At 39.2% G+C, this 72,089-nt stretch overlaps 3 protein-coding genes and 1 non-coding gene across 4 annotated transcripts in view; 1 reads left to right on the forward strand and 3 right to left on the reverse strand.

The window, feature by feature from the left end:
• Positions 1 to 4,730, forward strand: part of LOC105048157 (uncharacterized) — a 12,616-nt gene extending 7,886 nt beyond the window's left edge. The window contains exon 2 of the mRNA XM_010927370.4: positions 4,104 to 4,730. Within this exon, the coding sequence (XP_010925672.1) occupies positions 4,104 to 4,536 (433 nt within the window). The 3' untranslated portion in view covers positions 4,537 to 4,730. The remainder of the gene's footprint in view (positions 1 to 4,103) is intronic.
• Positions 4,731 to 8,061: 3,331 nt separating this feature from the next.
• LOC105048156 (ubiquitin C-terminal hydrolase 15) lies at positions 8,062 to 31,177 on the reverse strand. Its single transcript, XM_073261029.1, has 17 exons — positions 30,721 to 31,177; positions 29,603 to 29,750; positions 29,461 to 29,509; positions 28,907 to 29,278; positions 26,124 to 26,556; positions 25,607 to 26,012; positions 25,539 to 25,550; positions 25,317 to 25,456; positions 25,102 to 25,199; positions 23,899 to 23,984; positions 23,627 to 23,789; positions 23,325 to 23,448; positions 23,051 to 23,208; positions 22,861 to 22,945; positions 10,517 to 10,729; positions 9,063 to 9,124; positions 8,062 to 8,989 (listed from the first exon to the last, which is right to left on the reverse strand). The coding sequence occupies exons 4-17, from the start codon at positions 29,191 to 29,193 to the stop codon at positions 8,284 to 8,286; spliced, it is 2,973 nt and encodes a 990-aa protein (XP_073117130.1). The 5' UTR covers positions 29,194 to 29,278; positions 29,461 to 29,509; positions 29,603 to 29,750; positions 30,721 to 31,177; the 3' UTR covers positions 8,062 to 8,283.
• Positions 31,178 to 38,390: 7,213 nt separating this feature from the next.
• LOC105048155 (uncharacterized) lies at positions 38,391 to 44,104 on the reverse strand. Its single transcript, XR_012142673.1, has 4 exons — positions 43,704 to 44,104; positions 42,182 to 42,328; positions 38,934 to 39,011; positions 38,391 to 38,823 (listed from the first exon to the last, which is right to left on the reverse strand). It is a non-coding gene; the product is annotated as an uncharacterized protein (transcript).
• A 13,582-nt stretch (positions 44,105 to 57,686) lies between these two features.
• LOC105048154 (uncharacterized) lies at positions 57,687 to 63,355 on the reverse strand. The gene is made up of 4 exons (XM_029265829.2): positions 62,671 to 63,355; positions 59,523 to 59,657; positions 58,403 to 58,492; positions 57,687 to 58,046 (listed from the first exon to the last, which is right to left on the reverse strand). Exons 1-4 carry the CDS (start codon positions 63,235 to 63,237, stop codon positions 57,885 to 57,887), a joined length of 954 nt encoding a protein of 317 aa, XP_029121662.2. The 5' UTR covers positions 63,238 to 63,355; the 3' UTR covers positions 57,687 to 57,884.
• Between the last annotated feature and the right edge of the window lie 8,734 nt (positions 63,356 to 72,089).

Genomic DNA, 72,089 nt, shown 5'->3' on the forward strand with positions numbered 1-72,089 from the left:
TGTTCGAATGCATTCCACAACACATGAAAAGAGAAAGACAAGCGGAGGAAAAAAGTTTAAGTCCAAGACTTTGATTTCATTGAAGATCAAAATGGGCTTTACAAAGTGGGGCCGAAGCCTGAATACAAGCCGGAGCGAAAGCAAAAAAGAAAAACAAAAAACTGACTAATCATCAGAGTCGGCCTCCTCCACTGGATAACGACGGGGGGCGGTCGGCAAACTCGCTCTGGCTTCGGCAGTCGGGGCCGCCTGATCTTCGGTAGTCTGCTCTGCGTTTTCTTCGACTTTCGCCCTGGTGGAAAGGCCTTCCGATACTGGTTCGACTGTCTCCTCCGCAGCTGGGGCCTCCGACTCTGGCAGAACTATGCCGCTAAGATCAAGCTCCGGGTACAGGCTTCGAACGGCTTCCCGAGCATCCTCGTACCCGACCCGATACGAAAGGAAGCCGCTCTCCAGAAGCTCTTCTCGGTACTCTTCTGAGTCACGGAAGTCTTCGACGGCCCGACCTATGGCCTTCTTCGCCGACTCTGCTTCGGTCTTCACGATGTCTGCGTCGGCCTGGGCGATGGACAGACCTTCTTCGGCCTTAGCAAGATTTTTGAGGCTTACTCGGAGCTGCTCGCGGTCGGCCTCCAGCTCTTGGCGAAGCTATCTCGTTCGTGCCGAAGCCGACGAACGGTCCGGGACTTCTTCTTCGCGTCGCCCCTGGCCGACTGCAGCTCCGACTCCGACGTCGCCAAGGCTCCCTTGAGTCGGGAGACCTCCTCCGTAAGTCGGGAGACCTCCCCCTCAAGTCGGCCCTCCCGTTCGACCGACTGTTGCAGCTGGTCGACCAGGATGACCTTGTCGGCTTCAAGGGCCGCGACCTTGTCTCTCCAAGCCGTGCTCATGTCGCCGAACTTCCGGTATCCGGCCTCTAGCTCGGATATATTGAAGACCAGCTGCACAAAACAAAACCAACCGTTAAGGGACCAAACTTACAGGAACTACATTGAAGGCAAAGGAAAGAGGAGCTTACCCGATCATCATCGGATAGAATGAAGACAGCATGTCGGAGACACGCTGGTTCTTCATCGCCTTGATGTCGGCAGGAAGAAGGAGCGCCTGGCATAGTCTCCTGGCCAAGTCATGGTTGGCCAGGCCCGACGCACCTTCGGGGAGTGGGAAGTTGGTCGATCCTCCGTCGGCCGACCGTCCTTCATCGTCCGACGCCATGGGGGCCTTCCTTCGACCGGACGCCCAGGCCCTGATGTCGGAGATCAACGGCAGGCTTGAGCCCGACCGAGTCTCGACCGACGGTGCAGCAGCAGCGGGCGCTGGTCGCTCGGGTTCGTGAGCCTCCTCCCGATCCTCCTCTGCCTGCTGGCGGCCGGCGTGCCATCTACCGACTCAGCCACCATTCTTTCGGGCGAAGCGGCGCCCTCGCCCGACGGTCCCTCGGACGGGACTTCGACAAGCACTGTCGGCGCCGACAGTGCGATGACGGGCTCCGCCCCCGACCCAGTCGGTTCGCTCGGCGGAGCTACGTGGGGCCTCTTGGGAGGCCGCGACGGTCCGGCCCCTTGCGCCGACCTCTTTCGGACGCGTACTAACATACGTCGGCTGCCGTCAATCGTGATCTCGGCGGCATATCTGCAAACAACGACAGACGGTCAGTACCATAAGGAAGAAACAAAAAGAAGAAAAAGAGGAAGAAAAATAAAAAACTGACCTAAGCGAGGGATCGGGCTGAGGCCGGCGTCGTACAGGCCTGCTCGGTGACGAGCTCCCTCTGCTTCGGCACCGAGATATCTTTTAGCCGGTGGAAGTCCTCCGATCTTTGGCTTCCACCCGACTGTTCTCATTCGGTTCGGTTCGGAGATTCCCCCAACGGACAGGGAACCCCGAAGGAGTGGAAGACGACGCAAAGAAAAACTGGTTCTTCCACCGTGAATGGACGACGGAAGATCAGTGATGAAGGAAAGCCCCTTCCGAGGATTGAAGTACCACCACCCTCGGGCTTTAGGGTGGGGTCGGAGGACGAAGAAAGCTCGGAAGAGGGAAATCGAGGATCGGTCGGCAAAAGCCGACATAGAAGCGCAAAGCTGACTATTAGCCGAACTGAGTTCGGCGCGAGTTGTGCGGGGCACAGCCCGTAATAGTCTAGAATGTTTCGGACAAACTCTGGGATCGAAAAATGAAGGTCGGCCCGGAGGTCCTCCAAGTAGAAGGCCACCTGGCCCTCAGGCGGGCTGTTAACCCGACCGTCGGCACCAGGGGCGAACAGCCGAAACTGTCCCGGGATGCGATATTGCTCCCGGAGCCGGTCGACGTTCGGCCCCGAAAGTGAAGAGACCTCCACCTCCGGGGTCGACCGAGTGTCGTCAGTCGGCTCTCCCGACCGACCACCTCGTGGGGATGTTCTGGCCATGGATTAAAACAAAACAAGAAGAAGAAGTGGATCGCGAGAAGGCGGAGAAGATGGGGAAGGTCCTTAGAAGAAAATCTGAAACGAAGGAAAATGGAGTACCTGGAATTACACGGGCAGAGTCTCGACAGCGAAATGGGGGGGGTAAAAACTGAATAGGGGCGACCCTGTATATATAGTACCCCCGACGGTCAAGATGAAGGCACGACCAACGAGGAATCTCCAGATCTTGCCACGTGGCGTCATCCGAGCCGTCCTTCAGCCGACTGTTCGACGCACCTATCTTCAGATTGAGCCACATCATTCCATCTGCTCCAACGAACCCGTCCCAATGGCCGCACGCACGTGGCGTAAAGGCCGCGATGTTTCGTATCCCCGAAGGGACGGCGGGAACGACGATTTTTCTTCCCGATGGGACGAGACGTCTGACACGACGGGACGTCCGACACCGGCGGGACATCCGACACCTGCAGGACGTCTGACGCCGACGGGAGGGACATCTGACACCGACTGGACATCTGACCCAGCGAATCGCTCGGCATTCATGAGATGCCTGACATCATATCGACCCGCGGTACGGTCGGAACTTGGCACACAATGAATCCACTCCTTTTCGCCCGACGTTACTGTCTAAACGAAGACATCTGCCAGCGCGCCGTCCGACTCAGGAGTGGAGGGGGGCAACTGTTGGAGAATACCGACCTACCCCGCTCATGCCGACTTATAATCGGGCATACCCGACCGACCGACCGACCGATCGACCGATCGTCGGATGCCATTACCGACCGATCGATGGCTCTCTACCGACCGAGGATATGTCGGCGGGCAGGCAGACCTTTCCCCCCTCCCGACCGACCGCACCAGGGGTCCAATAGCCGACTCCCGCGACGTGCCCGACTGACCTCAGAGGGATCCGAATTTCCACCCGACGCCACTCAGCTGGCCACCGACCTAAGGTCGGTCGGCTCCTCCGATCGCCGTACTACTGCCAGAGACTATCAGTCCTGACAGCAGCATGCGGCACTGCCGCCTAAGGGCATTATCCCGCCTAGGGCATTGTCAACCCTAGTGATTTGACAGCCCCACGGTGATGTGGCACTTTCACGGTAACTCTGACAGTCTACAGTGAGTTGACAATTCTTCAATTGTCTGTGCCATTAATGACGGCGCCATACTACGCTCCACTATATATATCGGGGAAGGCTACAGTGCTAGAGGTCCTTCCGAAAACACACAGGCTTGCACCCTCTCTCTCGTTGAGTTCTTTGCTTTCTTCTCACTGTTGCCTAGTCTCCTCTCTGACTTGAACGTCGGAGGGTCCCCGCCGAAGCCGCCTTCGGTCAGTGCGGACTTTCTTTTGCAGACGCTCGTTCCCGGCGATCAGGCGACGAGGGGATTGGCCGCAACAACAAGTAATTTATTTCAGGCACACAGCTAAGGTTCTGACTTCTGTTACATGGCCTTTTTTGTAGAGTATATATATCAAATCAAACCTTAGTTTGTGATTGTAAAGGAAGATAAACATAATTAAAAAAATTAGAATTAAAAGGAGAGTGACACGGCTTAGAAGTAGTCCATGATGTGGTTCACTAAATTTAACCTTTGTCTGAGGTTATAGCATGGTAGACCAGTCTTAATGGTTTTGCTCTATTGGTCAGCTGATGTTGTTAACATTAATCCATCATTCATTTCACAGACTCTTCGACTATATTGACGGAAAAAATGAGTATGGGGAAAAGATAGAGATGACTGCTCCGGTGATCACCCAAGTCTCACCTAGCGATGGACCCTTCTGTGCGTCTTCATTCATCGTAAGCTTCTACGTGCCAAAGAAGAATCAGGCTAATCCACCTCCTGCTGAGGGCCTCCATGTGCAGAAGTGGGGGGTCATATATGCAGCTGTGAGGCAATTTGGAGGATTTGTGCAAGATTCCAGTGTTGGAGAGGAAGCGGCCGCCCTCTACACCAGTCTGCAAGGCTCCAACTGGGCCTCTGCAGTTGACAAAGGCCAGAAAGTAAATCCAACATCTGTTTATACTGTTGCTCAGTACAATTCACCATTTGAGTTCAGTGGTAGGGTAAATGAGATCTGGATGATGTTTGACATGGAAGAAGATAATGCTATCTAACCTGAGGTAGACTGGGAGCTAAACTAGCAAAAAAGGATCATAAAAGTTTTTATTTTGTTTGAGCAGTCAATGAACTTCATTTTGGTAACAGCAGATGTTTATGTCATCCTGAACTAATGCATCTTCCCCAAGGCTGGACCTCCTGAGCATTTAAAATTTACTATAGATCAGCTAATAATTGTTATTATGTATAACATCTCTTTGTTTGCCGAACTATATTGTGGTATATTTTTAAAGACCATGCTGGTTGGTGGCAATTTGTGCAGCCGATCTTGGAAATTAGGAGGATGAGCTTTCCATGGAGATACATGATCACCAAAATAACCAGAATGATCAAATAGGATGTTATCAATGCAAGGGATGGAACTTGGTTATAAAGGATCCAGGATTTTGTTAGTATTGCATATAACGTCCTCTCTTGGTCTTCCCTTGTTATTTACAATATGGCTTTTAAATTAGGTTGACCGTAACAAATCAGTGAACGACTATTTTTTCCATCGTTGGTTGGGACCATTGTAAGACAAGGGATGGAATTATCCTTGTCCATATTTGATAAAATCATTACTCCCCTTAGTCTCATCTATTACCTCTTCCCATCTTCACTTATCTCCTCTCTTCTTCCCTTTTTACTCCTTTGCTTTCCTCTTTACACTGCTCTCCTCCCTGCGTCGATCTTCTTTACACCTCGTAGTGATCTCCACCCACTCTTGACTGGTCATTGCCATCGATTGCTCTCATTCTCGTCCATCTACTCAGACATCCTCTCGGTCTTGTCGCTCGTGCCATCATGGCCTCTTTACTGTTCTTTGCTCCTGACGAGATCACCATCGGAATCATGGGGCCTTGGTTTCATGACGTGGAAGAGTTGGCGGGTTGGGGCAGGGGCGAGGGAAAGAGTGTAAGATTGACGGATGGGTTGGAGAGAGAGGGAGAGGGGAGGGAGGTCAGGAGGAGAGGAAGGAGAAGAGTAACAGGAAGCCCTGAAGCCCAAGCCGTGGCTGAAACCCATGCGAGCTGAGACTGCGCGCGTGGCAAAGCATTGAGTTGGGTGCAATCAAGAAGTATGGTGAGAGGGAGTGCATGGGAGTAGGGGTTGGATTAGTTGTTACCGTGTTACATGGATAGTTTTGTATTTTAGTGGCTCTCATTGAGATTTTTAGAGAGAGAGAGATCTTACCAAAAAAAAAAGAGAGAGAGGGCTTTGAATGGGAAAAGGGAGACAAAAAGAAGATAAATGGGCTTCCTCTTTTACATGTTTTGTTACGCTTCTTTATATGATCATGCTGTGGATCTGGGAGGGATTTTTTCGGTAGGATTGGGATTATAAGGCTTTCCTTTTCCCTTTTTTTTTTTTTTTTTTCAATTTATAATAGTAGGGAGCTTTGGTTGCTTGCTTTTATTCAGGCACTCATTGTCCATCTTTTGACCGGCAAAAAGAAAGAGAAACAGCCAACTAATCTATAGCTGTTGGTGGGTTCAGCCAGTAGGTACGTAGCTTGCCACTGGTGCATGCAATACTTACACCTGGAAAGGAGTGGCAAATGATTCTCAGGGTAAAGGTGATTCTTATGAGCTAGAAGTGGAAAATAAAGTTCGTTGAGAGAAATGTAGGGCTGCAAACCAGAGGGTCAACAAGTAAACCTAAAATAAGCTGTAGGACTCCATTTGACTAATCTAGTACGTTTTGTTGTTACTCTAACACCATATAAATCGGAATAACAGAAAAAGTTCTCCTGACCCAACCAGAACGTACGACTATTTATATTTTATAGAGCCAAGCCATGGCTCCTCCATCATATCATTCTTATAATTAAGTCGGGCTTATTGGCTAATATGCAAACTCCAAGCGGAGCGCAATCCCAAGGCAAAGAAATCAACGCGGTATCCCAACAATTCATCCATTAAACGCATAGCTTTGTCATATTATATATTAACAATTAGCAAATTTATAGAACCATTTTCAAGCATTTGCAAAATGCAAGCGTTCAGGCTTGTGCTGACAGTCGATTGATCAAACAGTGTTGGTCCAGTGACCCATGGTCAGGCTCTTGTCTCTTCAAGGTCTAGGCAAGAAGAATAAGAAATTTTGGTGCAGAATAGCAAGACTCGTCCTTGAACCAGGGCCCCCCATCCAAGTTCAGCATCTGACATAAATAAATAAATAAATAAACTGGACAAGAAAGCTAGATCAGTTAACTCTTAAAACAAGCTTCCTATTTTGATAAGCATTTAGGATGGCTATCATCATCAACAAAAATGTTCGGTATCTCTGATATGAAAAGTATGAATGGCAACGGATCGGATATGAATCAAGTCAACCAATACTTATGCCCATCCTATCAAAAAAATATTCAAACACATATTCGTTTGATATCCGTTTTGGATCAGATTGGGTCAAATAAAATAAAGATCTACATTAAGTCAGGTCGGATCGGATATACCCATCTTATATCCTCGTTTTGAGTTCCGATCAAAAATCTTCAAATCGAAATCTAAAAAACCAAAACCCACTAATCTCCTAGGGTGCTCTCCTTCCCCACAGATGTCTCAAAAAGAAAATGAAATGAAAAATAAAGAGAAACGAAAAGCAAAAAAAAAAAAAAAATCAATCTGTGGAAAAAAATTTTACTTTCTAATTTCCTCCATCTTTCGTCTACAGGTGGGAGGCTTGGAGTGGCCAAACAGGGAAGCTTAGATGATGGCTAGGATTTTATCCGATCCCTCTCCTACCATCCGATTGTGGGAGTCATGAAGGTCGTTGTCTCTGCCTGCATCTCTAAGCTCATCATCTGTCTCCACTCCACCTATGACCCTGCTATCACCCATCTTCTTTGTTTTCTTCATCCTTACAAGTCTCAATCAGATAGAAGGTTTGGAGCAATCGAATATGAAAGCTTAATCAGGCCATTGGGTGGAACTTGAGATATCAGAGCAATCGAAGGAAAGCTTACAATGGATAACATTTTGTGTGACCATGTGCGGTCTTAACGGCTGAATAAGGAAGCTTACGATGGCTAACATTTTGGATCTCCACAGCCAAACAGAAAAAGGCATACGATGGCTAGAGTTCTATCAGACTTTATATATAAAAATTTAAACAAATCATGGCTAGAGTTCTATCAGACTTTATATATAAAAATTTAAATCAGACTTTATATATAAAAATTTAAACAAATCATATCCATCCATCCATCCATCCATCCATCAGACTTTAAGATCGGATAAAACCCATCCTATTTAAGTCAGATCGGATATCTAACAGGTCCAAAAACTTGGCCACCCCTAAGGGAAAGATCTGAAAAAATCCAGCAAACAGACTTTGTTGCTGTATTATAATTATCTCAAAATTACTTACAGAACAAATAAATGCAAGAACCGAAGAAACCACCGTTAGTTAAATGAACTAACAAATATTTTACTGGTAAAGAGAAAAATATATGACTTCCAAGCATTCAAAATCTGGGAATCGCAAAAGCTAAAGAAACGCATGATAAGTAGGGTGTGAGAATGGATACTACAATATGATTGACCATCACCATGAGAACATTATCTAAATTCCTAAAATGAAATTAAGAATGTCCACTAATTTACTTCCTCAAGTACATAGGTTCTTGCTGCATCCCCCATGACAATTGCATTATGATCAGCTCATGCCGCGCTCAATTAAAAAATATGAGGCATGGCCAGCGCTCAGATTGGGATCAACCACAGCAAGAGGGTTCCACTAGAACTAATAGAAGCTAACCACTACAGATCACAAAATCCAGAAGTTCGAACAAAACCATCTTTGGTATTGCTTCGGTACCGACCATACAGACTACAGCTGCTTGCCGAAGATAAAGACTCAGATGAAAAAGCAAGGAGCTGCTCTAGATTCCTTTCTTTATGTACATCGCCAAGAGATTGACTTGGCATCGAAGAATCCATCACACAACCCATGCTCTCCGAGAAGAATCTTGTCTGCGGCCTACAAGGTGAGAACTTTGTACATGAAATGCCATTGCTGTAGGAATACTCTGGCACATAGAAGGGGCTGAATATAGAAGAAATGGGATCAAGGTTAGCATTGTCTCCATAATCCACCATGCTGAACGAATCTCTGGTACTCTCGGTGGTGAAGGATGATTCATCAGAGCTTGTAAAAAGTGACCAATCGCTAGATGTAGCATCAGAGAAGTCCACGTTCAATGAATACTCATATGTTCCCCCTGTTGGGAGGATATTTCTGCTTGAGGACTGTATCATGTAGTCCGTTTGATCTTTGACGATGCCTTCCCTATACTCTGGTCTGAAATCACTTTGCATGTATCCTGAATTTTCTGAGGTCAATTGGCTTTTACTTTGTTTCTGTTGCCCATGTTTTGGAGATTTTTGGGTTTTTGAAGGGTCACGCTTTGCATAAGCTTGTAAAGATACTTTCTCAATGTAAGCTCTTGGTGGACGTGGAGAAGACCTGGATGATATTAGATGGTCATAAGCTGAATGTGTCCAGCAAATAGAATATGATAAGATATCATAGAACATACCTTGAGTAGAATAGCATGTATGCACCTTCAGACATAACTTGACTCAGTGGTACAGCCTGCACCTGTTTGAAAACGAGAAGCAAAATATGAGGTCAAGCTTAGTGAAAAAGATTTATAAAAAATGTTTGAGTTCCTACCAGGTTAAAATTTGATCAACTTTAAATACTAGCATACAGTGTATGCTTACTGACATAACCAATTAACCAGCTTAAGGAAACTGATTTGGTGGACCATTCATGATGCCATTTTTTGTCTCACCTTCTTCCATTTTTTGGGATTCTGTAATACAGGACTATCAACCTGCACCCAGCATTTAGTTTGTCCTTAGCTTTTCTACCAAAATATACACCAAGAAATCCACATCCCCGGCGTAAGCCAGACATTGGACGGATTCATGTGAGGGGAAATAAGATTGATACCTTTTACAGCTTTGAGTTGTGCCCCAAATCAGTGCCATTTTATCAGGAAAAGGCTCAACTTTCTTTGCTGTAAAAGGTACTGCTACAGATATTACTAGCCAATAGTCAAGGTATTGGACTGAATCGTCTGAATTTAAGGTATCGGGTGCCATTTGGCTCTGAGTTGTGCTTCAGTGCCATTTTACTAAGGGATGCTCAGTTGCTGTTGTAAGTACAACCAAGCAATAGTTGAGGTAGTGGTTCGAAGGTGGCGTTTGAGGCTCACAGTCAAATTAGTACGCCGTATTTCTCAATGATCAAGTGCCATGTTCTTTAGGATTAGCAACTTGACACCGTAAATGAGCTGTGGACCTTGATCTACAACTTAATGAGATTTTTATGCTACTAAAAGACCAAAACATGGCTATGAGTATTTGATATCTTCAATTTTTGAGTTCTTTTCTCTAAATTGTTGTGATAAATAAGCCCTGCTAGCGGTGCTCTGCTGGGACAACTGTTTCAGTGTTGATAATGTCATAGACAAACCTTGCAAATTCCAAAAGCAATGGCAATGGTAAATGAAACCACATAACTTAGACATTGTTTCCCGCATCACCCTCACCACATCAACTAGTTAAATTGAAAATAATGATAAAGCACAGTCACATTTGCAAACATAATGAATTACTAAATACAACATGATTATCAGCAAATGACCTAAAACATGTTGGTATGGTGTTTTTATATGATGCATAACCGCAAAACAAAATCAACTGACACTGAAGAACTATAGGGCAGTCACAACTCTAGATGCACATACATATACTTAGAACAGGATCTGAGATAGAGATACTTTTGCTTTATGGAATAGAGTGGCTCTAGGCATCAAGTATGTGAAAGCAATAATACCAGAAAATGAGTTCAAGCTGCAACTTTCAGAACCATATAACTATGTAATATAGATGTGATAATAATGCTGTAGGTACTACATGCATGCATTGCACCACCTTTGCCAATTAATAAAGCCAGATAAAATCCTCATAAACCATAATTTACCTCGGAATCGTCAATTCTGAACCATGTTCCTTCCAGATCTTTGACATAGGAGACATAGTGCCCAGAGAATGATGCATTCAGGTTATCCAAATGTACAACAACCGCATACAACATGTACAGGGGAGGATTATCAGCAGTCCCAGTCACAAATGGGATCATGTCCAGCATGTCTGGAAAAGTAACACATTTATTGATTTTGCCGTAGTTTCCTGTCTAATTAAGCAAAACACAACAATCAAAGTAACTATACAAGAAATTAAGTGGTTAGAAATTAAAGCAATGATCATAAAGCTGATAGATCCATACAAATATAAACTACTGAAAGCTGAAACATCCAATTGCAAGCAATAATGAACAAAATATTGCAGGGTTAGACATAAGACTATAATCTAAGAGCACAGCATCATAAGTCATGTAACATCTATTATATGTATCTGTGAGCTTTTAAGGGTCAAATTATGATTCAAGCTTACTGTATGAACTAATCAAAAAGTTAGGGACACCAGAGACCACAATAACATAAGATTATGCAAAATTTCAGATGATGTTCTCTAGATCAAAGTTGAATGGGAGACCTATTTTGACACAATTCGACACAAATTAGTATTACTAATTTTTGCGTATGACTTGAAAAAGGTTGGTCTTATTAAATGCACGACAAAAACACATACAGCTACCAAAAAATGATAATGCACAATTCCTGCATAAAGAGTACATAAATTTGGAAACACCAGGCTCAACAATGTATGCGGAACTTAAAATAACGGTAGCATTAAGTGATCCAGAACATGCCACCTTTACACCCTACATGGGCAATCAAAATGTGTCTAATATCATGTCACAGTTCAGAATACAACGATAAAACACCTTTGTTTTGCTTTTCTTGGCATTCTGTTGTTTACATTCCTTAAGCCATCCTCTGTATAGATTCTATATCATTGAGTAAACAAAAGATGTCAAAAATATAATATTGTAGTAGACATCTTGTTCCTGGGCTAACAGGAATATATGCTACTTTATCATGGAAGGTTCCATCTAATTTGCTCTCAATATAAATTTTGATATGAGAAGCAACTTTTAGACACTTGTAGCCCTTTGTAAAATGAAGGTGATAATATTGTAATTTCCATTACATAGAAAAATTTTTGAATTCTCAAATAGTTATAAATTTGAACAATAAACTATACTATTGGTTTTTTCTTTTTTTAATAACCACTTCAGGCATCTAGCTATATGCTTGAAAAAGGGCTGAAAACAGGTCAGATGAAATCCACCTGGATCTAGATCTATAGATAAGCCAGAAGGGTATCCAAGGAGGATTCAAATTTCTATCACCTTCCAGAAAAGCTTTGGATTCAAGTTCTGTTATTAGTTCACCCTTTTTCCCTGGATGTGGATCCGATATCCGAATTTCATAGGGAATTGTGTGAACATGTAACCTGATTGGGCCTCTATTTTAGTTTCCTACATCCCTCTCCATCTTCCCCAAGTCACAGCAGTGCAGCCCTCCTCACCTCTAACCCTCTTTCCCTCCAGCCCTCTCACCTTCCATGCCTCAGCCACCATAGCCACATCACTGCTCTGATGTCGAAACAGAGGTAACCCCAGTGGCCAGTGGCATCCACTGACTGCTGATCTCTACTCTCTGTGGATTGCTTCCTGGCTCCCCATCCATGGTCACCCACTTCCAGATCCCCCTCGAGCCATCCTCACAGCACCCATGATCCATCCACAATTAACTTCTCATCTTCTCAGCATCCGCAGCCATGATGTCAACAAGCTACCCTTTCTTTCCTGCCTATTTGCACCTCATGTCATAGGCATTACGGATTCTTCTTTTTCTTTCCTTTGGATTTTAAAATCTGAAGGTTAAAAGGGAGCAAAGTCCTATCTAATGAAGGCTTGGAGAAGATTTATGACATAGGTGAACGGATCATTCCTTTTCCTTTTTACTTTAATCTGAATAGGGATTCCTGCAATAATAGCTGGCAAAGGGGTGAAGATTTTCACAAATTGAACAGACAAAACATGATAATAGGCAATAATAAATCTGAGGCACTCTGAGTTATATTCTTTTTTCTAAGTTTTGGCATGTTTGAAATTATATCAGTTGTACTCCTGGAGAGGTGGCGTGGTCCAACCTTCCATCCATTCCTACACCCATTTTCTTTGGTTTGAATCGAACAAATTTGGTAAGTTACCACCTTTTGCCTTTTCCTCTCTAAAGATTATTAACAAATTATAAGCACATTTATATTACTCACTATTAATGGGCATCTGCAGTGCATGCGACTAAGAAGGGGAGACATGGGAATCAGGCTAAATTTTTTTGTATTTTTAAAAAGATCCCCCACATGGGACTACTAATGCACTATTATTTTCAAAGGATGCTATTAACACATCAATAAACAACACTTTTTATGGGTTTAATAGTACTTTAAAGTTCCAAAGTTTTAATGCATATGTATTCAAAGTTTATATACTATAAAACAAATGCATCAAAGCAGGATTGCTATGGGATAGTGCCAATATTAATCTTCTCCAATTTTAATTATTTCATGTGCCTTATATGCATGCCTTTTGATTTATAAACCTATTGCATAGCATCCCATTTATATCCTAACTTATATCCAACTCATATCCGCAACCATTTATGAAATATTGAAGACAAATGCTCAATTCACATTCATATCCATTTTGAACAAATAAGTATAAAAATTTAATATCCTTAAATTTTTTTCTTATTCACTGAATATGGATATAGATATGGATATCACCGTGATCCATAGCTGACTTGTTTTTCAGCCCCTACTTGGGACATCATTATAGAAAGAACTTGCATTTCAACTAGTGAAAGCATGCATGCAAATATGTATTTGGTAAAAAGCAACAAGTAATTTGGTTGCATCAAAAAAAAAAAAGTTCCTAACATGGCTAGGATGGGATTTCAATTTGAATCAGAAGTCAACAGGAAGGTTGCATGAATAAGAGTTTCTCAATTGACATGCCTTTTGAAGAGTTTCTCATGGCTCAGGCGTGCCAGTCTCCATTCATGTGTACATGAGGCATTGTCCGCTTCTGCCTCTAGCGGCTATAGCACGAGGCCTCACAGTTTGGCCCTTCAAAAGGCACCTTATGGGGGAAAGAAGGTTCCATACCATATAAGCCAGAATCTCTCTTGACTCAACCAATGTGGGATGAATGATGCCCTCCCTCTTATACCACAACATAACCCCCAATCAAGGGGGACCCTGGGCAAGGTTGCAGAACGTGCATCACAGTCCGTCAAAGGCACATCGGCCCTTCCTCTAGCACCAATGTTGCAATCAAGGGCTCACAACTCGGACGAGTCGGTCTCCACTCCCACGCATGTGAAGTATCGTCCGCTTCGGCTTCTGGCCACTATGACATCGGGCCTCATGGCTTGGTCTTTCAAAAGATGCCGCATGGAAGAGAGAAATCCCATCCCATATAAGCCAAAATCCTTTTTAACTCACAACCAATGTGGGATTAATGATGTCCTCCCTCCTACACCACAACATAGCCCCCTAGTCAAGGTGAACTCTGAACAAGGTTGCGGGAGGTGCACCACAATCCGTCTAAGGTACATCGGCCCTTCCGCTCACACTAATGTTGGGATCAAGGGGTTATGGCTCAATACGGATCGGTCTCCGCTCTCGCATACATGAGATATTATCCACTTCAGCCTCTGACCGCTATGGCATGGAGCCTCACAGTTTTGTCCTTCAAAAGGCACCTCACGAGGGAGAGCAGATCCAATCCCATATAAGTCAGAGTCCCCCTTGACTCACAACCAATGTCAGACTAATGATGCCCTCTCTCCTACACCACAACAAAGCCTCCCAATCAAGGACTCTAGGCAAAGTTGCGGGGAGGTGGGAGGTGCATTACAGTCTGTCAGAGGCACATCGGCCCTTCTTCTAGCGCCAATGTTGCGATCAAGGGATCATGGCTCAGACGGGTCGGTCTCTACTCCCACATACATGAGGTATTATCCACTTCAGCCTCTGGCCACCATGGCACGGGACCTCACGGTTTTATCCTTCAAAAGGCACCTCACAAAGAAGAGAATGTCCTATCTCATATAAGCTAGAGTCTCTTTTGACTCACTACCAATGTGGGACTAATGATATCCTCCCTCCGACACCACAACAGAAAAATTTACATTTTAACTCAATTTAAGATTTGCTAGAGCTTATATTCTTTTAAACAGTCATGACGATACATTATAAACCTAACAGTTAGAAAGATTTCTTGGTCGAAATTACTTATGGCAAATATTTATTTATGCTTATATGGTACAGTCTTATATATGATCTATATGAATCCAAGTCAGATTGGCTTTGCTCAAAACAATGTTACATCTGATTCAATAAACCAGTTAAATTAATAACCAAACAGCAATTTTTTTTTTGCATGTATAACCCTTGAATTTTGCAGTTTGTGTTAATGTCCCTTCTCCTTTTCCTTTTGCATCGACACCCTTGTGTTTCACTACCATTAGCAGGTGTTAGCCCAAACCATGATTATAGTCATTTAATCCTGGTTAAAGGTTAACATTCACCAAAAGTTACAAAACTATCCTCTAGTCCATGATACCTTAGGGACTTCATGGCATAACATATAGTTGTTTTTTATTACGAAATTCCTCAAAAATCATCATGGAGATAAGATAGATAAAATGGAAGCTGTAGCACCAGGCTTATTTGATCAATTGTATGATCAAAAGGAAACATGGTGTTGGTGATTTTAAGAAATATGGAAGGAGATGGATGAGGAGAAAATTGAGAGGACTTGAGGACATTAAAGGATATCATAGGAAAGCGAAAAGAAATCCATCATCTTAGTGCAACTCATTTAGAAAATAAAATAAAGACTTTGTTTGTCAATCTAGGTCTAGCAAACAAAAAATGTAGATCAGAAAAAATGGTTCAAAATTAAAAATAACCTAGGTACATGGCACCAACATATCTCTTTGTCATCATGTGTCGGAATAATAATGAGAGGCTTGACATTGGAGCTGAAAATCAACTCAAACTCTTAAAACTAATTCAAGTCTGCATTAGAATTGAAAAGCAATGGTGAAGATGAAGAGTGATAAATATGGGAATCATGCATGCACCATGCAGTGTTTTGAACCCATGGACCCAAAATTTCAGTGGCCAGGTCTTGAGTTCGTGGTTTGATCATAGTGTAATTGTGGGCCGACCACCATAACTGGGATAAAACATCTCTCCACTTGCCCCTTTCTCTCTTTTCCACATTCCCTATCCTTTATCCCTCTCGAAGCCATATTCCTCTTCCCTATCTTCAACTTTCTTTCTTACCAGTTCTCTTCTCCTTTCATTCTTATAAATCCAAGCAATAATGAAAGTTTTTCCTTGTTCATGACAACCCAACGTAGGTTGCCTTCTGGCCTTTTCTTTCTCTAATGCTCTCCTTGATGGTAATAACGATGCATCCTTGATAGCAAAGTCTGGCATTTTCTTTCTCTAATGCTCTCCTTGATGGTAATAACGATGCATCCTTGATAGCAAAGACGACCATAGAAGCATCTTTGCTCCATTGTCCATCGTTGTGGGTGGACAACAACAACGGATTTGGAAAAGGGGATTGGGATTGATCCAAATGGTGGTTCAGAGCTTCTTGTTGTTCCCTATGGCAGCAACTACATCTGTATGGCTTCCTGCTCTGATGACGATTACTGATCCAATAAGAAGCTTTAGTGAAAATGCATGCACGTGGGGAAGAGGCTAAGGAATGAGATTGTGTGGAGAGCAAGATCCGCAGGGGTCGCCGCGGGGGTCGTCCAAGAATCAATTTTTTGTTTTTCTTCCAATTCCATCTAAGCACGAGCCAAAGCGGTATAGCACAGCTATTTCGAACGTGTAACTGATCCAGAGTAGTGGGTCAAGCATTTGAATTGGCCAGGTTGCATTTTTTTTTTTTTTGTTATTCCTAGTTTTGGTTTGACCTAACCACAAGAAGGCTAGTGGGTGAGAGGTCAAGCAAGTAGACCTGGTTGACCCATCTGGGTTTGAAAAAATTACACATGCAATCACCATTCTTTTCCTAGTTCTACTCCCCCCTGACGGTGAGGCAAACCATTTCCCTTTAGATGATTATTATAGAAAGCAACCAATTAGATATAATTATTGACAAAAAAAAAAAAATCAACCAGAAATAGATTGCTTAACTCTCAATCAATTTGCTTCTATAGTATAATGGATGTGGAGAATGGGCTAGAGAGATCAGATGGGCATGCCAAAATGGCATAGGATATGCAATTGCAAAAATCATATTCTTCATGTGAACCCATATAACTAAGCTACTATTATGCATTACCTTAACAGGATTCGGATGATTATGAGACAACTGCAGATTTGTTTCTCAAGATACAAACCATCTTCATTAAAATCCAGGAGTTCTTTTTTTTTTTGTGGGGTGGGGGGAATGGGAGAATTGTCCCAATTGCCTTAATCAATGCCTCTAGCTTAACAAAGATTTGTAGTATCCATATGATTCCGATCCATTCAATTATCTCCTCTCTCATCAAGATGTCCATGTTGATCTTGACATGGGTTAGAAATTTCTCATGAAGCAAGAATCGGATGGCTCTGCAATCCTACATTTGGATCATAAGGTGATCTGCCTCTTCATTTCCCAACAGTCCGAGCCACCGATCTCTCCACTTTTCTCCTTGCTCTCCACTTTCCACCACAATCAATTTGAGATTGTAGAGGTGTAACTCTATAGCTGAGCCAATTAAGCTCATCTAGCCCAACGTACTAGGTGGTCATGAGCCCTAGAGGAAACACTAATTGTTGCGGGAGGAGGATGGGCAAAGGGACTTTTTGAGTCCATTTCTTGTTGCTATGGATTTGATTTTTCTTGGCTTCATTGTGATGGGAAAGAAAACCCTCAATAGAAAGGTTGAAGCTTACTCCCCTTGGATCGAGCTCGCCTTCAACTCTTCAAGTTAGAATTAAGTTAATTACATACAAGAGCTATGGATTGCTAGGATCAAATTAACAAGATCTAAATGTTGTGATTACCTTTGCATAGAATTTTATTTGCTCTTCTATATGTAGAATAGATTTATTTGGAAGAATTAGTTGTTCATGAAAATACAATCACTAAATATGTTTTAAATCAACAGAATAATAATATTAATGAAATTTCACATCCCTAATCCAAACAGAATGCTGAAATAGAAAAAAGAGATAAAAAAAGGTTCATTTGAAGGGGACGCAACCTCTATATATCTTGTTCGATCCTAATTCTCCAAAAGAACGCAATGTAAATTGAATTCTCATCCCACTCGTAACAATTAAAAAACATATATGTTTTACATCAATAATTACCTTTAGAAACCCAATGCACAAGAACACTTCTAAAATAACATCTAACTAAATGACAAAACCACCAGCCCATAAATCTAATAATAATTTTAATCTATTAGCATCTAATAAAATAAGTACATAACATTACACTCTCTTCTAGCAATCTCATCCTTAAGGTTGATCTTTGTGCTTTAATGGAGGCCAACTGACTTCCTCATCTTTGTAGCAAGTACATGGGATTGTTCCCAATGCTTACCACAAATTGGACCAGCATCTTGATTTCATTGCATCCATCTCGCCTCCACAAATGTTGATGTCAAATCTTAGAGAAGCCTGACATATAGTACTATCAATCTCCTTCTCGATAACAATATCTATGGCCTCCTTAAGCATCTTCCCAATATTTCTCCAGGCTTCACCAAATTGCAATTGTTGCTCTACCATGTTCTTCAAGAATTTCCTAATCCACTGATTTGCTTCAATTGCTTTCTTAACAAGTGCTTTGATCTCACCCAAATCATCATGAATCTTTAATAGTATATTTAAGCCAATGGATGGCTTTGAATACCTTTTTCCTATCTTGGCAGGTGCAATACATATATAGGTGATGTGTCTGCTGCTTTGGGTGAAGTATGTGATGGGTCCCATGATACCATAATATGTACACGACATTAAATATTAGATATCATGATATGCCTCAACTTTTTCTCCGCTCAGGTACAGGTCCAGAGATGGTTGCACATCACATACAGGTCTAGAAATGGTTGCACATCAGATTACTACATTCATATGATACAAAAGGTTGTTGACTGGAGACAGATTGTGTATACAAACACACATGTGCACTAACCAAAAAGAGCATTTCTCAGCTATAAATATACCACGTCTGACCTTATATAATTAATGATACCTATATATAAATATTCTCAAAGAAGTAGGTCTATTTGATATATATAAGATACCAATCTGAAATTCAATTTCAATATCATGGTTTGAGTTTTCTGTATGGAGAGAATCAACCCTCTATATCCATTTGATAACATTAGATGTGCATACCATGAATTATGATTCATGTTTTTTCTTTTTATATTTGTATACCAAGAGATATAATTGATCATATGCATCTGGATTTTTTTAGGCCATAGAAGTTGCGACATGGAGAAGAAAAACGGCCAGAGCAAAATTTAACCTGACAAAGCAAAAAAAATCTTCTTGGGGTATAACCGATCTGGTGTGACTATATTGAAGACAATGGTCAGATGTTTGGGACAACGATTGCAAATGCGGTACCAATAGGCATGTCAACCAGTGACCAATATGGTACAGAACCAATTTGTATCATACCAAACCGCAGCATACTGGAACCACAAAGAAGGAAAGAGGTAGTGGACTCACCACTACCAATGTTGGTGTCACCATCATCATCCAAGGAGGATCGGGGCCATCATCCAGCTCCAAGCACCCCAAAAACCCTAGAATTCTGCTAGAACGGGTGATTAGTACTCGAATCAAGAGGATATAGTCAGCAATAGGGAGGATCCGATGGAAGGAAAAGAGGAAATCAGATTTGGGGAGGGAAAAGAGAGAGAGGCCGAAGGACTTACCATTTCGAAGCTGAGGAGTGAGAGAGGAGGCAAGGATTTTGAGCCTATCGGAAGGAAGAGAACTTGCCATTTCAAAGAAATGTGCTAAACCGTGCCAATAACCAACCGTTTTGGTTTGATACTCCCTGAATAGGCCAGTTTGATACGTTCAGCATGGTCGGCAATCCTCAGTTTAGGGTTGACAGGCATCTAACGTTAGTAGAGGGATGACCATAGAGAACCAGCCTATAGGATTAGCTGACCTAAAAAATGGGATCCACATGAATCCACCCTGATCTACGATTAAGCTAGCATAATGCCAACTGTTATAGTTCTCAACCATTACAGCTTTAATGATCAAGCTATTTTGAATCAATCAATGTTAAGAAATCATGTGTTTTATCAAACAACATTTCGCTTGCAAAATGACCATGCACCTCTTTTTTTTTTATAAGACAAAGTACTCATACAACTCTGGTATGAATACAACCAGCATTTTTCGAATCGGATAGTTCAAGCCATGCCGAACCATACCCGTAGAAATCGGTCCGATCCCGACATGAAAAACAACACGACGGTTGTCTCGAAAGGAGGGAGAAAAAAGAGAGGAAAAGAGGGAGAGAGAGAGTGGAGGGGGAGAGAGGAGAGGGCCTCCCGGGACTGCTGGAGGCTGTCATAGGCTGCACCGAGGGGCCTAAGGGCGGCCAAGGCCGAAGGAGGTCCTTCGCCCTCATCCCGTGCAAAACAAGGGTTCGTCCCTGTTTTGGCTTTTTTTTTTGAGATATTATCATGCAAAGTCGGCAAACCTGTTGCCGACTTCGCTTATTTTATTTTTTTAGATTTTTTTTTGATTTATCGTGCGAAGTCGATAAACCCATTGCCGACTTCACCTATTTTACTTTTTTAAATAATTTCGATTAAAGTCAGCAAATGATTTTTTTTGGTTTTATCGCATGAAGTTGGTAACCCAAATACGTTGCCAACTTCGCACGATAAAATCCACAAAAAAAAAAAGCCGAAATAGGGACAAACCCCTGTTTTACATGGGATGAGGGCGGAGGCCCTCCTCCGGCCTTGACGGCCCTCAGGCCCCTTGGCGCAGCCTCAGATGGCCTTCGGCAATCGTCGGAAGCCCTCTCCTTCTCCCCTCTCTCTCTTCCTCTCTTCTCCCTCTTTCTTCTCCCTCTCCCCTTCTCTACCCTGTCGGTTCGGCCCGACACGAAATAATACGAAACCGTACCAAACCATACCACCGGTCGATTGGCATGGCCATCGATTCCAGTTCGACGGTCCTTGAATACAACAAAAAGAGTCAAAGAAACAAAATATCACGAAACAGCATCGGAGCAGCCCCCGCATCCATCCATAGCACCTCCCCAAAATGCTCCACAATGGGGGCAACCCAGTCCATGACATTGTTCACCTCTTGATAGATATGCCAAGCATCCAGTGAAATACACTCCCTCATCAGCCTCCACATATCACACAGAAGCAGATTTGTGGTATTTGCCCTCGTGTACCCCTGAATCCACCCCACCACCGTAGCTGAATCCCCCTCTATGACGAGGTGATCAGCTCCCAAGATTAGCCTCATATATGCAATGCCCGTCCAGGCTACCCGTAGCTCCATTTCCGGAATAATAGCTTAAAAAGATGACCACCACCCACAGCCACCAACCTCCAGCCCAACCCACGAATCACAAATTCAACTCCTCTACTACCGATCACACTGCCATTGAAATTGACCCTGAGGCAAGTTGGGGTGGGGTCTTCCAGATGATGAAAACTTTATGGATCGCTGTATGAGCAGAAAGAGAGTCCCAAGAATCTGTAGTCATCAAGGCCAAATCATCAATGATGGATGGATAGTCTCAGCATCCTGACTCAAAGCTCTCTCCAAGATAAACCTCATAGGATGCCTTCTCGACTCATAGTGTTGTTCCTGATCAACTGGATATGGTAAGCAATGTAGGTAGCTCGGGTGCCTAAAAATCTAGTAGCCTCGGTGCCAACACTCTACTGCAAGGCCTTAAGGAAAAATTGTACCAGCATCTCTGCTAAGGCAACCGCCAAGAAGAGGCCGATCAACCACCAAATCAATCTAATTCTAAGGCAGAGGAACAAGACATGTCCCACAGTCTCTCATCCTCCATCTCTAACACGGGCAGATGGGTGGGAGATCCATCTCTCTGTCCCTCAGCATAGTCATGGTAGGAAAGCGCCCCTAAGCAAACTTCCATAAAAAATATACTCTCAGAAGCACTCTAAGCCTCCAGATCCAAGCACTATCCAGTTGCCTAACCAGCTCGCTCTTATACATGTCATAGAGGTCTCGAACCACCACCCTCGAACTACAGTACGATCTCCACACCCTCAAATCCTGGCCACCATGGCTAGGAACCATATGGGAGAGCACCCTCTCAACCAGCTAATCACTAAAAAGCGAGTCACCACCGCAATACTCCAGCCCCTCCCATTAGGATAGAACAAGTCACAAACCCTCATGGACTCCCCAACATCAATTCTAACAAAAGTCCGCCACCAGCTTAGTGGGAAGTCAACTATCCGTGGGTCTCACAGAAGGTCTGCAGTCTGGCATCCCCCACCAACCATCTGATATGAGCCATCAACCTTGGATCATGAGAGTAGATCTTCCTCCATATGAATGAACTACTCTGACTCACCTAGATGTTTGTGCACAAAGTCCACAATCATACTTAGCCCTTATCACTATGCTCCAAAGGCTATTTGGTCGAAAAAAGAATCTGGTAGCATATCTCACGATCAGAGCCTCACATCCCACCAACGGATACTAAGACCCCCATCCTTGATCGACTGACAGATCACATCCTAAGCCATAAGATGCACACCGTCCCCCGATAGATAACTGAATGGTAGTTGGACAAGTCAGCATTATCTTTTCAACAGAATTTTCTTTCCAAAATTGACCATACTCATAGTCACCATACGATAAGGTTTTAATGAAAATTAATTAATTTTCCATTCAAGGGTTAATTTGATGGACCCAACCTGCCACCCTTTCCTCATTCTTTTAATGTATGTATACCTTTGTACATGCACTCCTTATTAAACCTCAGAAAACTTAAAAATCTATAACAAGCAACATCTCCTAGAGCCTAGCTTTATATGTTTCTATTTATAACACAGAGAAATCTTGACAATAACAGTAAATTTTGCAGTGACAGGGCACTGTACAGCATAGTGTATTTTCCAACATTGATGAAATTGCAGTAACAAATTGCGTAGCAGTATCATATAAAATCCAGAAGGCTTCTATCTGAATAATGAAAGTGAAAGGAATGACATAAAATGATCTTCGTTCTGTTTAGCACAATGCATCATCCTACAAAAGAAGAACCAGAAACCAATTTAGTACCTGGAACCTCTTCAGAACTATCGTTAAGATGTTTGGCACCTCATGTAATGTCAACTGCTTTCTGGCATTAACATATGCAGAACACCTATGCATCAAAAGCAAAGGTAAAATCAAACTGAAACAAGAAATGACGGGGGGGAGGAAGGAGTGGTTAAATTTAGATGATGAAAAAAAAGGAGTATCACCAAACCTTCCACATCTATACATGTTCTCTCCATCTAAATCCTCGGGAGCTGTAAATTGTGTGAGTGCATCTTCCAAAGATTCAACCCAACCATGTATCTCCAATGTAAGATCCATAATATTCTCATATCTTTCAGACACTATATGGCACCTCAGGCACTTAACCTTGTTTCAATCAGGTAAATCAATTAGTACAGTGACAACTTGTGTTTATAATACTATAAACTATCATCAACTTAAACAACATGAATACTGCAAAAAAGTCAAAAATAGATATTCACCTTTGACTTGAGCCGACCGCCAAAAATCTGTTGTACTAGTGTTGTCTCTTGCAATTTTGGATCTACTTCCTTCTCACCACCAAATTCCTCAAGGCACGTAGATTGCATAGACATAACTAGAAGCCTGGTTGTATTTTGTATAAGGAAGCATTAATGAAACAACATGGCATACATAAGACATTTTTTTTACATTTTTTCTGCAGCAACAGAGTTAAACAGACTTCAAAACTAAACCTAAATGCAAGGAATTTTCAAACTAATGACTAAGCATGGCAAAGAAGTGCCACATTCACATATTGCACCTTAGAAATTCATGTGCATCTTCTTGATTACCACCACCCATTCGACATCCAATATTCCTCATGTTTGAAAGGATCCTACTGGGAGACGAAAGGCCTCCACCTTCCCGCAGCACAGAAACATGCTGCTCAAGTTCACACATGAGACACCAACCTTTGACCCGACCTAACATACATAGAATGAACAAATGAAAATTAGACTAACCATCTAGATAAGCGATCTGGCTTTTGTGGATTTTATTTTAAAAGAATGAGGGCAAGAGTCTGAGTAGTACAAGTTCTTGAATGCGACCTCTGAAGCAAGTACACCATGAGAGGTTTTGTGTAGGTCAGACATTGCAGGACAGCATTAGCATAGCAACTGCATGAAACAGGCTATGATGGTCAGATACCGAAATGTTATATAAGAACTTAAAGAACTTTCATGATTCATCTATTGTATAATGGTTTCACAATCTGCACTCTCGAGGTAAGGTAGAATTTGATACTTTAGAATACAGAATGTCTTGCAATCCAGAGGAGTGAAGTTGGACAAAAGGATCTAATTCTGCAGATCTTTCAGATATATCATCATTTAGGTGATCCTAAATTGCATAAATGTTGTCGAAAAGCATCTGAATACATTAAGGGAGGCCCTGGAAAAAAAAAGAATTGCATAACAGAGATCTTCAATGTATGGCTTCCTTATAAAATAAGGATTGTTGTCATGTCAGATTAAGCATGAGGGTTTTATCAACACTATATCTAGATATTAAATTATCAACCTTATAAATGTGATACACTTGTCTAAACCAAGACATCCTTGGTTTCATTTTCGGTTTATAGGTTTTCCATGTTGTTGATTCAGAGGATATCTTATACTCTTTGCAAAAAGGCCATATATATTGAGAGTAATTCTCCAAAAACATAAAGTAAAAGTGGGGGCCACCATCTACCTGCTTTGGAGTTGTACAGACTCCTAAATCAGCTTCCAAGGGATTCTCCAAGTTTGATGTTATAGTTTAAGTTGGTAGATGAGACAAATATCAATCTTCACATTGTACAAGCTAACTTCTAGAATGGAGCGTATGCTTTATCAAGATGATATTTCTTATAATTATTGCAAAAATCTCTCAAGAATCATTCTTTGGGATCAGAAATTAAAGAATGAATCATTCCTTCACTGGATCAGAAAACGTAAATGGATTTCGAAAGTTTGTTGAAGCTTGACAGGATAAGTTGATAGATGAGAGAAGAACTATGTTCCAAAAATATGGAAATTGGTCACAAGCTATCCTTAGGAAATCAATACAACGATTTCTGGGCATGGAGAATAAACAAAAATTAAGTCAGCTGTTGTAGTCTTGCTTATTAGCAATGTGTTCTAACACCAATATACCATGATAAGATTAGTAAATATCTAAATATGCTACAGCCTGCTTTTCCTATCTCTAGGGAAAAGCCATCATCCAAATAAAAAGTAACTATATATGTGGTACCTGTTTCCACAATTAAGAAGCCCCCTCGGAGATATGCCCCAGATTTTACACTGAAAAAACTTGACAAGATCCTCATAAGGAAACAACAGCTGGCACACCTAAAAATGCAGAATGTGAAATGCAAAGCATTTAGTTATTGTCTTCAAGGAAGAAAACTATGATTGTAATTGTCCATAATTGGAAAAGAAATATGGCATTTCCAGAAAAACCATCACCTTATTTTTCTTATTGTCATTTATCAAACTCAAAAGATTATGTTTGAGACATTTTGAGTGTTTCTTTGATCCTGCCACTTTTGCCTCTTCCATGTTGGAGATCTCTTTGCAGCCCCGTGAAACATTTGTTTGAGGGCATCCTGCACAGGTTAAAAAAATAATAAGAAGAAGAAGAACAAAAGAACATAATTGAACAGGAGGCAATTAAAGCCAAGAAAATGCCATCACAGATCACTGAACAAGTTTTAGGTAGCTTACTAGATTCATTTTCCATGTAGGCACGCCTTTCTATTCCTTGAGATGGGTATTCTCTTGATGCTTTTTCAGCTGATTTTTGTGATAAAGAAGTTGTGTCCCCCAATGTGTATGGAGGTTTTTTAAAAACAATGCTCCTTTAGCTGAAACCTTTTCAGCTGAATAGATCAAGTCAACTGCTGAACTAGCAGAAGAAAATCCACCTTCAGACCACTCAACTTTCTCTGAAGCGGTATTAGCACCAATGCCACATCCATTGATCCTATTTCTCTCCACATGGGATGGGGTTGATATTCCAGGAGAACTGCTTGTCTTAAGTCCATTTCTAATTTCATCTGTTAATTTATGAGACTGATGCAAATTATTTTTGATGGTGGACGAACTGCTGGTGTCCTGAATCCTATGAGTTTCATCATCAGGTGTGAAGTTCACAGTTCCTAACTGAAACCATCAAGGTTAAACATTGGTAGTTAGACAGTGCAGCAAAGAAGCAATTATAGTTTACAAATCGGTGAAGCACATATTATAGAAACCAGCATAAATGGCAACAACCTTATGTTCCAGAGGAGCATCTTTTGATGAAAACTCCGTAAACGAGGAACTTGAACATTCAGTGTGAGAATCTGTGTCACAGATAATGGTATCATCATATGCACGTGCAGCAATTTCATCACTTTTAAAGAAAAATCTTTTTGATCTATTATGGGAACGCTTGTCTGACAGATTTCTTCCTGCAGCTGGATCTAGAGATGCATCAATTTTCATAACACAAGGATCACTTGATACATTACCACAAAGATCACCATGAAGGGACTCTTCAAAATCACTTCCAAGGAATGATGATTTGAGGCCATCTAAATGAGAATTCTGTTGAACTGCTTCTGTAAGAGAAAAGTCACCAGAAACATTGGAGCTGTTATCTTGCCATTGCTGACATTCCTGCTTGTGCCCCAGCCGCCAGTGTATTATTTGACACTTTCCAGAACTGCAAAATGTGATGAGCTAACATTTGAAGTTGCGAGGAGGAAAAAATCTCTGCATTATAAATTGAAATAAAGTTACAGCCAGGGGTTTTGAGAACAGAGAGGAAGAAGATGACAACCCCTTTCTCTTTAAATAACAAGTGTATTTGTTTTCCTCAGTATAACAACTGAAAACAATGAAGACCAGGTATGAGGGCTATAAGTTTGAATTTTGTTATAAAAATATGATCCTTAATGAACATTATTCATCGTGATTGTAAGTACAATCTTCACCTTTTCCTGCACCTAGAAAATCATAAATATTGAGAAGAAGACGCCAATCCTTATCTCTTTAAATAACAAGCGTATTTGGTTTCCCGCAGATGCACGCATGCACACACGCACACACGCGCGCGCACGCACACACATAGAGAGAGAGAGAGAGAGAGAGAGAGAGAGAGAGAGAACAAGTGTATTTGAACTCCTCTGCATAAAAACTGAAAACAATGAAAACCAGTGAAGAGGGCAAAAAATTTGAATTTTATTATAAAAATATTTTATCAATTAACATTATTTATAGTGTTTGTAAGTATTATTTTCATCCTTAACTACATCAAGCATTTCTCCTCATCTTTAACTACATCAAGCATTTCTCCTCATCTTTAACTACATCGAGCAATTCTTGACAATCTTAAGTCTACAAAGAAATATGACATTTCATTCTGCACATAATCTGCTGGGTATAGCAGCGAGTTCAATCTTAAGCTGCAGAAAATACTAAAATATATGCCAGACACCAGTAATGCATTCATAAACTACCATGTTCAAGTGTTTGATTTCTTTTGCATGAGAGGATATGCTATGAACAATTAAAACAGATTTATAGATGCCATATTGTCGCAGGATATATTTTATGAAATGATACTAGAGAGAAAAGTTTCCAATCAAATTTATTTGTGAAAATGCCAACATGACCAACCTTTCATCAGGTATTAAAATAATGCAGAAATTGCAGACAGACACTCTTATCGGAAGTGAGATTTAGCTTTAAAAATTGACATGAGGCACCCTCCATGGCACAGGTCAGGCACTGGAGTTTTAATCTTAAAGTAAGAAAAGCAAATCCAACTCAAAGATACCCAACCAGAGGAATTTTCTCATTGAAGACCACTTTTTCTACCAACTCACACTAAAGATAAGCTTGATGATTCCCTCACTATTAATGTAGAGTGTAATTTTGCCCATAAAGTACAATACTTTTGGAGGAAGGAAAAAAAATCTAGTCTCCAAATTTTGACAATGGTTTCATGGCCTTATTCAATCTGCATGATAAACGACACTTCAACTCTGTATTACCCACCTTGTCAGCAAGTTCAATCTTTTGTTCTTTTCGTTTGCTCTGCCCTAAAAACTGTATGTTGGGATTTATTTTATTCACATTAAATCAAATGTTCTTATGTCAACTCAATTCAAAATGTTTAGTCTAAAACAGGTCAAACGTGGCCACCTGAACAAAAACTTTTCATCCAAAATGTGCTTTGGTTTTTCTGATATTTTCAATTTGCACAATAATCAACGTGAATTTTAAAAACAACGCTCTAATGAAGAATATAATCTATAGGTTTCCTAACTTACCTTTCAACAACTCATATGGATGAACACCACTAGATTGATAGCACAAATTCCGTTCAAGATATGAAAAGGACAAGGTTTTATACTTAGCAAATATGAAATATCTGCTGAATAAGCTCCATGAATCCCTTACCATTGCAGAAATAATGGAAGAAGTGCATTTTTTTTGTCGATTCAATCTTTTATGCGCCTAAAACCCTCAAAATCACAAACTAGTGATGATTCCACATAGGATTTTTATCATATCCTATTTTCTTTAGTTCTTCTAAAAGAAGGGTCATGATAGGCTATATCAACAACCATATTAAAAATTGATAAGAAGAAAAAATCTAGCTTTCCTTTCCTATGATAAAAACTAATAGGATAAGATATTTAGTTATCCAAAATCTGGCCTCAGGTAAAACATGTGATGATCATATTTTTCTCATTTGAAAGACCGATTCAATAATCATTTTTGTACCAGAAGCAGCCTCATTATTTTAATGGTTGTCCGAAAAAGCTTTTACTTAAAGAGCTTTCTGAACAATTTCATGAATAAACAAATACTTCCAGAAAGCTAAAGAATCACAGCTAAGTTACGAGGAAAATTCATGCAAGATTTCAGTATTTTATCATGTGAAAATTGATGATTGTGCATAATGCACATAGAACATTGAAGAACAAGTTTAAGAATAAAATGACCTACTTAATGATGCAGACAAAGTGGGAAAAAAGGAAAAAAAATTATAAAAACACTCATACCAGTATCTGACAGACTTGCATCTAGAGCAGCGGGTTGTAGCAGGAGAAAAGCATCTGGCACACTCATGAAAACCAGTTTTTAAAGAAAGTCCAGCTGGTAAAACATCAGCAGATGCCATTGCTTCAACTCTGAGAGCTTCCTCAGCAGCAAGCTGAGCAAGCATACTTATCCTGGCCTTCTTTTTCGAAGTCTCATTCCATATTCCAAGTAAAACGTAAGTGACCAAAGGGAGCACAACCAAGACCAGAAGAAGAGCAGTGATATCAGCTTCACTTGCCCGGAGCATGTCCCTACCAACATATTCACATCCAGCTCCTGCAAAGTGCTACCCAGATGGAACCATACCGAATCATATAACTTAATGTCTCACCCTGAATTTCATGTGATCGAATAGACATTAGAAAGTACCCCTTTGCTTATGGCGAACAAAATATGTTAAGAGAGCACAGTTATTATGTTATCTTTTTTCTCCAGCCAAGAATCAAACAAGGACTATAACAGAACAGTGCTATAATGCATACATAAGAATGAAGATTTATAAGAAGAAATTTACCTAACAACTTTTAGGTACATAAGAACTCAGGTCCAACCAGACGTTCCTTCTGAGAAAATGGGAGAAAACATCTAAGGCAATGCGCTCAAGAGAAATTAATAGAAGAGTGAAAGGCAAAACCAAATGGAAATAGCATCCTTACAAGTTTTAGTTAACGACCAGCATATAAATACAAGCAGGGGCATCTTACTTCAAAATTCCAGAGATTCAAGGCATAGCCTTCATGCACTTCACCTCGTGAAGATACTCAAATAAAAGAGCAGAAACCACAGGAAAAATCCGACCTTTCACTGCTGGTAACAATCAAGAAGGCTCAAAGCAAAATCTTGGAGAAAAAATATCAGAACCAACATCGAATAAAAAATCAAATCAAAGATTTAACAGATTGGATTCCCAGGTTAAACAACAAAATCTAATATTACATTCTTTGTATAAGTAGCAGGAAAGTTCCTTGCGAGTCCCTTTCCTAACATTTTTCTCCCAAAGAAAATCTTGAGAACAAAACCGTATCTCTATGCAAAACCAACACGCAAACCAGCATCCAAAAGCAAAAGCAATAGCATGAAAAACAGCTAAAAAGAAAAGACTGCAGCCCCATTGCTGCCTCTTCTGTGAAGAATAACCCTCGAAAGAGGAGGTAAGGGTAGATTTAGACACGGCCCCCCTTCACCAAGATCCCTATTTTACCACCCCAACACCGAAAGAAACAATGAAACGCCTATTTCCGACAAACCCGCATGAAATCCAGTACCCTTACCTCCCATAAACAAAGGCCCACGTCCTTACGCTCCTTCCTATTAAGAACTCGGATAACAAATCCCCAACAAGAAATGGAACCCTATTTCTCCCCAAACCCAAATAAAATCCCGCATCCCAAACTACACAATAAGAAAAATCCCTCCTTTACCAATTCCAGGATCGGGAAAGCCGACTAAAGCCAGGAAAAAGAACAAAAAATAAAAAATAAAAAGATCGATTATTTACCCAAAAATCTGCGAAAAAACCAGCATTCTTCAAAGGCGCCAGATTCCAAAGGACTGTTCAATAAGGCAAAAACAACAGCCATCCCTTCTCGACAAAATCAAGCTGGGAGAGCCAAGGAAAACGATAAAAAGAAGAGAAAACCCTGAAAAGATCGATTTTTCACCCAAATTCAGCGAAAGAAAAAAGAAAAAGAAAAAAGAATTCGTCACGGACGCCAGATTCCAACGGGGGAAATCATGGCGGAAACAGGAAAAAGGAGCGGGCTTTCGCTCGTACCTCTGGGTATTATGAGAGAGAAATCCACAGGGCCCGCCCTCGCATCCTCCCATGATTCGCCGATTCCTCTGCCCACGAAGGGGGAACCTTTTCCACGCACTCGCTTCGGTACTTTCCTCTCTCTCTCTCTCTCTCTCGGCCCCCCCTCCCTCACCCAACCCCTTCTTGCTCTCCTGCTGCAATCTTCTGCCACTAAACAAGATAGTATACGCTCAAAAAAACAAAAGACTATTAAAAACAGCGAGCCCCAATGCAACCCCTCCCTCTCATCCTATTGCACATCTCCTTTACAGTGAGCATCTCCCGGATACCATCTCCACTGGTTTATGTATGTAGGACAAAATAAAGTGGAAAAAATACTCTCCCGGGCGTGAAGAGTGCGTTAGCCTTTGTGTTTTTTTTTTGCTCCATATACAGGGCAGGGTGTGGAGAATGCGTTAGTCTTTGGTTTTTTCTGGCTCCACTGGCTTATGTATTATGCACGGCAGGGTGTGAAGAGTGTGTTAGTCTTTGGTCTTTTTGTTAGTGCAAAAAGCTTCTCCTTTTTGATCTTCCATGCTCTAATTAATATTCTCATTGATTTCCTTCTTTGTTTAGGTTTCTGGCTGCTAATTTCGGACGCGCTTCTTGCCCCGTCCATGTGGAGTGCTGCATATTAAATTATGAAACTTCTTAACCTCATTTGGAACCTAGATGCTGATTCTTCTGGATGTGGTTGTTCTAAAATAGTATAATATATCCAGTTTATTTAAAAAAGTAAAAGTGGTGATGTGATTGTTTTTTTTTTTAATGGGTAGGGCTGGCCATGGGCCTGCATGTTGCCATTAGTTTTTGGTTTGTGATGAATGTTGAGGCAGTAGGAAGAGGGATAAATTGACTACCAAGTCCACTTAGTATAAATCATATAAATTAAAAACTTGTTTGTTAGCATCATGTCATGGAGTTGTATCATCATGCCCATTTATTTATAATTTACTCAGGATGAGAACAATAACGTTGTTGTTGAATTTATAATTTAACCTTGAGGTTTGTTTCCGTGAATCTTTAAACTCCAAGGAGACTGCTGTGCGAGAAAGATAACAAACCTTTTAGAGATTGATTTTGCCGTGCAGCATTAGAAGAATAAATCTGCGTCATAGATCTCCATGATTTGAAAGTAACAAAAACGTTACGTTAAGAGAAATCACTTCTATGGACATTATAACATCGCACCTTTCAATTAAAAGAAGAATTATCTACTGTTTATGTCTGGGGAGATGCACAAAATTAAAATAACTAGTAAGCTAACCATCAACATTCATGGTTCTTGTGTGCTTTGTGTGTGTGTATTTTGCGGGAGGAGGGATTGGTGGTGCATCCAATCATGCTTCACATAACAAGTAGTATCCTTCTAGAGCTATAAAGCAAGTTCTTATTCTCTCAAACATGGAAAACACTTTGTCACTTTAAACATGGGACAAATTTGAGAGACGGTTAATATGTTGTTTGCTTTCATCAATATAACATCAATTTGGGCCCATAGAAAAGCTTTTTAATCATCACTTTTTTAGATTTCACTAACATCGCTCTTAAAGATTAGATAATACACAGGTTTAAGAGAAACATCATTACTTTCTTTAATTTCTTCGAGGGAAGGCTATTAATTTCTTTAAGAGAAAGATCATAGAAGAATTTTTTTTTTACTTTCTTCCATCACTTTCATTTCCTTCTTCGATATTCCTTCTAAACAACATGAGTTACTCCGGACAACCTCCCAAACTGACCCTTGCGACAATTGCAATTATTAGATAATACCTCGCATTCCATTCTAGCGTGATACCTGTCACTACTATTATCATACCATCATTGGCGGATGAACAATTTGCGGAAATTTTGGGATTACGTGAGCTCATGATGCGTGACGAGATCATTGAATAAGAGCCGCCTATAAATAAACGAAGTAAAATTTGCCTCTTTTTTGCTGCAAACACAAACTTCCTGACAAGCTGCCTTACGGTCATGGGTGGTGTATAGGGGTGACAATCAGTGAAATAAAATTTATCAATTTAAATTCAATTAATTTATTACATATATTAAAAATTTAAATTTAAATTCAATCTATTTATTAAATCATGATTCGATTCATATAATTTTTTCATTAAATAGATCGATCCAAATTAAACAAATTAAATATATTAACTAAATTTTTAATAGTTTAAATAGATTCAAATAGATTAAATAAGTCAAGTGGGTCAGATTAAATATGATTAAAAATAAATTAAATAAATTTTGAATATATTAAATATATCTTAAAAGGATTGAATAGATTAGATTATGATCATATCTAATTATTAAATAAATTAAATGGATCCAGGATATAAAAATAAATCTAACTTATTTAATAAATAGGTTTGAATGGATTGATTTATTTATGATTCAAATAAATATTAAACTCGAACTTACTTAAAATAGATTGTTTATGAATAAAATTGTTAGATCGGTTCATAAATTACCATCCATAATGATGGCTCATGGAAAGTCTACAAGCCGCTTTTAACTTCTTAGCTAAACTAACGCCTCCCCTGATGATAAAATAGACAAGGCTCTCTTCCATTCCCGCGACCTTCGTCTCCCTATTTAAATCACGTTGAGCTAAGATCATCAAGAGGGAAAAGGGTTTCTTTTTAATAAGAAAGAAAAGACTTTTTACCAAAGCAAGACTTAAGATGATGGGCGGAGGTGTGAGTTAGGTGGGCTCTCACATCGTTTAGAACTTGCGAGGCTAATCATCTCTTCGTTGATTGGAGGGACAAAGACAACAAAAGAAGAGGGAGGCAATTAATTACTAGGTTTGGTGCTTCGACTCTTAGAGGGCCACTCCCCTAGATGGACCAATGTGGCCGCATTGTGCTGCACAAAAAACCTAGATCTCATCAATAGTTGACAGTGAAAGCTCTCAACTTGTTTTGTATCTTTATCTATCAGCCTAGTGGCGGAGAAGACCCTTCTACCACCCATTGAGGTGGGGAAGGGTCATGGTCTAACAGTGGGCTTCATGATTCATCCAATAGCGATAGGGATTAAGATTACACAAGGAATTGAAAAAGAAAGAAAAGTACGTAGGGTTTAAACATGGCACACTTACTGTTCCTTAAGTAAGTTTGATATCCAATGCTTTCTAAACTGGTTAGTATGGACGGCAAGTATGCCATTGAGTAAAATAATAGTGTACACCTTGGCTAAGCAGCTGATGCATGCATGCGACTATTTTTCTGATTGACCATGCATGCGTCCATTTGGTAAGAAGTCTATTCTTGATGATAAAAGTTCCAACTCCTCGAATTTAGGTTTTATCTTTGGTGCGAAAGAATGGCTAATCTTTTTTCATGATATGAACGGTTGGATCGCATTTTATACCACTTTTAAAGCACCACGAATTGCTTTCTTTCATTTGCGATATAGATATGAAGATAATATCATATTTTGAATGTTGTGCAGAATGCAATCTAATGAATCATGTTGTGAAGAAAGATCAAGCATTCTTTTGCTTGAAAAATACAACCAAACTCTAAGTACTTTATAAAAATTTATGACCATTATGTTGTAAGAGATTTTTTTTTATGGCTTCTGATGATAGGTCATCACATTAGACGTGATCTTGATTATTTTATTTAATTAAGGATGGAAAGAAAGAATAAACTAGTTACCATGGATACAATTTAAATTGTCTTTAGTGATAAGTCATAAAATATATATCTTAAAAAAAAAGTGCTCCACTAATTTTCTCACACCATCATAATGCACAAACTATTAGGACTTGTATGGTTCGCAGAGATTGGAGGAAAAACTATGATTTTTAAAAAAATCTCTTTTGTTTGATCAGAGTTTTCAAAAAAGAGATTAAAAAAAGTCTTTTCATGAAAATATAATTTTCATATTTCATGAGAAAGTAAAATCAATGAGGAAGCTGGGTTTTTGTAATTCCCATGGAATAAAAGTTGGAGACTTTTTTTTCCTAAAAATACCCTTCCAGTATTATCCTTTTATATTATATTAATATAAATATTCACATAATATTATATTAATATTATTTTAATAGTTATATTATATAATATATTATCTATTTTTATTTATTTTTATATAATATTTTATATTAATATACTAATATCGATACTAATATTTATATTGATATAATATTTCTAGTAATATATATTAATATGATAAATTATTATGATTTAATATTATATTATATTATATTAATATTAATATTATATTAATAAGTATTATACAAAATTTGAGAGTAAAAAGATACGGTCTTACATCTATTAAAAGTATAATAGATATTCTACATAGTTTTTTCAAATAAATAGATGTTTAATTAAATATAAGTCACTATATAATAAACTACTTTCTAATAATCAACCAAACATGCTAAAATCAATTTTTTAGATGTTATATTCTTAGAAATAGACCTCTCGTGAATAATATTTCAAGAAAAATTTTTTTTTTTCATGAACTGAACTAAGTCCTTATTTCATGCAATTGGCACTTTGCTCATGTGACCTCAGATCTTGAAACTGCGATAGTCTCATTCATTTGTCCTTCCGCTATTTTTATGCAAAACAATTGGACCACCATAGTCTAATCCACAGTAGCTGGATCGATTCATATTATGTGCAGTTGTTCAGCTGTGGACAGTGCTTGGGTGCTGTTGTTCTTCGATGGAATCAAGTCATCAATATGGATTTTTGACGGGGGTGGCAAAACTGTATTTCTGTATTGTTTTCTATTTTGATTAGCAAAACAAAGATTACATTTTAACAAACTATAGAAACAAAATTTGCACCACCTTCAATCATCAGGAAGAAAAGGAACTTGGATAGAGAATTGCTCGCCAACAAATGATAGGGGTAGCAACAGGTTAGATATGGATCGGATAGACAATTATCTTTAACTACTCCGTTCTTGTCTCAAGATGGGACGGAATGGATAAAATCTCGGGGGAGGATGATATGGGTGAAGTTAAATAGAGTAGATTGAATAAATTGGTTTCAATGAAGTGATAAAAATCTATATTTTTTGCATATAAATCTTTTTTTTTTAAATTTCATGATGAATATTTGTGAAATATACATTTGGATCGGATTTTACCATTATCCATGCTTACTTCGGATCAACTATGGGTTGGGTTCTATTTAGATCATATTGGACCAGATACCCGATGGGGTAAAATAAATTGCGACTCCTAATAAGTAGATATGCGCTACCTAAATCCCCATGCCAGCAAAGAAGCTATAGCTTTAGTGGCCCACAGCCGATGGAAGCCTGCATGATGAAAGGACGGTCAACAAGTAGGCCCATATAAGCAGGTGAATAACCTGAAAACGACCAACGTGACAAATTTTGACTGAGAAGGAAACACGACGCCATGCAACAAATCAGAAATCATAACCTTGCTCATCCAAGTGCAGGATAACAACATTTCCTTCTGCTTTGGAACTAGATTTAAACATGGGCCGCCTTACCTCGATGCCTGGTCATAAGGCAAAGCTAAATATGCATTTCTGGCTGGGATAGGCTCAAAATCTGCACCCAGTAAAATTTCAGGCTGAGCTTAAGCCTTTGGACCTTCGAGCTCAGAATTCTCTCCTCACTTCCTCTTCTCCTACCCGTCCCGTGGTAAGTGAAGACACCTCCTGTCCTTTATCCTCCCGCTGCAAAGGTTAGATACGTGGTCCTATAGCAGATCAGGGGCATGGCCTGGCCCGGGCGGGCTCTTAGCACACAAGAACCAAGCTTGGGCTTCAAAGAAATCCCACGGTCTGTTAGGCTCAGCAGGGCCCAATCCGGCTAATACCCAGCTCCCAGACCTTTAATTGTGTGTCTAAGGGGGAGAGCGACATAATTCCCCAACTCTCCATGTCTCAAATCTCCAGCTTCCTCTACGGTGCATTTGTTCATCGCAGCACTGCATATAATTGAATGGGCGACATGTCGCCCATCTCGGAGATTGACGGCTAATATCCATCACGTTAGCGTGGCAAACATCGATGGTGCCAAATACGGCAAGCTGGGATATGTACAAAAGTCGTCCATTTCCTATACGACTGACATGTCGTCCGTTCGTATATGCAGCGTCCTTTTCGGTGCAAAACACGCACCCGACACCATGGAATAGCCACCAATGGCTAACGTTTAAGCATATCAGCGGGCTGGGACAATTTTTTTTCTTTGAAAAGAAAATCTTTTCCCAAATGAAAAGTGCAGCTGCATTTGTAATTATTTTATTTTAAAAAACTTATAAAGACATTCAAATTTGGATTATTTATAATTAATCTTAAAAATTAAAAAAATATAATTAGCTATAAAAGTTATAAATTTATTACAATATAGCCCAACATTTTTGTAGATCTTAGCATCATTAATGGAGTGAGAACTTGTATATCTCTTAAAATGCTTCGTCTATGATCCATTCGTTATAGGATTCTCAAAGCATCCCATCCCTTATCATTCATATGCTCCCACAAATCTCAAAACAGTGCATCCTCCATTATCGATCTATTTGCATAGATCCTAAAGACGTCATTCTCTGTTATTCATCTGTATGTACATATCTTAAAATGCACCATCCTTAATTATCTATTCGCTTGCATAAGTCTTAAAGCGTTCCATCCTCTATTATCTCTTATGCCGGCATAAATCTCAAAGTATTCTATTTTTATTATTCATCTGCTTGTACAAATCTTAAAGCCCTCTCATCCGTATATATGGATTTCAAAGTACTTCATCTTTTGTTATTCATTTGCTTGCATAAATCTGATTCATTCTCTATCATCCATCCATCTGCATAAATCTCAAAGTATTTTATCCTTTATGTTTTATTCTCATGCATATATCTCAATTAAAGCATGCCATCTACTCTCATTCATCTGCTTCATCTGCCTGCATAGCTCTTAAAGTACTTATCCTTATTATTCATTTATCTACATGGATGTTAAAGCACTTCATCTTCTGTCATTCATCTGTTCATCCATTTGCTTGTATAAATTGATCTTAAAATGATCCATCCTCTATCATATATCCGTTGGTATAGATCTCAAAGTACTCCATCTTCTATTATTCATCTATCTAAATAGATGTCAAAACACTATATTCTCTATCATCCATGCTTATGTACAGATCTCAAAGCATTCTATCACTATCATCCATCTACCTACATGGCACTTAAAGTACTCCATTCTTTGCTATTTATTTAGCTTCATAATCTTAAAGCACTTCATCTTTATCATTATCTATTTATACAAATTTAAAGTGTTCAATCATTTATCATTCATCTAATTGTATAGATCTCAAAGCATTTATTCATTATTATTTTTTTGCAGATACAGATCTCAAAATGCCATTCTTCCTCCTCTTTCCTTCAATTGCCACCAAAACAAGAGCTGTTAGTGGGAAGGGCAGTTTGAAATCTTATAAAAATGAGTTATAATGTGATTCTCATATGATCATATTTTGTCGTGGATACTTTTTAAGGTTTTAAGATCTAAATATAAATAGCCCAAAACTTAAAGAATGTCCTTGTATTTTTTTATTTATTAAGCATATAAATATTTATGTTCTCGCTACATTGACACTTCTTATTTTTTTCATCTTTTTATAGCATGGAATCGATGAGTAAAAATCATGCACATTGCACGGCCCATTGTTCGTTTCAATTTTCCATAATCCATCATGTTGTTTGCAGCATGAACCATCCCTTATTCAACATCATAATCTCCCTAGTCAGCAAAGATCTGAATGCAAGATAAATAGTCCAAATCTCATAAAATTTTAATATATGGTTCCACATATTATTGACATAAAAGAGCCTCCCTTTCGCAATCTTAAGCCATGCAGCATCATTTTCTCTTCCTCATTTCATCAAGGCTTTTTAGTCTTGGCATGCTCGATCTCTTTCTTCAGATTTGCAACGGTCTTCTCAAAGTTATTGAAATTGTGCACCACGCCATAGAGTGGAGTTTCCTCTAGACAGTCAAACCAGTGGAAGCGGCTACGAATTTCCTGAAATTTCTCGTAACATTTTCGAGCACGTTGTTGATCACCCATTGTAGAGTAAATAATCGCCTGTGCACCAAAAGGAGTCATTTAGTTGCACAAAGTTCAAACCACCTTTTTGTCTTTAAGATGGAAAGAAGAAGAAGAAGAAACGGAGCTGATTGATAGGTTTAACCAACCTTATAAAGGGGACCTCGGGCATCAGAAATATCTTCATCATTAAGGCATTTGCAGCTTAGAGCCTGCTGGTAGTCTCCCTTTCAAACATATATATAAAAACAAATTTTAGCAAATAAGAACATGGGGGGCCATATGGAGTCCATCCAATCATGACTATTATATATAGAATTTAAATTTTTACTAATGAAAAGTTTAGTTACAATTTTTTTTATTTTTATCATTCAATATTTTTAATGATCAAAAATATTTCATCACTAGGTAGTTACTAAAAATATCGTGACTAAAATTTTAGTGACTAAAATATAAAGTCATTAGAAAAATCTACTATATTTGATGATAAAATATTAATGATCATTAAAGATAAATATTAGTGACGATTATGTTTATGGTAAAAAATGATCACTAAAGAGCTAAAAAATGATGACTTGATTAGAAATAAGTTTTAATGAGGATTTAATATTACAGCTAAAATCTATTTTATGACAAATTTTTATTAGCCACAATAAGATGATACAGTTAGTGATAGAATAAAAATGGTCATTAAAGATAAATATTTATAATGGTTTTTTGATGATAAATATTCTATCAAAAAAAATATTTTTATTATAAATTTGGATTATGCCACGTCTATTTATATTCATTCTCACTAGATTTGAATGAGGATCTTATACATCTAATACTTAACAACTATGACAATATTAACTTCTAGTATAAAATCATGCTTTATTATACTTATTTAAAATTTTTTACATTATAAAATATTTCAAATATATTATGATATATTTTATTTTAACTAATTAATTTTTTATAACAATTTAATTATCTTTTTTTCTAAAGTTTTTTAAAAATAGATAATTCATAACTCTTTTTATTTATATTGTAATTAATTAGTAATAGTATTTAATATATAATATATTTTAATAATTTTTATTATATATTTTATTTAAGTTGGATTGGTGATTCATATTTTTGGTTAAATTGATCTTCATGCAAGTTTTTAATAATTATATTTCAACCTATCATCTAATTTTTGTGCATTACTTCCAATAGTGATAGCATATTTTATAGTAAAAATTATTTGTCTCTAATTAATAAATTATATTGACTCATATAACTTATTTATTAAATAGATTGGATTAAATCAAGTATATTTATCCATCAAAAAATTTTAGCAAAAAATAAAAATCTATAATCAACTTTATTAAAATTGAATCCAATAGGACATATGAATTTCAGTAATTTAATATATTTGAAAAACCCATCAAATATCCAATCAAAATATATGATATTAGATACATTTTATCATTCTCTAATCTTACTCTAACTCTCACGATGATTGGCATAATTTTAATGGTTTACCTAATATAAAGCTAAGGTCTATATTTTATTTTAGTGATTAACTTATACATTATTCATATATTATTAGAATTAATATTTTTATTAATGATATCATTAGTTCATCATTAATATGTAAGATTTTAGTGATAATATAATGGTTGGTACTAAAGATATAGATATTTAATGATTCCTATATAATCTCATTATTAATCATACATACCTATAGTTATTATTTTAAAATATCATTATAAAAGATATATATTTTAATAATGAATCATAAAATCATCATTAATATATTGATCGATATTTATTTTAATGATCATTTTATCAACTCATCATTAAAAAATATATATACATAACGACCATTTTAAAATATTTCACTTAAGATATAAGTTTTAGTAATAAATTATAAAATTATCACCAGTGATATGACCAATATCAATATTGACAGTAAAATTATGATAATATAATATATTGTCATAAAAGTATAGACTTTTAATGGCTGCTTTATAAGTATTGTCATTAAAGATATATATTCACAGTGACTATTTTAAAATATCATTATTAAAGATAAAATTAAAAAAAATTATAAAATTATCATTAATAAGTTGATTAAAATTAATTTTGATGTTAAAATTATTTTTTTACCATAAAAAGCTTTATTTAATGATCAATTTTTTATGACAAAATGAAAAATTATCACAAAAGATATATATATGATGAGAAATCTTATTTTGTTATTAAAGGTATTAATAAAATAATTTATTATGGTTATTTCTTATTTTCATCACTAAATATGAGATTTTGATGATGAGATTTATGTTTCGTCACTAAAAGTTGACCAATAAAATGCGGAATTCTTGTAGTGTATGTAAATAATGAATGTTTATGATCAAAGAACCAATCCTTTCTAGTTTAGATAGAGATTGAAGAGAATCCGAGTTATATATATATTATTGATGGGCTTTCAAAAATTTAAAATTAATAAAAATTTTAGAAAAAATTATTAGGCCATGTCATGTTTTATTATTGTGCTAAATAACACAACATAATGCATCCCTATTCCAGAAACTCTCTATGTCAAGCTTTAAGTGCCTCCCAAGATAACCCATGATAACCTGTATTTATATAATTCCAGCTACAATTTTTAGATTCCATGCTAATTTGGTTTCATGATTCATGCTCTTACTATTCCAATTTAAATTAATTCAATTATTTTAAAAAGTTAAATAATTGAAATTTGGCCTTGAAAAAAAAAGAAAAGAATATTTAGATTTGAAACATTCTTCTTGTGACAACACATAAGAATATGTATGAGTTCGTGTTATTTCCTTCATACTTTATATTGCACATATATACCTCATTAGTAGTTTGCATAAAATTATCTATAATTATTATTTTAAGCTATTAAACATTGCTCATACTCAACTCAAAATATAGACTACTCGACCTACACTAATCCTAGTTTGAGACCAAAATTATGTAGGCGGGGTCCAAGTCATGCTTGAAGCAGGGTGTCACATCACTTTCACATGCTAGAGTTGATGTGACTTGGTGAGCCAATGGATTCAGTCTAAGTCCATAATCAGGATTCAAGATAATCACTAACTAAATCGGTCCTTATCAAAGATACCTAGTCCTGACATGAACCATAAATATAAAATACATATAATTTTCTAAAGCAATAATAATAGCTAGCTTAGATTCATAAACTAGTGGGAATTTTGTCATTTAAGCTTTAACATATGTTGATCATGACCATTACTGTTAATTATTGGTATAATTGTCATTATGCACTTTACCATTCCTTTTTCTTCCGATGAGACACTTTGCCATTCAATTGTTTCAGTGGTAGCATGATTTGGCAACACTAAAGTCATCGGGGAGGAAAGGTTAAAAGAAATGTAACCTTGTATATGAGCATTTCAACTAGCAACATTTGAAGCTCGTGTGCTTCATGAGGGTGCTTATTTTTCTCGGTCTCCTGCACTTTTTTTTGCAACATCTTTATCGCGTCATCCTCCTTTCCACTCATTTCCAATCTTGCTGCAAGTCTCTGTCATGGAAAGACCGATTTAAATGTTTGGATCACGAAGAGTTAACTTCAGAACAGCAGTAATCAATCAATGTTTCATCAAAGTAGGAATCATGACTAAATAAAGTGGCAGCATCTTGGTTTAAGTGAATAGGTGGATAAGTGCTTCGTAGGATTCTTTAGACGGCTTGCAAAGAAAGCCTACGTGCATGATGCATCTTCTAGAATTATCATCCCCTAAACACACGTAATTATATGTCAGGAAGTGCAAGAATTACTTTAACATGGATTCACTTATTTCCACAAACAAGCATAAATATGGTGGTGTAATACATACATCAAATCTTAACTATTCACCACAATTAAAGTGCTATGTAGATAATCCTCTAGTGGGCCTTAATATTGTTATCACCAGCACATCCAATAGATTTTCATGTGTAATTTTGTACATCTCAGGCTTTTGATAAGGTCAAAAATTTAGGAGTTAGGGATCCTCTGATATGGACATGAAATAGAGTGGTCGAATATTGCAATTATACTCTCTATGATGGCACCGTGGTTGTCATGTGTGCTATTACAAGATGTGCTGTCCCTAATATTACATGAACACTATCCAATTACAACCCTGGCCTGCCGGAATCACAATTATATCCATGATTGAAGATATAGCATCTCCGATCCATCTTTTTTTTTTTTTTTTTTCAGAAGCACTGATGTCATAATTTTTCATCGAATATAGATTTATCCTCTACTCCAAATGTTGGATTTTTCACAGCCATAGATAGGCACACGCTACACATGTATAAGGGTCCTACCAAGATGGAAGAAAATAAAGTAAAGTAAAAAGCTTCTACAATCCTAATTGTGGAAAATTTCGAGGTACATTTTTATTCACCTCATGATTTTAGAATTCTCCTGCAGATGATTTTTATCATTTGTTCTCATCAATATTAAAATAAAGTAAAAAACTTCTACAATCTTAATTGTTGGAATATTTCGAGGTACATTTTTATCCACCTCATGATTTTAGAATTCTCCTATAGATAATTTTTGTTATTTGTTATATTAAGAAATATAGAAGATTTAAATTTTGAATTGAAATAAAAAGTGAAAGAACAAAATTTGGCTACTCTCAGTTTCAGGGTTGAACGGGAGAGTGCCAACACGGCGGCCGTGATTAGATGGTCCCATGTGATGTGAAGGTGCGCGGCTCATGTATCATCGAGACTCATCGAATCCTTACGGTTATGTAAAAGAAGAAGGGTCATTAGTGAATGAGAGGTTGGAGCTCCCCGGACCCCGGCTCGATTAAAAGGTTCTTAGCAAGGTGGGGAGAACCAACCAAGACACGTGTGAAGCACCAGAAATTAAAAGGTAGTAAAAGGACCGTACGTACGTGCAATGCTCTGTAGCTTATATCCTTCGGGTCCTTGTCGAGCATCTTCTGCATCTCATTGGCGGCGTTTTCGGCGGTGTCCTGGCCGACGCGGGCCTCCTGGGCGTCCAGGATCCTCTCCAGGGCCATATCCCCGCCGTGGAGAGCCGCGATGGACACCGACCGGTGGAACACGACCCGCTTCCTCCGCCTCTTGGTCCCGTAGGCCAGCGCGACGCAGATGCACGCGAATAAGAGCGGCCCCGCCGCCGGCCCCGTCAATGCGTGGAAGCAGGCGCTCCCAACCCCCTTTGTCGCGGCCCCGATCCATTCGAACGCCGACGGCGTTCTGCCGTCGTCCGGGCCCGACGCTTGCCGCTCATTTGGTGGATGTCTACCGTGATCTCATTGCGGCTGGGCATTGATGTGTGGCGTATATATAGACGTGCGTGTGTTGGTGTCTGGAAGCAAGAGAAGTTAAAATAAAACGGAGACAGGAACCGAAGGCTGGAGTCTAAAAAGAATTGGGAGGTGATGTCTTGCTTGGTAGAAGAGGAAAGGTGCGCTTGGGTATTTGGGATTGATGCTTGGGGAAAGCTAGCTGGGGTTGGAAGTAACGTATCAACTCTTTGTGAGGTAATCGCAGAGTATTATGTTACAAGAGAGCAAGGGTTGCTGTGCTGGGATTCTTGGCTGCTGGATATCTTTAAGCTTGCAAAGGTAGTCTACGTGCTTCGTAGGGATTATCTTGGGCTGACATGCTAGGAGCATTTCCTTTGGAATCATTACAAATCCAGGAGTGAAGAGGAGACGATACCCACGGGACCCTATTGGAACTGGAACGCGGGTTCGGGTTGCATCTTTTACGCAAAAGAATGATTCACATTCTTTGGCGACTGGTCCTTGCAATGGCTGCTTTGGAACCTATACAAATAGATGGAAGAAAAAGGCCGGAGTATTTGGGAGAAAAAGGCTGGAGTATTTGAGAACTATGCAATGCACGGCTCTGACGTCGTGAAAAAAGATCAATCATTCTTTCGCGTGGAAGATCCGTATCCTTAGTGCATTGTCAAATTAATAAAGAGGAATCATGAAACTTGGGAATGATGGCCGCTCCATTGCCCGCCCAGCTTCCCATACCAAGCGAGATGAATATGGGTCCAATACACATGAATAGGTGTCGTAAAGGGTCGAGATTAGCAGTATATAATCGCTTGATCGAGCAAGTGTCTCATAAAGTTTAGTTTGAAATCAATTTCCAGCTTTGAAGGTGACATTAGGTTTGATTTATTGGTCATTATTTCAAGCTTGAATCAAATTCAATTTTGAAGGCATCGTGCAAAAAGATTAATCATTCTTTCGCATGGAAGGTACAATACATACCCTTAATACATTGTCAAATTAATAAAGAGGAAATACGAAACTTGGGAATGATGGCCGCTCCACTGCCCACTCAGTTTCCTATACTATGCTAGATGAGTATTGGTCCAATACACATGAATAGGTGCCGTATAGGGTTGAGATTAGGAGTATATAATCGCTTGATGGAGCAAGTGTCCAGTCAAGTTTAGTTTGAAATCAATTTCAAGCTTTGAAGTTGACATTAGGCTTGATTTATTTGTCATCATTTCTAGCTTAAATCGAATTCAATTTTGAATTGAACCAAACACAAGCCTACTTGATCTGCTTAAAGATCCTAAGACAAGCTACTAATCAAGCTTGGTTCATTGCAGGCAACATTTAAATCTGAATTAACATCTAGTGCATTCAAAATTAAATAAACTGTTGAGCTTGGCTCAATTTTATTATCAGATATTTTTGGATCCAAGGTTCAATAGCCACTACACACACACTCACACACACATACGCATACACCCCCACTGTCCTCTAACCTTTTCATACTTTCTGCTGGCATCCCTACCAAGCTTTTGCAAAGAGCTCGTGCAGCATATTGAAGATATTGGAGAGAACAAGATTTCTAGAGTCATTAGAAACCTGCATTTCACGGATGCTACATTAATCTTCTATGCGTTATAGAAGCTAGCATCATTGCCACTAAGACAATGCTATTGGCATGCGAAAGTTTGTTTTGTCCGAAAATTAGCAACTTCAAGAGCTTGTTGATTTGTCATAACAAGGATGAGGTTAAAGTTAATGTCATGGCACATCTTGTGAACTGTCAGATTGGTTTCTTTCACTTATTTATGCTTCCCTCTTAGTGTACGGAAGCTAAGAGATTGGATGCCTTTACATGAAAAGATTAGGAATTGCCTAGCTTCCTAGAAAGGGGCATCCCTCATTTTAGGAGGGAGAATTACTCTTTTAAACATGGTTCTTTTGACTCTTTCTAATGGGACAAAAAATTTATACGAAGAAGAAGTCATTATTTCTGTTGGGTATAAAATACCCCCCAGCCGAAGTTTGTAAAAGACCGATCCTTCGGGGCTCTTCCGGCTCCCGACCTTGTACGTGGCATCTCTCCGAACCCCCTCAACCATCCGGACTTCTTCGACAATGAACTTCTGCATTCATCTACTGGGCCACTCCAAAGGCCCTCAGAGCCCCACTGTTAGCCGACCTTCTACAGCCACTGACTACCCCGAACTTCTTTCGAACTTCATCAGCATCCGAGCAGCCGAGCTTCCCCACAACGAGATTTCTATAGTAACCAGACTCTACCCAAGTTTCTACGACGATCGACCGCTTCCCGGATCCTAATCGAGCTCCCGCGAGAGCCGAACTTCTGCTACGAACGGTCTACTCCGAACTCCTACAGCGGGCTGTCTACCCCAGGTATCTCCTGTAAGCAAATTTCTTTTGAACTTCTGTGACAGGTAGACTCCAGCCGAGCTACTCCGTAGCGAGTGGGCTCTGGATGAACTTCTACAGTGGGACACTACTCCGAGCTTCCACGAAACTGATCCTCGTCCGAGCTCCTACAATAAACGGCCCCCTTTCGACCTCTCACGAGAACCGAAGCCCGTCCGAACTTCTCCAGCGGATGGATTCCAGACGAGCTTCTATGACGGACGAGCTCCAGCAACTGGGTCCCTGCAATAGCTGATCGCCTCCGATGTCTGCCGAGCCTCCTCAGCGCTATCCGAAGTCCATCGCGGCTGACCTCCTACCAGGCTTTCCATAAAATCGGACTTTCCGATGGACGATCTTCGGATGAGCTTCTACATCAGATAAATCCCAGATGGACTTCCCTAGCGATCGGACTTCTCCGGACTTCGTCAACAAAAAATCTCCATCCGAGCTCCTACAGCAGGTGACTCCCGCCTGAAGGGTCAGCACCCGAAGCATCCGACAACAGTAGATTCGTCAGCGACCTCGAACATCCGAGCCTCTCCTAGAACGATGATGTAAATAGCCATTTGCTCCATCAGGCATCCCAGCCGAGCTTCAGCCGACGGATCCAAACTCTCTGGCAAGCCACAACAAGGGCCACTACTTACTCCACTCGCTGCAACGATTCCACGCGGTTCCACCACTCTCTGACAAGCCACGACAAGAGCCGCCATCCTGCTCCACTCTCTGCAACGGATTCCATGCAGCTCCACCCTCTCTAGCAAGTCCGACAACGGACACCACTCTACTCTCCGCAACAAGCACCACGTGGCCCTGAACGACCTTGACGCCACTACTCTCCGTAACAAACTCCACGTGGCTCTGAGCGGTCCACTACCAGATGGTTACAGACGTCGCTGTCGGTCAGTTACACCCTCCATCTATAAATAAGGATCCCCAGATACATTCTTCTAAAAGCTGGTAACTCTATCTCGAAACTCTGCCAAAATTTCGCTCGAGCACTCTATTTCTGTTAAGCAGAGTACTGACTTGAGCGTCGGAGGATCTTGCCGGAGCACCCCCAACTCCGGTTTAGACTTTCTTTGCAGGTCCCAACGGCGGCCGCGATCATCCCAGCTCCAACTTCTCTGACTTCGACGAAATTCTGCACCAACAGAATTGGCGCTAGAGGAAGGGGCCTGTGTCTTTGCAGTACCCTTGTTCTTAAAGGAGTGCTCAACGGGACTGATTCCGATCATCTTCTCCGACATCCTCTTCTCCTTCTTCTACTAGATATTCACCCGATGCCTCCCCGCAAAACATCCACCAGGCGATCCACGGCCTCCGCGGCCAGATCTCAGCTCCGGCCTCACCTCCAATTTTTCAGGCTTCTCCTCCTCCTCCGACAACGACGGTCGCAATTCGACCTGCTGGTTCAGCAGGTCAGAGGCCTCACTAAAGCGGTGCAGGCCATGCAACAGCAACAACAGCCGCAGGTGTCGGTGCGGTTGGAGAGAGCATCGTCGGAATTCCAAAATCCGACGGTAGGGCGGGCCACTTGGGCCAGTCGCTCCGTCTTTTTCGGAAAGATAAATTCGAGGATGGAGAGCCCTCAATCCGATCACGATTCTACTCTCGGAGGATCTCTACCTCCATCCTGCCCGAAGACCCTCGAGACCCGCAGTCGAGAGGACTTTCTGGATCGAAGGCTCTAAGAGATGAATCGGTGGATCGAAGAACTCCGCCACGCTCTCCCTGCTTATGGTGAGGACATCTGTACTGACCCTCCCTTCTCTCAAATGATCATGCAGGAATCGATCCCGCCAAACTTCAAGCTCCCCCAATTCGAAAGCTATGACGGGACCTCGGACCCAGTCGACCACCTGGAGGCCTTTCGGACAATGATGCTGCTCCATGGCGCACCAGACGCCATTCTGTGTCGAGCTTTTCCATCCATCCTGAAGGGAGCAGCAAGAAACTGGTACTCAGCATTGAAGTCGGATACCATCTTTTTCTTTGATCAGATGAGCCACCAGTTCGCGGCTCATTTTGTTAGCAGCCGGCGTCCCCGGAGAGGTTCGGAGTCCCTCATCAACATCAAGCAAAGGAGGGGAAATCCATCCGGGCTTACGTCAACCGTTTCAACGTCGCTGTGTTGGAAGTCCGAAACTTGGACCAATCAGTCACGATGGCCGCTCTGAAAGGCGGCCTTCAGAAGAACGACCTTCTGTTCTCCTTGAAAAAGAAGTACCCAGGGATTTTGTCGATTTGCTGGCTCGGGCCGAAGGATATGTCCGAGCAGAAGAAGCCTTCAAGATGAAGGATGAGGAGACCATGAGAGAGCGGTAGGCAGGAGACTCGAGCAAGCCCACAGTTGAAAAAGGGTCGAGTAAAGCTCGGCCACGCTCTCGAACTCCTCTCGGGCACAAGCACGCCCGGACTCCTCCTCGAGCTCGTAAACAGAGAAGCCCAGACCATCGAGTTCGGCGAGGCTCTCCTCCCGGGAGATTCCACAGCTATGCCCCTCTCAACGCATCAAAAACTAAAGTGCTGATGGAGTTAGGGAGCAGCTCCCAAGGCGGGAGAGGATGCGCTCGCACCCCGAAAAGCATAATCCGAACAAATTCTGCCTCTATCATCGTGACCACGGCCACGATACGGAGGAGTGTATTCAGCTCCGAGATGAGATCGAGGAGCTCATCAGACGAGGTCGGCTCGACAGATTCATTCGACGCCGACCTGAAGGAAGAGAAGATCGGCCTAGGGCCCTGCCGCAGCCGGAACCGCCAAGGAGGAGGAGCAGCCAGAAGATCGGCCTCCAATTGGATTATCAACTCCGTCTCGGGGGGACCCCGACGGGGAGCAGACCTTCTGCGGTTATAGGGTTCGAAAAATCTACGAATGTATTACCAACAACTTTGCCCTGAATGAAAATTCTCTTCGTATTTGTGCATTCTTTTTTTTGGTATGAGCTTATAATGATGGGAGATAACTCCCCCATACAAACGAAATTAAGCGCGTTAGAAATAGGAGGAGAACCTCATCCTAACGTGAGCAAAGCCGAAGGTCCGATTTCTTAAAGACCGGATGGGGGGAGAGGCCCTTACAACGGTCCTTATGTGCCCCCACAGCCTTGTTAGGAATAGGAGGAGAACCTCATCCTAACATGAGCAAAGCCGAAGGTCCGATTTCTTAAAGATCGGATGAGGGGAGAGGCCCTTACAACGGCCCTTATGTGCCCCCACAACCTTGTTAGGAATAGGAGGAGAACCTTGTCCTAACATGAGCAAAGTCGAAGGCCCGGTTTCTTAAAGATCGGATGGGGGAGAGGCCCTTACAACGGCCCTTATATGCCCCCACAGCCTTATTAGGAACAGGAGGAGAACCTCGTCCTAACATGAGCAAAGCCGAAGGCCCGATTTCTTAAAGACCGGATGGGGGGAGAGGCCCTTACAACGGCCCTTATGTGCCCCACAGTTTTGTAGGAACAGGAGGAGAACCTCGTCCTAACATAAGCAAAGTCGAAGGCCGATTTTCTAAAGACAGATGGGGGGAGAGGCCCTCACAACGGCCCTTATGCGCCCCCACAGCCTTATTAGGAACAGGAGGAGAACCTCGTCCTGACACGAGCTGAAATCGACTATCGAGAACAAGGGGAGGACCTCGTCCCGATGCAAATAAAGACTCGATTGATCGACAAGGAGGAAAGCTTCCTCAATGACTCCTCTACACTCTCACGACCCCATCAAGAGCAGAGGAAAGACCCTCACTCAAACACAGAAGAAAAGGAGAGACGAAAAGAGAAAGCGACGAACTGCACCGCGATAGGTGAAAAACGAACAACATCAAAGGCACAAGGGACCTCGTCTCGATGAGAGAGAAAACCCTTGTCGAAAATCTCTAGTTCTTAAGGGCAAATCGACACGGCGACGACCAGAAACCTTCAAATTATATCGGCAACGAACAAGACGGAAGACAAAAGAGGTTCATGAACGACGACTTAAAGCAAGAACCGACGAGGGATTACAAACTACGTCGACGTCAAACAAGACGGAAACAAATGGAGTTTGGTAAACAACCATTCAATACCAGAATGGATAAGGTAATAGACAATTTCATTTTCATTTTGTTGATGAAGTACACGTTACAAAGCCTTAAAGGCCAAAAAATAAAAAAAAAAAGAAAGAAGAAAAAGAGGCTCTAAGGAAGCCCAGTTTCTTTCGACTTGAGCTTTCAGTTCCGGCCCTTGCTATGGATTACCTAAAATTTTCGACTTCCTCTTCTAGTTCCATCTTTTTCAGCAGCATATCCTGGAACATCCAGTGGAACCATCGATGCTCGTCCTCTGACTCTCGAAGCCTCCTCCTCAAGACTCGAACTCCACCTCAGCATCCTTGACTGCCTGCTGCTCGTGGACCAGCAGGACTTTCAGCCGTCGTAATTCGGCTTCCTCCCATCCAAGGGCTACAGATAGTTCCGCCATAGTCCCCCTCAAGAGCAAAGCTCGTCAGAACCTTGTGCAGGGACAGGCTGGACTCTCTCGGATAGCTGCCTCTCAAGGCGGGCAACTTCGTCAGTCACCGTCTGGAGCCTTCTTCGGTAGTCCTCTACTTATCTGCTCCAGCCAACTCGATAGGCGTCGTAAGTCGCCTCGACGTCCTGCAGCTATTTTTGAAGGTCGGAGAACCTCTTCGACCAGTCTTGGTCGCGGTCAGTCTGGACAGTGAGCCGGGACGAGCTCCCTTCCAGCTGGCCGATCTTCTCCCGTACGGCCGCCAGCTCGACTTTAAGGAGCTGATCTTGGAAGCCCGAGTCCAAGACCGGTCGCTGGCACGTTTCTGGAGTTCCTCAAGCTCCGTAATGAAGTCGGCTTTCTTTTGGTGTATTCCATGAAACTTTTCTTGTGGAGGTCCTGAAAGTGAGTAGCCTCCGCGGTGGCCTCTGAATGGCTCTCCTTCAACCGGTGAAGTTCGTCTTCCAGCTTCTTGGATTTTCTTATCAACTGATGAACTTTCCTTTGGAGGTCTCGTATCATCGACTTCAAGAGAATACCCTCCGACAGGGGAAGAACTTCGGCAGGACACTGTCGTTAGAGGACAAGAGCACCACGACTCAAATTAATGCAAGAAGACAAAAAGAAGGAAAAGAATACAAAAAAAAGGAGGAGGGACCCTCCGTAAAGACGAATCCGGCTTCATTGATCAAATAAATTTCAAGTACAAGAGAATGAGGAAAAAATCACCACAAAGGAAAAAATACAAAACTAGAGGTTCCGGACCTCTGGGGCAGAAGTAGAGGGGGTCGGTGTCCCCGGAAGATCGTCAGTGGCGGCCGCGGTAGTCGACGAGGTCCTGGCTGGAAGAGGACCGGCAGCAACTTCGGATGGTCCGGCTTCATCATCGGACGCCTCGTTCAGGAAGTCGAGATCCAACTCGGGAAACCTCCCAGCCACCTTCTCTTGGCAGAGCTCGAACCCCTTGATGAAGACGTCCTGACCGAACTGGACCTTCAGATCCTCCATCTCGGGGGAGGCTTTGAACTCCTCCACTGCTCGAGCCCTTGCCTCCAAAATCAGAGACGGAATCCATACTTTCAACTCGAAAATCTGCTCCTTCAACTTGGAGACCTGTGCCCTTAATGCGAAGACCTCGGCCTCAGCCTTCCTTCTCTCCTCCTCCAAGGCGGTCCTCAGATCGGATGAGGTTTGTCCCTCCTTTTCCAGCGCCTCTTGGAGGCTTTCGGATGGTCCGGCTTCATCATCGGATGCCTCGTTCAGGAAGTCGAGATCCAACTCGGGAAACCTCCCAGCCACCTTCTCTTGGCAGAGCTCGAACCCCTTGATGAAGACGTCCTGACCGAACTGGACCTTCAGATCCTCCATCTCGGGGGAGGCTTTGAACTCCTCCACTGCTCGAGCCCTTGCCTCCAAAATCAGAGACAGAATCCATACTTTCAACTCGAAAATCTGCTCCTTCAACTCGGAGACCTGTGCCCTTAATGCGAAGACCTCGGCCTCAGCCTTCCTTCTCTTTTCCTCCAAGGCGGTCCTCAGATCGGATGAGGTTTGTCCCTCCTTTTCCAGCGCCTCTTGGAGGCTTAGAACCTCGACGATCTTCTCCTCAAGGCGGGCGGCTCCAGCTAGGCGACCCTCTTCTGCCCGAGCTGCCTCCTTCTTGGCGATCTTCGCCGTCTCAACATTGGCGACGAGCTGGTGCCCAATCTGCAAGAAGAGTCGGGGAGTCGACATAAAGACTGAAAAATAAATTAAAGAAGCAGAAAAAAGGAAAAGAATGAGTTAACCTACTTCGAGGAAAGATCCCAGAGAGTCCCAGACCCGTAGCTCGGGATCGGCGAGGACGATCCTCTCAACTACCTCGAGCAGAATGCACCCTTCGACCAGCCTCTTTATTAAGTCTCTGTTATTGAAGAAATTTTCCCCCAGGTCTTCCTCGGAGCCACCGGCCCCCTCGGCGGGAGCCCTGCGACTGCGACTCCTCTGGGCCAGGGTCTTCTTTCTCCTCCTCCCTTCGGCCCCGGGTGCCCCCTCGGGACAAACCTCCGAAATGGGGCCCTCGGCCGGGGGGCTCTGTGAGGGAGCTCGGGGGACTTCGGGTTTGGCGTCGGAAGGGGCTTCGACGGTGACGGGCATCGGAGCAGGCACGGCCGAGCTTGTCCCTTCTGTCCTGGCTTTCTTCATCGACCCCGAAGTTGAGGCATCTTTTCTCTTGTGGGTCTTGAGACCCTGGGCTAACCCCCGAGCCACACCCCGACAGGAATTCCAAAAAGAAGAAATCTTTTTCGAAAAGGCTCCAGTACAGCATGCCGAACGTCAAAATACTTGACAACCGTCGAGGGTGGAAGTCGAGGAGAGAAGCTTCGGCCGTGAGAATTTTTCTGTACTTCCTTCATTCAGAACCCGAACTCGAAAGTAGGGAGACTGGTGTTGGGTATAAAATACCCCCCCGATCGAAGTTTGTAAAAGACCGATCCTTCAGGGCTCTTCCGGCTCCCGACCTTGTACATGGCGCCTCTCCGAACCCCCTCAACCGTCCGGACTTCTTCGACAATGAACTTCTGCATTCATCCACTGGACACCCAAAGGCCCTCAGCGTCCCACTGTTAGCCGACCTTCTACAGCCACCGACTACCTCAGAACTTCTTTCAGACTTCATCAGCATCCGAGCTTCCCCGACAACGAAATTTCTACAGTAACCAGACTCCACCTAAGTTTCTACGACGATCGACCGCCTCCCGGATCCTAATCGAGCTCCCGCGAGAGCCGAACTTCTGCTACGAATGGTCTACTCCGAACTCCTACAGTGGGTGTCTACCCCAAGTATCTCCTGTAAGCAAATTTCTTCCGAACTTTGTTACAGGTAGACTCCAGCCGAGCTACTCCGTAGCGAGTGGGCTCTAGACGAACTTCTACAGCGGGACACTACTCCGAGCTTCCACGACAACTGATCCTCGCTCGAACTCCTACAATAAATGGCCCCCTTTCGACCTCTCGCGAGAACCGAAGCCCATCCAAACTTCTCCAGCAGATGGATTGCAGACGAGTTTCTATGACGGACGAGCTCTAGCAATTGGGTCCCTGCGATAGCTGATCGCCTCCGATGTCTGCGAGCCTCCCCAGCGCTATCCGAAGTCCATTGTCGGCCGACCTCCTACCAAGCTCCCATAAAATCGGACTTCTCTGGCGGACGATCTTCGGATGAGCTTCCACATCAGATAAGTCCCAGATGGACTTTCCTAGCGATCGGACTTCTCCGAACTTCGTCAATAAAAAATCTTCATCCGAGCTCCTACAGCAGGTGATTCTCGTCTGAAAGGTCAGTACCCGAAGCACCCACAACAGTAGATTCGTCAGCGACCTCAGAACATCCGAGCCTCTCCTAGAACGACGATGTAAAGAGCCATTCTGCTCCATCAGGCATCCCAACCGAGCTTCAGCCGACGGATCCAAACTCTCTGGCAAGCCACAACAAGGGCCACTACCTTACTCCACTCGCTGCAACGGATTTCACGCAGTTCCACCACTCTCTGACAAACCACGACAAGAGCCGCCATCCTGCTCCACTCTCTGCAATGGATTCCATGCAGCTCCACCCCTCTCTGGCAAGTCCCGACAATGGACACCACTCCACTCTCCGCAACAAGCTCCACGTGGCCCTGAACGACCCCTGACGCCACTACTCTCCGTAACAAATTTCACGCGGCTTTGAGCGATCCACTACCAGATGGTTACAGACGTTGCTGTCGGTCAGTTACACCCTCCGTCTATAAATAAGGACCCCCAGATACATTCTTCTAAAAGCTGGTAACTCTATCTCGAAATTCTGCCAAAATTTTGCTCGAGCACTCCATTTCTGTTGAAATAGAGTACTGACTTGAGCGTCGGAGGGTCTTGCCGGAGCACCCCCAACTCCGGTTTAGACTTTCTTTGCAGGTTCCGACGGCAGCCGCGGTCATCCCAGTTCCAGCTTCTCCGACTTCGACGGAATTCTACACCAACAATTTCTATTCAAAATCTTTTAAATCAGCCTATCTGCAATTACAAGAAGAAATCATGTTGGATGTATGTTTCTTGTTGTCTCGAGCAACATTTTAGTTTTCCAATTTTAACTTCAAGTATTCCCAATGGAGAGGATTTCACAAACTCTCAGATGAATTGGAGACCAAATTTATAGAAGATGTCTTTTTATAATATGCCTTACTCATTAAAAGCAGTATCTAAATTAGTCATGAAGACCGAAAGATAGATGTCATTTACGATGGTTGTGTAGAATTTGATTTTATCATAATAAGCATCAAATATATCCCTATCATTTTATTGGAGATTTACTTTTATTCAAAGTCCAAATCAATATAAAATATATATAATATATCCTGATGCATGTTAGTGTGGGCCATATCTGGATAGGGTTAATCGGATAAATTCCAACACTTCCTACTTACATCATGTTTATGTTTAGATTCCATAAATGGGTGATTAAAAGGGAAAGCAAATGAGAAAATCTTCCTTTGAAAGGCCAAGTAAAACAACTTGGTTTCATTGCCTTGTGATTTGGTCTAGGTTCATAGATCTAAGGAAAGAGGGTTTGAGTAAACATTTACTAGATCTTAACAACTCTATTTTTGCTAAATGGGCTTGGAATTCCTTCAGAGGATGAAACACATACAAGAAGTTTGTATCTATTGCTTGTCATTATAGGAAAAAAAAATTGCCTTCATCCTAACTACCAAATATTATCTCCATACTAAGTACTCTATCTTAAGCTTTCCTTTAGGATCTTACTAAAATTGCTCGTCAAAAAATACCATTGGATTTTTTGGCCCTCTATAAGTATCTAAGATAATAACTCAAATGAATAAGGATTGCAATATTCTGTAGTCTACATTATCCATAAATTGGATCTACTCTGATTTTATTTGCAATGACCTAGGACTATTTCATTTAAAAGGGCTACATATTATTTAGATTTTTTAGCTGTTTATAAGCACACAAGATCCACATATTATATATATCTGATGTGTGACTAATCTTATATTTGGTTGGGATCATGAGAGGATAGATGGATGAGATTAGAAGATGGATAGCTCCCATCCATCGTTTGGTTCAAAAAATTATAAGAAGGATGGATGAAAAAGGAGTTGTTCATCCATCCTGGCCCACTAATATATATCTTCCCAAATTGGAAGGATGCAAGGAAGGATGGATGGGCATTGATGGGTGGATTTTTGTATTGATAAAATTATCTTTCATTAACTATAATTTTTTTTTTATTTTTCATTCATATTATTTATATATATTTATATATATTATTAAATTTTATTACTAATTATTTTAATTTTATTATATAATTTTGATAATTATAATTAAATAATTAGAATTATCTTCTATTTCTATATTTTTATTTGTTATTTTAATCAACTATTTATAAAATATTAATTCATAATTTAAATTATTAATTAATTACTTATTTATATAATTAATATAAAATTAATTAATAAATATTTAATTTAAAATTTATTAATTAAATTAAATTAAAAATAAATATTTATATAATTATAGATTATAATGATTATAAATTTATATATTTTTAGTATAAATAAGTATTATAAATTGATATGAGTATATTTTTATTAAAAGATAGTCTAATAAAAATATTATATAAATATCATTCATTTTCTTTTTAGTTCCCTTTATATCAAATAGAGAAGAAAATTATTTCTATTTATCCTTTCATGTGTTATCAAAAAAAATGGTGGAAGCTCCATCTATCTTTCCTCTTTTATTTATTCTTTTTTTCGTTCATCTTTCACTATCTATTCTTCTTTTCATCCATCTTTTGAACCAAACAGGTGGTAAATATATATTCGTATGGATCGTTATACAGATTTTGGGAAGACACCGCTGGCTTACTTATTCCCCAACCTCCGCGCGCTGCCACATCACATGACCACCATGTTTTTGGACGGCATCTTCAACTTCCTCAACTGCAACACGTTTTGTCCTCCTTGATCCCTTCAAGGAATCATGACAACGATATTTGGAAGTTTGCCGCGCACAAGTACGTGTGAAGATTAACTTATTACAGGTTTGTCAACAAAGGAGGCGTGATTTGCCGCAGGACGAAGAGAAAGTTAGGTTCTTCACGTGAGTGGGGCATAAAAACAAGCTTCGTACAGGTGATAATCTGGCGAGGAAGGATAGCCCGCCAATTCTGGGTGTTCAATTTCTTCCCTTCTTCCGCTGAGGCTGCTAACAATCTTTTCATTCATTGCCCATTTTACCAAGAGTATCTCGTCTGGTATTAAAGCCAGCCTAAATGTCGAAGGCTACCCACCTAATCTCTCGATTCTTTGAGCGGATTGGAGTAGGCAACGATCAAATGGAAGTTCGGAACAGGCTGGGATCGATTGGTGCTTTACATTCGCCGAAATTTATAGAAGCAGGGGGTGGGGGTGTGAAGTGCTCCAACTCCTCCCCATTTTCCTGTCAAGGTTGAATAATTATTAATTTGTCATGGTATTGGAAACAGGTTTTATGATTACAGTAGCAATGGGGTTATATATTGAAGGTTGCATAATTTAATTTGATGGAAAGAAGATATAGAAGCTACTTCTAAAAAACTAGGACTACTTTTAAAAAACTAGGACGGGAGGAATCTCTGCTAAAATTCGATTGATGACAGAATTGGAATCCAGGTATATGGTGTCCAACAAATTTTAATGCTGACTGTAGGGAATAACGAAGCTTTTTTAGGCTTCAGAGGCATATGAAGCGTTGCATATCCAAGTAAGTGACAAGTATGAATACAATAGTTTTAAAAATATTACATGAAAAGCTCATGCAAGTCTTGCCTTAGAATTTAAATTAGAAATAGCAGACTCTAACACATTGTAGATTTAGTGATCGTCAGTCTTAGGTTCTCGTGCAAGCTCACCACCGTATACACTTCGAAAATCTTCCCACGCTTTCTTGGCATCTTCTATCATTTTCTGCAAGTCCTCAGATTTTGTCTCTGGATTCAACACGCTCTCCGTGGCCAGCATCATCTTAATAATAGCCTGGCAGGCATCCAAGAACGCACAAAAATGTTTCACAAGGTGTATTGACTCAAAATTGAGCTAATCCAAAATGAAGTATCGGTCTGGAGATTTTTCACATCTGGAAATTTGTTCCTTTAGACTGGATTTTGCACTACGATATTGCGGAGGATCCATGAGTATAGCTCCTTTGCAGCCAACACCCTGTGGCTCACTGCATGGCCCCAGCTATGCGGAGCAGTTACTGGATGAGCACATGTGGCCATAGGTCTTTGGCCACAAAGGTTCACAAGATAAGAGTCCCCTACCAATGCATGACATCTATTTGGTTTTTGAGAAAGAATGTCGACCTCTATTTTATAGGCTATCAAACTCACCTTGAAAAAGCGAGGCCTTGAATCCGTTTCAGAAAACTCTTTATCTTTAAGTTCATATTCACAGATGGTCTGAGCGTTTCGATAGTCTCCCTGCCAAGAAACAATGGAGATGAAAATATTGTATGTAATAAATCAAGCACAGCATGCAGTGTTCCTTTGACTACAACAGACTCCATCAAAAGATTTTCAATATGAAAATAAAACCTGGAGTACTGAAGTTTTATAGTTCTGAAACGTTTGAAACTATAACAAGATCGAAAGGTTTGGAGCGAACCCTTTACTTACAGAAAAAGAAAGACTCAATGTCAATCCTTTCAAAGAAATGATGGAAGAACCTCGAACCCATTCCTATCAGAAGAGGGTGCAACCATTGTTTTGACCGGGTACAGTTGTTACTTGCATCGCATTCATGCAAAGGTAATTACGTGCCACTGTGGTGACATTGCAGCCCAAAATTCTTATACTTTGGTCAAAAATAAAGTGGGTTATATAAAATGAAAAGAAATTAAAGTTGTTCCTCCAGCGATTATAAACATGGATAATTCTTTTTTTTCTTCTCTTTAGCTCCCTGTTTGCATTTTATGAGAAACACAGTAAGATTACAACAATCTATGAGTCATTTTCTCCTCGCTCCGTGAGCGCATTGAGGAAATAACAAGTGCTGACTGGTTATCAAGCAGGGGGGAAGATGATACTTATGTAGATTGGATGTATTTTGGTCCTTTAGAACTTTGTACAGATCATTTATCAATTTCCGTGATCTGTGTGAAAGGTCTATTGCATATGAACCACTGGTTGTCACAACTGTTTATTTCAACTATTGCATCAAAAAAAAAAAAAAAAAAAATCTTTTCAAGTGAAAAAAAAAGGTGGTGATTGTATCCTGGGAAACGACATTCCAAATGTAATTTATAAGCTCAAATTTCACTGTAAGTTGTATCTAAAACTGCTCTATTGTAACTTTGTTGCCTAACTTTGCTTTCAGCAAGCCTTGTGTTTTGGTAATTATCAATATGGATGAGTTCCCCATTTTTTCAGAGAAGTTACTTTTTTATTAGAACTAAAAATAAAAGAAAATCATCTGGCCAGAGGAAAATTAATGATGTGTAAACATAATCACCTGATTGATGAATATCTCGATTAATAAAAATCCTACATTACGTTTCGTGTCACCGTCTTCTAGTTGACGCCATTCTCCATATAATAAATCCGTTGTTTCCTGTCCTTTGTGGAACGCTTTCAAATAATAGTAGTCCTGCAAAAAGACACAGAACAATTGAGTTTTTTTTTTTCCCATGTGCACTTTCCAGCACAGGCATAGTTGGAGTCAATTATATAGAAGGATGATAACTCATGGAGATTGATGTTGAAGATATTATTTATACAAAATTTTTGCTATTCTTTGCTCTTATTTCGACATTTTTTTTTTGAGAGCAATAAATTTTTGCCAACAAAAATTCTAAAGATTTTACAAACAATTCAAAGAAAAGAGGGCTTCATCATATTTGTTGCTTACCCTAGTTTATTTTTCTGTCTTTGAAAAAAATAGAAGAAAAGAAAGAGAATACTAGAGGGACCTAATATTTTGATTTTTGACTAACAAAATGATATCATAAACTTAAAATTTTGAAGCATTTCTTTCCACTTTCGATCCATGAAATATGGTTTGTGTCATTTAGTATGATGAACATTTTATCAAAGCAAAAAATGGTTAATCTCCCTATCTATTAATTAAATGGATAGGAGAGAAAGTTTTACCCTCTCTAATATTCAGAAAGAATCCTAGAAAAATTCTAGAAAAATCATGCGTGCCACATAGAAAAAAAAAATATATCTTTTCTAGAATCCTACTGAAATAAAAGTTTTCTTTAACGTTATATATGTGTGTGTGTGGCCGGTGGATTGTCAAGTTCACGTTCGAACATATGAAAAAGAAATCTAAAATCAATAATAATTTTATTTTCAAAACAAATATTTGGATCTAATAATTATAACCATAAACAACTAAGTGCATGCTTGGGTAGTGTCATCCCTTGCCACTTTTTTTTTTTTTTTGGTAGGACATCCCTTGTCACTTAGGCAAGAAGATAATAGTTGATTTTAATTGAGGTCAATCCTCAAGGGATTGAATGAGTGTAGGGTAGAAATGGATCGCCACACATAATCTCAAAAAATTATAACCGTAGTTTTTATTTAAACTACAAATATGGTTCAAATTTCATAATTAAATTACAGGCAAACTTGACCATAGATCTAATTGCAAAATTTGTTACAATTGAAAACAACTCTCAAGACAAGTCCCTTGCCACTCTCCAATTATTAAAAGCTAATATTATATAACTTTAACATATTAATTGATATATTTTAAAAAATTAAAATATGTACTAATTATTTTAATAAATATTTTAAATATAAATTTATTAGTAAATGATAGTACATAACACACACACACAGGCATATATTTAAACTAATACTAGATTTTGTTTTGCTTTTATGTCAACACTATAGTAGAAAAGTAAACAATTCACCACATACACAGTTATCATATGTATCTCAATATTCTACAAGCAATTAATTAAAAATAATTTTTGCAACTATAATTTTAATTGTAATATTTCATATTGCAGTTTGTGTTTGAAATGCATACAACTGAATTGATGGCTAACAAATGGTTCCTAACCAACTCAACAAGCATATTTTTTAGAAATAGCATGCGAAATAGGATGGGTTTTCTTAGAATATATTTTCTTTGAAGATTCCTGCTTAGCTCGGGTAGTTGGCATGAGATATCCTATGCATATGGAAATTAACAGCGGAAAATAAATTTGTGGAATTGCGATGTCCATGAGCCTTGGGGATGTCTTCTTGTGCACTCTCTTCTGGATCAATAGACCATGGTCATCCACTGATTGGTTAAATTAAGTGCGTTGGACATGTTAAAATCAAACTGTTTACCATAAAAAAAAATTTATGAGTGGTTTGGGCCGCACATGGGTCCGATCGACTCATGACCCTCGCCCGGCCTCAAAGTTGTTGACCCGACTCGATCCATATACAAAAACACCTAAGTCGGTTCAAGGGTCAAAAATAAGATTTGATTTTAGAACTAGGTTGGATGTAGGACCTGACCTGATATAGCTTGTATAACGAGCTTGATTTGGCCTCTATGAAAAAATTGAATAATATAAACCCTCTTCATTGTAGATACCTTTCCTAATTTGAATCCTTATTTAAACTAATACTTTCTTTTCTATCTCAACAACCCATCACTTTTTCTTAATCTTAATTAATTATATTTAAATATTCATTATTTTTTCTGAGAGATTCTTATTTTTAATATTCCCAAATATCTCAATACTTATTTTTAAAATTATAGCCTGCATACCTTGATTAAAAATAAATGAAAATTCATTTTTAACATGGCCTTTTAGTTTAAAAGTTCAGTAGGTTTATGTTTAATTGTTGATTATTGTATTTTTAATCCTTTATTATATTTTAGTTGTAAAAGAATAATCAAATGTTTGATCTAAATTGTGGATCTGAAAAAACGTAGCCCTAATCCGTATCTGTAATTTTTTTGAGTTAGGTTTGAGTCGCACTTCATCCATACCTGACTCAAGCGATCCAATAAATCCGTATTCTTTTTCAAAGATTGGACCTCAATCGATCCAATTTGCCAATAGCTTGAGGCCAAAATCTACAGAATTGATATAACGACAGAAGAGGGCAGCAAAAAGAATGTCTCTATGATTTACGAGACAGCCATTTTATTGGAAAAAAAAGTCAACAAGGATTGTTTGCGGTGCACATATGGCACCGCAGAATGTAATGCAGTCATGACTGGGCGGCCGCCAGCAGAGGATAGATAGATGGCCCTCAAATAAGGTCTCGTGCGGCACAGCTTGCACTCATATACTTTTTGTTTGATAGCCGTTCATTTATTGATGGAGGCTATCTATGGCTGCACCTTACTCTACGATAAAAATATTTTACAAGACAACCATTAACGCATGCCCGTGAACATATGTGTCTTTCACATGCAAAAAGTGCAAAGAGTAGTTGGGTTTGGATTGTATTCTTTGTGCGAAAGAATAATTGATTTTCTTTTGCAATGTGAATCATTGGACCGTATTGTGCACCGCTTCCCAGCATGATATCTATTTTGTGAATTATGTTGAGGGATGGAAGGGAGTGGTTGGAGCGTTTTAAAAGCTGTGAAAAGTGCGATCTAATGCAAAGAAAGAAGAGAGAGTAGAAAGGTTGCAAACCTGCTTGGCCAGTTCATCGACCAGATGTTCTGCTAGCAAACGTAACAGGCGCGCTTTCTTGGGTTCCCGATCCATAAAATTGACGTCGAGCTCGTTCCCGATTTGCTCAGCGACTTGCTGAAGCAGGATGGGTGGTTCGTTGGGTGGTGCGGCTCTTTTCTTAAATACGTCGAACAGCACCTTGGCACACTTATCCGTCGGAGACAAGGTCACGACCTGGCTTGGCGCGACTTGACTTGGGCAGCAATAGGCACCTCTCCCGCGGTTCAAACTGGCGGCCCCCAGGGCGCAGGCCAGGACCACGGCCGCGCCCACCGCCGCCCCGCGCATCCTATTCCATCCTCCCAGGCGACCTTTGGGATTGGCATCCTCCCCTTCCGGCTGTGACGGTGCCGGCGCTTGGGCGCACACCGTCCACCGGCGAGTCGCCACCAACCGGGCGCCTCCTTTGGGGAAGGCGAGGTGGCGGTGGAGGAGGGGACTCCTCCGCGAAGAGTGGGAGAGTACCGAGCGGTCTGGCCCTCCCGCTGGCCCGTGCGGCATGCGGAGGCAGTGCATGGCATCCATTGAGCTGTGGGATGGAGAGATGTCTCAGATGGGCGGGCAATTTATTAAGAGAGTGATCGGAGGCCGCCAGAGAGAATAATGGCGTTACTTGCGAATTAATCTTTTGCTTTTCTTTCTAATAATATGCGATATGAAGGAAGTACCTTCGTCTATTTACATCAAAGAAAAGAAAATTAAAGATCTTTTGGCTTAATTTTCTTTGCCTCTTCTCCGGTTTTGGTATGGTGTGTCAAGGTATCCACGTTATTCTGCTGCGAGTACTCAAGAAAGGTATCCGCCAATTGCCGTTGCATCCTTCACAGTTACTTAAGAAATTCCTTGTTGGCTTAGAAATGAAGAAGGTCGAACAGTTTCGTTAAAAGAAATGGTTTGAGAGAGGCTAAAAACTAGGATGATCTCACACCATTTTCCCTTCTCTTCTAACAGCAACACCACCTAGGATCATTTTGTCTTACGTCCAAGGTGGACCTAGTCCACCGAATAATTTTCCATGTATTTAGAGAAAAGGAACATAACAGCAATAGGGAGAAGGGGGGTGAATTCGCATATTCGTCAGCACAGTTCTTGAAGCTACCTTTAAGCGATCCAAAGGTGGATTCGCATGAATTTTATATTTTTAAGCAACACACAAATATGAGTATAACTGCACTTGTAGGTATTAGTGAACAAAATATTCAAAACTTGGGCAAAAAGATTTGTTAAAGAATTCTATAATATGAGTAATTTTTGTTGCAACAATGATATCACGTCATTATTGTAACAAACTAATAAACAGTCAGAAATGGATGAAATACAAGGGAATAGTGTGGGTATTTCTATGAAAATCGATGAAACATACAAGAACCGATGAAATATAAAGGTTTTCATTGATTTGTTATAAATTTGACGTGGTATCACCATTGCAACGAATATTTTTTTCTATAATATAGTTTCAGTATGTGTCACACCCCCGATCCGAGATTGTGAATCGAGGGTCATGACAACCGCCGCATACTTATAGAAAACTCTTTCCATAAGCATGCAAGGCATCTTATCATGCTATCCTAAAACACAGCAGAATAATTAGATAATATTTTAAATCCAAAATATAATGGTCTAAATTTCTTCTTTAATATCTCAATAAATTCAACAATGATTCATAGACTTTACATCAAATTCAATAAGACTTTCAACCTAAAATAAAAGTATAGGGATTTTGCTTCTGATCATTTTTCCATTCATATCTTGTATCATCTTAATTTTTCAACATCTATAAAAATAGTAAAATAGGAGGTAATGAGCTAGACAGCCCAGTAAGCAATGATCACTTTTCAACAGATTTTATCAGGCATTTAAGTAAATAACCATTTATAGAAAATAAGCATATAAAGTTCATCAATTCGAAATCAATTTCAATTATGCAACATAATTCATGTCAAATTCATTTTTTTTCGAAAATTCAAGTTTCTTTCGAGATTTTAATTTCTTTCATTTTTAAATTCTTTTCGTCAACCATGAGCTATGACTACATTTTTCCTGTGGCAGGGTCATAACACTGCGTATCTTCTTACGGTGAGCTACAAATCATCTGACAGCAAAGTCCTTCGGAACCGCTGGTCTTTCTGGCGGTTTGTCGCTGGTCTCTCTGGCGATATGTCGTTGGTTTTGCTGGCGACATAAACTCTCAGGATAAATCAATTGTCAACATATATGCCCCATTGGCGGGATCCTTTACATAGTCAGATTGTCAATTCATATTGTTCCTGTATCAAAATTCTTCATAATTCATATTTCATATTCTAATTTCAATAAGAAAATATATAATCATGTAGTATCGAAATCAATCAATATAATGCATCATGAAATCAATATGTTCAATCATGCCTCATCATAACATTTCAGATAAGATATTTGAAATAATAAAATATCATTCATCCAATTCATGCATCGTTTCACAAATCATATCAAAAAATATATTATAATTTATCGATAAATCTAGAAAAAGTGAAACATTACTTACCTTGAACGCATTCCAATAAATCCACATAATTCTATAAATTATTTTTTAAAAAATTCTATTCGTAGATCATATCGTGATATCCCATGATCAAACATCCACAATCTTATACAGAATCAATTTTAATAATTAAAAAAAATACGAATACCATATTTCAACGGTTTAGATTGGATCTGATCATCTAATTTCATCTAATCAAAATCTAATTAGGACCTAAACGATCCAAAGTTTGACTATCAGATCAAATCGGATTCGAAGTAATAGGACCGGAGTTTCTTCATTGGTTTCATAAAATCAAGTAGAGAGAGAAAATTAGCGGAGAGAGAATTCATGAGGTATAATTCGAATTGATCAGGTGACACAATCCAACATTACGATTGGTCCAATATCTCGATTGGAGAATGAACATGATCAAATTAAGTCATGGCTAGATCGGGATCATGGATGATCAAATCTAGGGATTCATGGTCAGATCAAGGTGAGTGTTAGTACGCTGTTTGACAATCATGGATCAGGATTCTTCATTAGATCATAAATATTAAAAGAAACTCTTTCATTGACTAATCTCTTTAGAGAGAGAAATTGATCGAAAGAGAAATGGCTTAGAGAGAGAAAATTCTAGAGAGAGAAAATTTCTCTTGGACTCCTCAAACGATATGATTCAATAAATTCGATCGATCATATCAAATCATGCTAAGATTATCATGTGGATAATTTAATAAAATCATGAAAAATAGAATCTTAAAAATACCTAATCTGATCAAAGTGGGTGTCGGTGTACCGTCCGATGATCGCAGATCAAAAAATCCATCACTAGGATCATTTAAATTCATCATCATTCTTCTCAAAATTCTAAAAAAATCTTAGGAGAGAGAAATATCCTAGAGAAAGAAAGTAGAGAGAAAGTCCAATTTTAGAGAGAGAAAATACTAGTTCAGGCTGAAGGAAGAGAGGAAAGAGAGAGAAACTATCTTTCTCATATTTTATTATTTATATTATTTATTTATTTATTTAATTTTTTTCTTTTTTTTCTTTTTTTCTTCACAAAAGAGAGAGGAGAGAAAATCCTATTTATTATTATTATTTATTATTATTTTATTATTTTATTTTTTCTTCTTCTTCTTTTCTTTTTCCTTTTTCTTTCTTCTTCTTCTTTTCTTTTTCTTTTCTTCTTCCTGGGCTTGCTTTGACCGAAACAGGGAACCGGTAAGTCTCCTCCTTTTGACTGACCGTTCGGGCCACGGCCGACACGGCGAAGGCCGACGGCAAAGGGGGAAACCCTCATGGGTTCGGAGAGGCCAAACCAGTGGTCGGCGATGACCACCGACGTCAAAAAATCGAAGAAAAATGGGCAAAATAGAGGTTCTTCCGCAACAAAATTCAGCGACTCCGGTCATCGGCGAGCATGCACACCGGCATGGAAAGGAAAGGGAAGAAGAGAGGAAGGAGGAGGAGGCTCACCTTCGACACCGGCGAGGCTTTCCGATGAGAAATTGGACGGGCACAGGTCGGTCTCCATGGTAGTTTTCCGATGATTACCGCCGATTGGACTTAGGATCTTCGGTGAGAGGGAGAGAGGAGTGTTCTCCTCCTTAAATGAGCCGGAGGGGGGCTCTTTCCGACTCCGATTGGGAGCCTCTGTTTTCTTCTTTTTTTATTTTTTGTTTGGGCTTTGTGGGCTGATTTTGTTACATGGGCTAGGCCATCACATTCTTTTCCTCTAAAAGAAATTTTATCCTCGAAATTTTTCTTGCTTGAATCTTTATAGTTTCTTATTTGAATCTCATCTACAAATATTTCAATATTCTAATTTTGATATAAATTCATTCTTAAATTATTTTATAAGGAAAAATCAATGCATCAAATGTTGATCTGAAACAGAACCATTCATTTCTTATTATCAAAATCAACATCTCAAAATTTTTTAATATTTTAAGATTTCAAAATCATGCTCTCATTCCCTATAAAATAATTTTCAATACCTCATGACTAGATCAAAATCAAACCTATCTCTTGTAAATAGAAGAAAATCAATATCTCTATTCTTGCATAAGAACTTTATTCATCATCATCATTTTTTTTTTCAAAATATTAACCGCTCTTAATTAATCAACCCATCATAAGATAGGAAAGCATACTTATATGAATCATACAATGACATCCCAATCAATCAAAATTCAAAAATATTTTCTCTTATTCGTACTTTTAAAGATTGAAGATTTACCATTTCAATCTCATTCTCGAACTTTTGATATTTTAATTTTCGATGAAACTTCATCATCAAGTCATTTCATAGGAAAAGATCAATATCATCAATGCTGATTAGAATCAATATCACTATTTCTAGTCATCGAAATTTTCTTACTCAAACCCTCAAACTCTTAAATATTTTAATTCTTGAAGCAAATTTTATTATTAAGTCATTCATAATAAAAATCAATAACTCAAAAATTAATCTAAATCAAAACTATTTTTTTTATAATCAAAATCAATGTCTCTATTCTAAGTAAGTATATCAATTTTTTTTATCTAAATATTAACTACTCTTAATTAATTAATTTATTATCAAATTAAATTATAAATAACTCTAATCTATTTTTTGTAGAATAATCATCAATATCAATAGATAACCTTAATCTTTTTCATTCAGTCAGAGAATAATAATGATCAAAAGAGTTCAAACTTTAAATTTTATTATATCCTGGAGATAAATATTTGAGTATAATAATTTAAGATCAAAATCATTATTCGATAAATAATCTCAAATTCTTTCTAATAAATAGAGAATTATAAAATTTAATTCTAGGATAGAAAAAATTAATCTCTAAATATTCTAAATCTAAAATCAAAAATCAAAGATCCACTCATCCTAGAATTAGGATGCTAATTTTTTTTTTTTGACATAGTAGACGAAAGTACTACTTTTAAAAATCACATTAAGGATATCCAAAAATTATTTTTTTTCAATATCAATTTTTTTTTGTATCAAATAATATCATCTATTATAATTCTTTAACTCAAAGAGTCAACATTCATGACTTACTCAAAGTAATCCAGATTACCATGCTTCCGCTGCGCACTCTATTCCAACAATCAAAATTTTTTAAGTTCACCAAAAAAAAATTTTAATCAAATTATTTTTTTATCTTAATAATAGAAAAGATTTAAAATTTTAAATTTTAATTGAAGTCAAAGATTAACTTTCGATTCTCATTCATATTTTTACTGGTGTACAATAATCTTGATTAACCCTTGAGTCTAATATCGTATTTAAAACCATCATATAGATTTACTATAATCAATATGAATCAAATCTTAATTCTCATATCAATTCAATTCGATAATTTTCAAATTAAAATCCTTATAAGTCAAATCCATGAAAAAAAATTCTTCGATGCTCTACCAAATTTGGACATAATTAGAATATATAAAAATTTTAAATTATTATTTATTTTTTTCTAAAATTTCTATCATCAGGATCTTCAATATCTATTAAATATCCTTTCATAACAATCATACAAGCTTCAAGAAATCAATTCTCTATTTAATAGATTCAATCAGAGACCTCATTAACAAAAGTAAAAGAATTCATATCAATTTCTAAATCCAAAATTTTTAAATTATAAATTCACATGGGTCCCATAATCTGAAATAAATATAAATCAGATCTTTTATCTTAATCTAAAGATATCAATTTTTCATTAACAACCTCAATAATAATATCAAAAAATCTCTTGATCAACTGAGATATGAAATCTTTAAATTAAAATTTCATACACATCATGCAGTCTCCAAGAGACATAATAAGATCCATTATTTAGATCTAAGGATGATGATTAAAGATTCTAGTACGATGAATATCCTATAATCTCAAAATCAATTTCATCAATAAGAAATAGACTTCTTTGCAATATATCCAAATATGCATTCATCCTAATATGCCACTTTATATATGATCCACATATCAAGTTTAATTCGATAAATATTCCAATCAAGCATCATAAAAGATTTTTTTTTTAGTCCATTCTGGAATAATATTTTATTATCAAATCTTTATCTTGTCAATAATAGTCAACTTCTCAACTAGAAGTAATATCATAGTATTATTCTCACATCGAATTTGAACTTACGATTCAGTTGAATAACCAATGATCAAATTAATAACCACAATACACAATAAAATTTGATGTCAATCCTTTCGTGATTACTTTCGATCAAAATCTAACTAATCATATCATGATCTATAGATCATCCATCATATTTCAAACTCTATATATCATAATCTCTTGTGATCTTTTCATACATAATCTCAATGTTTATCAAAAATTATAAAGATTTCTCCTACTACAATCATCAAAGATCTACACCATAATGTCCCTAGTGTCTATCCACTTACACCTATTCTATATCTGATTCTATGTTTTATAATTTATCTGCTTATGCTCTGATACCATTTTGTATATTACGCCTCCGATCCGAGATTGTGAATCGAGGGTCATGGCAACCGCCGCATATTCATAAAAATTTTTTTCATAAGCATGCAAGGCATCTTATCATACTATCCTAAAATATAGCAGAATAATTAGATAATATTTTAAATCCAAAATATAACAGTCTAAATTTTTTCTTTAATATCTCAATAAATTCAACAATGGTTCATAAACTTTACATCAAATTCAATAAGACTTTCAACCTAAAATAAAAGTATAGGGGTTCTGCTTCTGATCATTCTTCCATTCATATCTTGTATCATCTTAATTTTCCAACATCTGTAAAAATAGTAAAATAAGAGGTAATGAGCTAGACAGTCCAGTAAGCAATGATCACTTTTCAACAGATTTCATCAGGCATTTAAGTAAATAATTATTTATAAAAAATAAGCATATAGAGTTCATCAATTCGAAATCAATTTCAATTACGCAACATAATTTATGCCAAATTTATTTTTTTTTCAAAAATTTAAGTTTCTTTTGAGATTTCAATTTCTTTTGTTCTTAAATTTTTTTCGTCAACCATGAGCTATGACCATATTTTTCCTGTGGCAGGGTCATAACACCGCGTATCTTCTTGCGGTGAGCTGCGAATCATCTGGTAGTAAAGTCTTTTGGAACCGCTGGTCTCTCTGACGGTTTATCGCTGGTCTCTCTGGCGACATGTCGCTGATCTTGCTGGCGACATAAACCCTCAGGATAAATCAATTGCCAACGTATATGCCTCCATTAGCGGGGTCCTTTACAAAGTCAGGTTGTCAATTCATATTGTTCCTATATCAGAATTTTTCATAATTCATATTTCATATTCTAATTTCAATAAGAAAATATATAATCATGTAGTATCGAAATCAATCAATATAATGCATCATAAAATCAATATGTTCAATCATGCTTTATCATAATATTTCAAATAAGATATTTGAAATAACAAAATATCATTCATCTAATTCATGCATCATTTCACAAATCATATCAAAAAAATACATTATAATTTATTGATAAATCTAGAAAAAATAAAACATTACTTACCTCGAACGTATTTCAATAAATCCACATAATTTTATAAATTTTTTTTCAAAAAATTCTGTTCGTAGATCATATCGCGATATCCCATGATCAAATATCCACAGTCCTATACATAATCAATTTCAATAATTAAAAAGAATACGAATACCATATTTTAATGGTTTAGATTGGATCCGATCATCTAATTTCATCTAATCAAAATCTAATTAGGATCTAAACGATCCAAAGTTTGACTATCAGATCAAATCGGATTTGAAGTGATAGGATCGGAGTTTCTTCATTGGTTTCATAAAATCAAGTAGAGAGAGAAAATTAGAGGAGAGAGAATTTATGAGGTACAATTCGAATTGATCAGGTGACATAATCCAACATTACGATTGATCCAATATCTCGATTGGAGAATCAACATGATCAAATCAAGTCATGGCTAGATCGGGATCATGGATGATCAAATCTAAGGATTCATGGTTAGATCAAGGTGAGTGTTAGTACTGTTGGGAATAGTATCCCAAAGTCAATCGTCAGCCTGTTGACGGTTGTGCTCCTTTTTGTATTAGTACATGAATTATAAATAAATAAAATTATTTTGATATTTTTCATCACAAATGTTTCATCTTCTAATGAACTCCTGTGTTGTGGTGAAGTCCTTAGGACTATTTAGACTCGACAAAGGAGGATTTGTCGCTTAGTCCTTAAACATGTTCGCGACCAAATGATACGTTGTTACCAAGGACGACAATGTTTATCGAGCATAGATCGTTGTGTGCCATATGGATTGGTTGTCCTCATAACCAAAGAGTGTGGAGACACTGGTATGGCATACAGGTGAGATGTAATGGTACATCTGCACTGAACGTGACCAACTCCGGAGCTATTTCTGCTGTCAAGATTTACTCCGATGGGATATGGGTATAAATGTCCCTCCGACCTGAGACCGCTACGGTGACTTGCAAGCAACTCACTGCACTTAGGCACTGGACTACCTGAATTTCTAATTCAATGACGGAAGGTTGCTGGGTGTAGTCAAGTACTTGACTTGTTGGTGCGTGTGTCAAGATGGGATTGACCACTCCAGTTTAGGAGCTGTGTACAGTCGTATTTCAATTTAGCAAAACCTTGGCCAGGATAGTCCTAGTGAGGAGTCACAGGACTAATTGAGTTGAGCACGATTCGGATGATATCATCAGGGTTGACAGTTTAACCCTGAGTCGTCCTAAACACAGGGGTCAAAAGGGATGAATTATACGGTAACCATATTCACGTAGGTTCTGAATGTTGCGATTGCGATTATTTGACCTATCCGGTCGTCGGGTACCATTGCTAGATGGTCACTTCGA

This window comes from Elaeis guineensis, chromosome 7 (assembly GCF_000442705.2).
Source record: "Elaeis guineensis isolate ETL-2024a chromosome 7, EG11, whole genome shotgun sequence".
In the NCBI taxonomy this organism is placed as follows: domain Eukaryota; kingdom Viridiplantae; phylum Streptophyta; class Magnoliopsida; order Arecales; family Arecaceae; genus Elaeis; species Elaeis guineensis.

Coding starts and splice junctions, on each gene's coding strand:
- LOC105048154 (XM_029265829.2), bottom strand. CDS start 63,237: ATGGATGCCATGCACTGCCTCCGCATGCCGCACGGGCCAGCGGGAGGG. Junction 59,658..62,670: donor TCGATGAACTGGCCAAGCAG/GTTTGCAACCTT, acceptor GTCTTTTTGCAG/GACTACTATTATTTGAAAGC. Junction 58,493..59,522: donor TCGAGATATTCATCAATCAG/GTGATTATGTTT, acceptor GTTTCTTGGCAG/GGAGACTATCGAAACGCTCA.
- LOC105048156 (XM_073261029.1), bottom strand. CDS start 29,193: ATGCTCCGGGCAAGTGAAGCTGATATCACTGCTCTTCTTCTGGTCTTG. Junction 10,730..22,860: donor TAGTTCTGAAGAGGTTCCAG/GTACTAAATTGG, acceptor TTGCTTAATTAG/ACAGGAAACTACGGCAAAAT. Junction 9,125..10,516: donor TCAGAATTGACGATTCCGAG/GTAAATTATGGT, acceptor GTTTTCAAACAG/GTGCAGGCTGTACCACTGAG.